The sequence below is a fragment of the Lithobates pipiens genome, unplaced genomic scaffold (assembly GCF_037356315.1).
Source record: "Lithobates pipiens isolate NorthernLeopardFrog02 unplaced genomic scaffold, aLitPip1_a1.2 Scaffold_340, whole genome shotgun sequence".
NCBI classification, from domain to species: domain Eukaryota; kingdom Metazoa; phylum Chordata; class Amphibia; order Anura; family Ranidae; genus Lithobates; species Lithobates pipiens.
This window is the reverse complement of record NW_027507803.1, coordinates 1-71380: the sequence shown is the minus strand read 5'-3', so window position 1 is coordinate 71380 and position 71380 is coordinate 1. Positions and strand designations below refer to the sequence as shown.

Sequence of the window (71380 nt, the reverse complement as noted above, 5' to 3'; positions counted from 1 at the left end):
GGACGTATTTGGAGATGTTGGAGGTTGAGGGGGGGGGGATTTGGATGGTGATTGGATGTATTTGGAGATGTTGGAGGTTGAGGGGGAGATTTGGATGGTGATTGATGTATTTGGAGATGTTGGAGGTTGAGGGGGGGAGATTTGGATGGTGATTGGACGTATTTGGAGATGTTGGAGGTTGAGGGGGGGGATTTGGATGGTGATTGGATGTATTTGGAGATGTTGGAGGTTGAGGGGGGAGATTTGGATGGTGATTGGATGTATTTGGAGATGTTGGAGGTTGAGGGGGGAGATTTGGACGGTGATTGGATGTATTTGGAGATGTTGGAGGTTGAGGGGGGAGATTTTGGACGGTGATTGGACGTATTTGGAGATGTTGGAGGTTGAGGGGGGAGATTTGGATGGTGATTGGATGTATTTGGAGATGTTGCGGAGGTTGAGGGGGGAGATTTGGACGGTGATTGGATGTATTTGGAGATGTTGGAGGTTGAGGGGGGAGATTTGGACGGTGATTGGACGTATTTGGAGATGTTGGAGGTTGAGGGGGAGATTTGGACGGTGATTGGATGTATTTGGAGATGTTGGAGGTTGAGGGGGGAGATTTGGACGGTGATTGGATGTATTTGGAGATGTTGTGGAGGTTGAGGGGGGGGGATTTGGACGGTGATTGGATGTATTTGGAGATGTTGTGGAGGTTGAGGGGGGAGATTTGGATGGTGATTGGATGTATTTGGAGATGTTGTGGAGGTTGAGGGGGGAGATTTGGACGGTGATTGGATGTATTTGGAGTGTTGTGGAGGTTGAGGGGGAGAGATTTGGATGGTGATTGGACGTATTTGGAGATGTTGCTGATGTTGAGGGGGTGATTTGGACAGTGATTGGATGTATTTGGAGATGTTGTGGAGGTTGAGGGGGGGATTTGGATGGTGATTGGATGTATTTGGAGATGTTGTGGAGGTTGAGGGGGGGGATTTGGATGGTGATTGGATGTATTTGGAGATGTTGCGGAGGTTGAGGGGGGAGATTTGGACGGTGATTGGATGTATTTGGAGATGTTGGAGGTTGAGGGGGAGATTTGGACGGTGATTGGATGTATTTGGAGATGTTGCTGAGGTTGAGGGGGGAGATTTGGACGGTGATTGACGTATTTGGAGATGTTGCTGAGGTTGAGGGGGGAGATTTGGACAGTGATTGGATGTATTTGGAGATGTTGTGGAGGTTGAGGGGGGGGATTTGGATGGTGATTGGATGTATTTGGAGATGTTGTGGAGGTTGAGGGGGGGGATTTGGATGGTGATTGGATGTATTTGGAGATGTTGCTGAGGTTGAGGGGGAGATTTGGACGGTGATTGGATGTATTTGGAGATGTTGGAGGTTGAGGGGGGAGATTTGGACGGTGATTGGATGTATTTGGAGATGTTGCGGAGGTTGAGGGGGGAGATTTGGACGGTGATTGGATGTATTTGGAGATGTTGGAGGTTGAGGGAGGAGATTTGGATGGTGATTGGACGTATTTGGAGATGTTGCGGAGGTTGAGGGGGGGATTTGGACGGTGATTGGATGTATTTGGAGATGTTGGAGGTTGAGGGGGAGATTTGGACGGTGATTGGATGTATTTGGAGATGTTGGAGGTTGAGGGGGGAGATTAGGACGGTGATTGGATGTATTTGGAGATGTTGGAGGTTGAGGGGGGAGATTTGGACGGTGATTGGATGTATTTGGAGATGTTGCGGAGGTTGAGGGGGGAGATTTGGACGGTGATTGGATGTATTTGGAGATGTTGCGGAGGTTGAGGGGGAGATTTGGATGGTGATTGGATGTATTTGGAGATGTTGCAGAGGTTGGGGAGGAGATTTGGACGGTGATTGGATGTATTTGGAGATGTTGGAGGTTGAGGGGGGAGATTTGGACGGTGATTGGATGTATTTGGAGATGTTGGAGGTTGAGGGGGGAGATTTGGACGGTGATTGGATGTATTTGGGAGATGTTGGAGGTTGAGGGGGGAGATTTGGACGGTGATTGGATGTATTTGGAGATGTTGCGGAGGTTGAGGGGGGAGATTTGGATGGTGATTGGATGTATTTGGAGATGTTGGAGGTTGAGGGGGGAGATTTGGACGGTGATTGGATGTATTTGGAGATGTTGTGGAGGTTGAGGGGGGAGATTTGGATGGTGATTGGATGTATTTGGAGATGTTGGAGGTTGAGGGGGGAGATTTGGACGGTGATTGGATGTATTTGGAGATGTTGTGGAGGTTGAGGGGGGAGATTTGGACGGTGATTGGATGTATTTGGAGATGTTGCGGAGGTTGAGGGGAGGAGATTTGGATGGTGATTGGATGTATTGGAGATGTTGCGGAGGTTGAGGGGGGAGATTTGGACGGTGATTGGATGTATTTGGAGATGTTGGGGGGAGGGGAGATTTGGACGGTGATTGGACGTATTTGGAGATGTTGGAGGTTGAGGGGGGAGATTTGGACGGTGATTGGATGTTATTTGGAGATGTTGCGGAGGTTGAGGGGGGAGATTTGGACGGTGATTGGATGTATTTGGAGATGTTGGAGGTTGAGGGGGGAGATTTGGATGGTGATTGGGATGTATTTGGAGATGTTGAGGGGGGAGATTTGGACGGTGATTGGATGTATTTGGAGATGTTGGAGGTTGAGGGGGGGAGATTTGGACGGTGATTGGATGTATTTGGAGATGTTGGAGGTTGAGGGGGGAGATTTGGACGGTGATGGATGTATTTTGGAGATGTTGAGGGGGGAGATTTGGACGGTGATTGGATGTATTTGGAGATGTTGGAGGTTGAGGGGGGAGATTAGGACGGTGATTGGATGTATTTGGAGATGTTGGAGGTTGAGGGGGGAGATTTGGACGGTGAATTGGATGTATTTGGAGATGTTGTGGAGGTTGAGGGGGGAGATTTGGACGGTGTTGGAGTATTTGGAGATGTTGCGGAGGTTGAGGGGGGAGATTTGGATGGTGATTGGATGTATTTGGAGATGTTGAGGGGGGAGATTTGGACGGTGATTGGATGTATTTGGAGATGTTGGAGGTTGAGGGGGAGATTTGGACGGTGATTGGATGTATTTGGAGATGTTGTGGATGTTGAGGGGGGAGATTTGGACGGTGATTGGATGTATTTGGAGATGTTGCGGAGGTTGAGGGGGGAGATTTGGACGGTGATTGGATGTATTTGGAGATGTTGCGGAGGTTGAGGGGGAGATTTGGACGGTGATTGGATGTATTTGGAGATGTTGTGGAGGTTGAGGGGGAGATTTGGATGGTGATTGGATGTATTTGGAGATGTTGCGGAGGTTGAGGGGGAGATTTGGACGGTGATTGGATGTATTTGGAGATGTTGGTGGAGGTTGAGGGGGAGATTTGGACGGTGATTGGATGTATTTGGAGATGTTGCGGAGGTTGAGGGGGGAGATTTGGATGGTGATTGGATGTATTTGGAGATGTTGTGGAGGTTGAGGGGGGAGATTTGGATGGTGATTGGATGTATTTGGAGATGTTGAGGGAGGGGATTTGGATGGTGATTGGATGTATTTGGAGATGTTGGGGGGAGGGGGAGATTGGACGGTGATTGGATGTATTTGGAGATGTTGGAGGTTGAGGGGGAGATTTGGACGGTGATTGGATGTATTTGGAGATGTTGCGGAGGTTGAGGGGGGAGATTTGGATGGTGATTGGATGTATTTGGAGATGTTGAGGGAGGGGATTTGGATGGTGATTGGATGTATTTGGAGATGTTGGGGGGAGGGGGGAGATTTGGACGGTGATTGGATGTATTTGGAGATTGTTGGAGGTTGAGGGGGGAGATTTGGACGGTGATTGGATGTATTTGGAGATGTTGTGGAGGTTGAGGGGGGAGATTTGGACGGTGATTGGATGTATTTGGAGGTGTTGCGGAGGTTGAGGGGGGAGATTTGGACGGTGATTGGATGTATTTGGAGATGTTGTGGAGGTTGAGGGGGGAGATTTGGATGGTGATTGGATGTATTTGGAGATGTTGAGGGAGGGGATTTGGATGGTGATTGGATGTATTTGGAGATGTTGGGGGGAGGGGGGAGATTTGGACGGTGATTGGATGTATTTGGAGATGTTGGAGGTTGAGGGGGGAGATTTGGACGGTGATTGGATGTATTTGGAGGTGTTGCGGAGGTTGAGGGGGGAGATTTGGACGGTGATTGGATGTATTTGGAGGTGTTGTGGAGGTTGAGGGGGGAGATTTGGATGGTGATTGGATGTATTTGGAGATGTTGTGGAGGTTGAGGGGGGGAGATTTGGATGGTGATTGGATGTATTTGGAGATGTTGGAGGTTGAGGGGGGAGATTTGGATGGTGATTGGATGTATTTGGAGATGTTGTGGAGGTTGAGGGGGGAGATTTGGACGGTGATTGGATGTATTTGGAGATGTTGGAGGTTGAGGGGGGAGATTTGGACGGTGATTGGATGTATTTGGAGATGTTGTGGAGGTTGAGGGGGGAGATTTGGACGGTGATTGGATGTATTTGGAGATGTTGGAGGTTGAGGGGGGAGATTTGGATGGTGATTGGATGTATTTGGAGATGTTGTGGAGGTTGAGGGGGGAGATTTGGACGGTGATTGGATGTATTTGGAGATGTTGCGGAGGTTGAGGGGGGAGATTTGGACGGTGATTGGATGTATTTGGAGATGTTGTGGAGGTTGAGGGGGGAGATTTGGATGGTGATTGGATGTATTTGGAGATGTTGGAGGTTGAGGGGGGAGATTTGGACGGTGATTGGATGTATTTGGAGATGTTGTGGAGGTTGAGGGGGGAGATTTGGACGGTGATTGGATGTATTTGGAGATGTTGGAGGTTGAGGGGGGAGATTTGGACGGTGATTGGATGTATTTGGAGATGTTGCGGAGGTTGAGGGGGGAGATTTGGACGGTGATTGGATGTATTTGGAGATGTTGCTGAGGTTGAGGGGGGAGATTTGGACGGTGATTGGATGTATTTGGAGATGTTGCGGAGGTTGAGGGGGGGGATTTGGATGGTGATTGGATGTATTTGGAGATGTTGGAGGTTGAGGGGGGAGATTTGGACGGTGATTGGATGTATTTGGAGATGTTGTGGAGGTTGAGGGGGGAGATTTGGACGGTGATTGGATGTATTTGGAGATGTTGGAGGTTGAGGGGGGAGATTTGGACGGTGATTGGATGTATTTGGAGATGTTGCTGAGGTTGAGGGGGGAGATTTGGACGGTGATTGGATGTATTTGGAGATGTTGCTGAGGTTGAGGGGGGAGATTTGGACGGTGATTGGATGTATTTGGAGATGTTGTTGAGGGGGGAGATTTGGATGGTGATTGGATGTATTTGGAGATGTTGCGGAGGTTGAGGGGGGAGATTTGGATGGTGATTGGATGTATTTGGAGATGTTGGAGGTTGAGGGGGGAGATTTGGACGGTGATTGGATGTATTTGGAGATGTTGGAGGTTGAGGGGGGAGATTTGGACGGTGATTGGATGTATTTGGAGATGTTGGAGGTTGAGGGGGGAGATTTGGACGGTGATTGGATGTATTTGGAGATGTTGGAGGTTGAGGGGGGAGATTTGGATGGTGATTGGATGTATTTGGAGATGTTGGAGGTTGAGGGGGGAGATTTGGACGGTGATTGGATGTATTTGGAGATGTTGGAGGTTGAGGGGGAGATTTGGACGGTGATTGGATGTATTTGGAGATGTTGTGGAGGTTGAGGGGGGAGATTTGGACGGTGATTGGACGTATTTGGAGATGTTGTGGAGGTTGAGGGGGGAGATTTGGACGGTGATTGGATGTATTTGGAGATGTTGCGGAGGTTGAGGGGGGAGATTTGGATGGTGATTGGATGTATTTGGAGATGTTGTGGAGGTTGAGGGGGAGATTTGGACGGTGATTGGATGTATTTGGAGATGTTGTGGAGGTTGAGGGGGGAGATTTGGATGGTGATTGGATGTATTTGGAGATGTTGTGGAGGTTGAGGGGGAGATTTGGACGGTGATTGGATGTATTTGGAGATGTTGGGGGGAGGGGGAGATTTGGACGGTGATTGGATGTATTTGGAGACGTTGGAGGTTGAGGGGGGAGATTTGGACGGTGATTGGATGTATTTGGAGATGTTGGAGGTTGAGGGGGGAGATTTGGACGGTGATTGGATGTATTTGGAGATGTTGTGGAGGTTGAGGGGGGAGATTTGGACGGTGATTGGATGTATTTGGAGATGTTGAGGGGGGAGATTTGGACGGTGAATGGATGTATTTGGAGATGTTGTGGAGGTTGAGGGGGGAGATTTGGACGGTGATTGGATGTATTTGGAGATGTTGTGGAGGTTGAGGGGGGAGATTTGGACGGTGATTGGATGTATTTGGAGATGTTGTGGAGGTTGAGGGGGGAGATTTGGACGGTGATTGGACGTATTTGGAGATGTTGTGGAGGTTGAGGGGGGGGATTTGGATGGTGATTGGATGTATTTGGAGATGTTGCGGAGGTTGAGGGGGGAGATTTGGATGGTGATTGGATGTATTTGGAGATGTTGGAGGTTGAGGGGGAGATTTGGACGGTGATTGGACGTATTTGGAGATGTTGGAGGTTGAGGGGGAGATTTGGACGGTGATTGGATGTATTTGGAGATGTTGGAGGTTGAGGGGGGAGATTTGGACGGTGATTGGATGTATTTGGAGATGTTGGAGGTTGAGGGGGGAGATTTGGATGGTGATTGGATGTATTTGGAGATGTTGCGGAGGTTGAGGGGGGAGATTTGGATGGTGATTGGATGTATTTGGAGATGTTGGAGGTTGAGGGGGGAGATTTGGACGGTGATTGGATGTATTTGGAGATGTTGGAGGTTGAGGGGGGAGATTTGGACGGTGATTGGATGTATTTGGAGATGTTGCAGAGGTTGAGGGGGGAGATTTGGATGGTGATTGGATGTATTTGGAGATGTTGCGGAGGTTGAGGGGGGAGATTTGGATGGTGATTGGATGTATTTGGAGATGTTGCGGAGGTTGAGGGGGGAGATTTGGACGGTGATTGGACGTATTTGGAGATGTTGCGGAGGTTGAGGGGGGAGATTTGGACGGTGATTGGACGTATTTGGAGATGTTGTGGAGGTTGAGGGGGGAGATTTGGACGGTGATTGGATGTATTTGGAGATGTTGGAGGTTGAGGGGGGAGATTTGGACGGTGATTGGACGTATTTGGAGATGTTGTGGAGGTTGAGGGGGGAGATTTGGATGGTGATTGGATGTATTTGGAGATGTTGGAGGTTGAGGGGGGGATTTGGACGGTGATTGGACGTATTTGGAGATGTTGCGGAGGTTGAGGGGGGGATTTGGACGGTGATTGGACGTATTTGGAGATGTTGGAGGTTGAGGGGGGAGATTTGGACGGTGATTGGATGTATTTGGAGATGTTGTGGAGGTTGAGGGGGGAGATTTGGACGGTGATTGGATGTATTTGGAGATGTTGTGGAGGTTGAGGGGGGAGATTTGGACGGTGATTGGACGTATTTGGAGATGTTGTGGAGGTTGAGGGGGGGGATTTGGATGGTGATTGGATGTATTTGGAGATGTTGGAGGTTGAGGGGGGAGATTTGGATGGTGATTGGATGTATTTGGAGATGTTGCGGAGGTTGAGGGGGGAGATTTGGATGGTGATTGGATGTATTTGGAGATGTTGTGGAGGTTGAGGGGGGAGATTTGGACGGTGATTGGATGTATTTGGAGATGTTGCGGAGGTTGAGGGGGGAGATTTGGATGGTGATTGGATGTATTTGGAGATGTTGTGGAGGTTGAGGGGGGAGATTTGGACGGTGATTGGATGTATTTGGAGATGTTGGAGGTTGAGGGGGGAGATTTGGACGGTGATTGGACGTATTTGGAGATGTTGGAGGTTGAGGGGGGAGATTTGGATGGTGATTGGATGTATTTGGAGATGTTGCGGAGGTTGAGGGGGGAGATTTGGACGGTGATTGGATGTATTTGGAGATGTTGGAGGTTGAGGGGGGAGATTTGGACGGTGATTGGACGTATTTGGAGATGTTGGAGGTTGAGGGGGGAGATTTGGACGGTGATTGGATGTATTTGGAGATGTTGTGGAGGTTGAGGGGGGGGATTTGGACGGTGATTGGATGTATTTGGAGATGTTGTGGAGGTTGAGGGGGGAGATTTGGATGGTGATTGGATGTATTTGGAGATGTTGTGGAGGTTGAGGGGGGAGATTTGGACGGTGATTGGATGTATTTGGAGATGTTGGAGGTTGAGGGGGGAGATTTGGACGGTGATTGGATGTATTTGGAGATGTTGGAGGTTGAGGGGGGAGATTTGGACGGTGATTGGACGTATTTGGAGATGTTGGAGGTTGAGGGGGGAGATTTGGATGGTGAATGGATGTATTTGGAGATGTTGTGGAGGTTGAGGGGGGAGATTTGGATGGTGATTGGATGTATTTGGAGATGTTGTGGAGGTTGAGGGGGGAGATTTGGACGGTGATTGGACGTATTTGGAGATGTTGGAGGTTGAGGGGGGAGATTTGGACGGTGATTGGATGTATTTGGAGATGTTGCGGAGGTTGAGGGGGGGAGATTTGGACGGTGATTGGACGTATTTGGAGATGTTGGAGGTTGAGGGGGGAGATTTGGACGGTGATTGGATGTATTTGGAGATGTTGGAGGTTGAGGGGGGAGATTTGGACGGTGATTGGACGTATTTGGAGATGTTGGAGGTTGAGGGGGGAGATTTGGACGGTGATTGGATGTATTTGGAGATGTTGGAGGTTGAGGGAGGAGATTTGGATGGTGATTGGATGTATTTGGAGATGTTGCGGAGGTTGAGGGGGGAGATTTGGACGGTGATTGGACGTATTTGGAGATGTTGGAGGTTGAGGGGGGAGATTTGGACGGTGATTGGATGTATTTGGAGATGTTGCGGAGGTTGAGGGGGGAGATTTGGACGGTGATTGGACGTATTTGGAGATGTTGCGGAGGTTGCGGGGGGAGATTTGGATGGTGATTGGATGTATTTGGAGATGTTGTGGAGGTTGAGGGGGGAGATTTGGACGGTGATTGGATGTATTTGGAGATGTTGTGGAGGTTGAGGGAGGAGATTTGGATGGTGATTGGACGTATTTGGAGATGTTGGAGGTTGAGGGGGGAGATTTGGACGGTGATTGGACGTATTTGGAGATGTTGGAGGTTGAGGGGGGAGATTTGGACGGTGATTGGATGTATTTGGAGATGTTGTGGAGGTTGAGGGGGGAGATTTGGACGGTGATTGGATGTATTTGGAGATGTTGTGGAGGTTGAGGGGGGAGATTTGGACGGTGATTGGATGTATTTGGAGATGTTGTGGAGGTTGAGGGAGGAGATTTGGACGGTGATTGGATGTATTTGGAGATGTTGGGGGGGGGGGGGGAGATTTGGACGGTGATTGGATGTATTTGGAGATGTTGGGGGGGGGGGGGAGATTTGGACGGTGATTGGATGTATTTGGAGATGTTGTGGAGGTTGAGGGGGGAGATTTGGATGGTGATTGGACGTATTTGGAGATGTTGTGGAGGTTGAGGGGGGAGATTTGGATGGTGATTGGATGTATTTGGAGATGTTGGAGGTTGAGGGGGGAGATTTGGACGGTGATTGGACGTATTTGGAGATGTTGGAGGTTGAGGGGGGAGATTTGGACGGTGATTGGATGTATTTGGAGATGTTGCGGAGGTTGAGGGGGGGAGATTTGGACGGTGATTGGACGTATTTGGAGATGTTGGAGGTTGAGGGGGGGATTTGGACGGTGATTGGACGTATTTGGAGATGTTGGAGGTTGAGGGGGGAGATTTGGACGGTGATTGGATGTATTTGGAGATGTTGCGGAGGTTGAGGGGGGAGATTTGGACGGTGATTGGATGTATTTGGAGATGTTGTGGAGGTTGAGGGGGGAGATTTGGACGGTGATTGGATGTATTTGGAGATGTTGTGGAGGTTGAGGGGGGGAGATTTGGACGGTGATTGGATGTATTTGGAGATGTTGTGGAGGTTGAGGGGGGAGATTTGGACGGTGATTGGACGTATTTGGAGATGTTAGAGGTTGAGGGGGGAGATTTGGACGGTGATTGGATGTATTTGGAGATGTTGCGGAGGTTGAGGGGGGGAGATTTGGACGGTGATTGGACGTATTTGGAGATGTTGGAGGTTGAGGGGGGGAGATTTGGACGGTGATTGGATGTATTTGGAGATGTTGGAGGTTGAGGGGGGGAGATTTGGACGGTGATTGGATGTATTTGGAGATGTTGGAGGTTGAGGGGGGAGATTTGGATGGTGATTGGATGTATTTGGAGATGTTGGAGGTTGAGGGGGGAGATTTGGATGGTGATTGGATGTATTTGGAGATGTTGGAGGTTGAGGGGGGAGATTTGGACGGTGATTGGATGTATTTGGAGATGTTGGGGGGAGGGGGAGATTTGGACGGTGATTGGATGTATTTGGAGATGTTGGAGGTTGAGGGGGGAGATTTGGACGGTGATTGGATGTATTTGGAGATGTTGCTGAGGTTGAGGGGGGAGATTTGGATGGTGATTGGATGTATTTGGAGATGTTGCTGAGGTTGAGGGGGGAGATTTGGATGGTGATTGGATGTATTTGGAGATGTTGTGGAGGTTGAGGGAGGAGATTTGGACGGTGATTGGATGTATTTGGAGATGTTGTGGAGGTTGAGGGGGGAGATTTGGACGGTGATTGGACGTATTTGGAGATGTTGCGGAGGTTGAGGGGGGAGATTTGGACGGTGATTGGATGTATTTGGAGATGTTGCGGAGGTTGAGGGGGGAGATTTGGACGGTGATTGGACGTATTTGGAGATGTTGCGGAGGTTGAGGGGGGAGATTTGGACGGTGATTGGATGTATTTGGAGATGTTGAGGGGGGAGATTTGGACGGTGATTGGATGTATTTGGAGATGTTGAGGGGGGAGATTTGGACGGTGATTGGATGTATTTGGAGATGTTGTGGAGGTTGAGGGGGGAGATTTGGATGGTGATTGGATGTATTTGGAGATGTTGTGGAGGTTGAGGGAGGAGATTTGGATGGTGATTGGATGTATTTGGAGATGTTGCGGAGGTTGAGGGGGGAGATTTGGACGGTGATTGGATGTATTTGGAGATGTTGGAGGTTGAGGGGGGGGATTTGGATGGTGATTGGATGTATTTGGAGATGTTGCGGAGGTTGAGGGGGGGATTTGGACGGTGATTGGATGTATTTGGAGATGTTGGAGGTTGAGGGGGGGGATTTGGATGGTGATTGGATGTATTTGGAGATGTTGGAGGTTGAGGGGGGAGATTTGGACGGTGATTGGATGTATTTGGAGATGTTGCGGAGGTTGAGGGGGGAGATTTGGACGGTGATTGGACGTATTTGGAGATGTTGCGGAGGTTGAGGGGGGAGATTTGGACGGTGATTGGATGTATTTGGAGATGTTGTGGAGGTTGAGGGGGGAGATTTGGACGGTGATTGGATGTATTTGGAGATGTTGTGGAGGTTGAGGGGGGAGATTTGGACGGTGATTGGATGTATTTGGAGATGTTGGGGGGGGGGGGGGAGATTTGGATGGTGATTGGACGTATTTGGAGATGTTGCGGAGGTTGAGGGGGGAGATTTGGATGGTGATTGGATGTATTTGGAGATGTTGTGGAGGTTGAGGGGGGAGATTTGGACGGTGATTGGACGTATTTGGAGATGTTGCGGAGGTTGAGGGGGGAGATTTGGACGGTGATTGGATGTATTTGGAGATGTTGAGGGGGGAGATTTGGACGGTGATTGGATGTATTTGGACATGTTGAGGGGGGAGATTTGGACGGTGATTGGATGTATTTGGAGATGTTGAGGGGGGAGATTTGGATGGTGATTGGATGTATTTGGAGATGTTGGAGGTTGAGGGGGGAGATTTGGACGGTGATTGGATGTATTTGGAGATGTTGGAGGTTGAGGGGGGAGATTTGGATGGTGATTGGACGTATTTGGAGATGTTGGAGGTTGAGGGGGAAGATTTGGACGGTGATTGGATGTATTTGGAGATGTTGGAGGTTGAGGGGGGAGATTTGGATGGTGATTGGATGTATTTGGAGATGTTGCGGAGGTTGAGGGGGGGGATTTGGACGGTGATTGGATGTATTTGGAGATGTTGCGGAGGTTGAGGGAGGAGATTTGGACGGTGATTGGATGTATTTGGAGATGTTGGAGGTTGAGGGGGGAGATTTGGACGGTGATTGGATGTATTTGGAGATGTTGGAGGTTGAGGGGGGAGATTTGGATGGTGATTGGATGTATTTGGAGATGTTGCGGAGGTTGAGGGGGGAGATTTGGATGGTGATTGGATGTATTTGGAGATGTTGTTGAGGGGGGAGATTTGGACGGTGATTGGACGTATTTGGAGATGTTGGAGGTTGAGGGGGGAGATTTGGATGGTGATTGGATGTATTTGGAGATGTTGCGGAGGTTGAGGGGGGAGATTTGGATGGTGATTGGATGTATTTGGAGATGTTGTGGAGGTTGAGGGGGGAGATTTGGACGGTGATTGGATGTATTTGGAGATGTTGTGGAGGTTGAGGGGGGAGATTTGGACGGTGATTGGATGTATTTGGAGATGTTGGAGGTTGAGGGGGGAGATTTGGACGGTGATTGGATGTATTTGGAGATGTTGAGGGGGGAGATTTGGACGGTGATTGGATGTATTTGGAGATGTTGTGGAGGTTGAGGGGGGAGATTTGGATGGTGATTGGATGTATTTGGAGATGTTGGAGGTTGAGGGGGGAGATTTGGACGGTGATTGGATGTATTTGGAGATGTTGGAGGTTGAGGGGGGAGATTTGGACGGTGATTGGATGTATTTGGAGATGTTGGAGGTTGAGGGAGGAGATTTGGATGGTGATTGGATGTATTTGGAGATGTTGTGGAGGTTGAGGGGGGAGATTTGGATGGTGATTGGATGTATTTGGAGATGTTGCTGAGGTTGAGGGGGGAGATTTGGACGGTGATTGGATGTATTTGGAGATGTTGGAGGTTGAGGGGGGAGATTAGGACGGTGATTGGATGTATTTGGAGATGTTGGAGGTTGAGGGGGGAGATTAGGACGGTGATTGGATGTATTTGGAGATGTTGCGGAGGTTGAGGGGGGAGATTTGGACGGTGATTGGATGTATTTGGAGATGTTGGAGGTTGAGGGGGGAGATTTGGACGGTGATTGGATGTATTTGGAGATGTTGGGGGGAGGGGGGAGATTTGGATGGTGATTGGATGTATTTGGAGATGTTGCGGAGGTTGAGGGGGGAGATTTGGACGGTGATTGGATGTATTTGGAGATGTTGCGGAGGTTGAGGGAGGAGATTTGGACGGTGATTGGATGTATTTGGAGATGTTGGAGGTTGAGGGGAGGAGATTTGGACGGTGATTGGATGTATTTGGAGATGTTGAGGGGGGAGATTTGGACGGTGATTGGATGTATTTGGAGATGTTGCGGAGGTTGAGGGAGGAGATTTGGACGGTGATTGGATGTATTTGGAGATGTTGGAGGTTGAGGGGGGAGATTTGGACGGTGATTGGATGTATTTGGAGATGTTGCGGAGGTTGAGGGAGGAGATTTGGACGGTGATTGGATGTATTTGGAGATGTTGTGGAGGTTGAGGGGGGAGATTTGGACGGTGATTGGATGTATTTGGAGATGTTGCGGAGGTTGAGGGAGGAGATTTGGATGGTGATTGGATGTATTTGGAGATGTTGGAGGTTGAGGGGGGAGATTTGGACGGTGATTGGATGTATTTGGAGATGTTGTGGAGGTTGAGGGGGGAGATTTGGATGGTGATTGGATGTATTTGGAGATGTTGCGGAGGTTGAGGGGGAGATTTGGACGGTGATTGGATGTATTTGGAGATGTTGGAGGTTGAGGGGGGGAGATTTGGACGGTGATTGGATGTATTTGGAGATGTTGGAGGTTGAGGGGGGAGATTTGGACGGTGATTGGATGTATTTGGAGATGTTGGAGGTTGAGGGGGGGGATTTGGACGGTGATTGGACGTATTTGGAGATGTTGGAGGTTGAGGGGGGAGATTTGGACGGTGATTGGACGTATTTGGAGATGTTGCGGAGGTTGAGGGGGAGATTTGGACGGTGATTGGATGTATTTGGAGATGTTGGAGGTTGAGGGGGGGGATTTGGACGGTGATTGGATGTATTTGGAGATGTTGGAGGTTGAGGGGGGGGATTTGGACGGTGATTGGATGTATTTGGAGATGTTGGAGGTTGAGGGGGGAGATTTGGACGGTGATTGGACGTATTTGGAGATGTTGCGGAGGTTGAGGGGGAGATTTGGACGGTGATTGGATGTATTTGGAGATGTTGCTGAGGTTGAGGGAGGAGATTTGGACGGTGATTGGATGTATTTGGAGATGTTGCTGAGGTTGAGGGGGGAGATTTGGACGGTGATTGGACGTATTTGGAGATGTTGGAGGTTGAGGGGGGAGATTTGGACGGTGATTGGATGTATTTGGAGATGTTGTGGAGGTTGAGGGGGGAGATTTGGATGGTGATTGGATGTATTTGGAGATGTTGGAGGTTGAGGGGGGAGATTTGGACGGTGATTGGATGTATTTGGAGATGTTGTGGAGGTTGAGGGGGGAGATTTGGACGGTGATTGGATGTATTTGGAGATGTTGTGGAGGTTGAGGGGGGAGATTTGGACGGTGATTGGATGTATTTGGAGATGTTGAGGAGGTTGAGGGGGGAGATTTGGACGGTGATTGGATGTATTTGGAGATGTTGCGGAGGTTGAGGGGGGGAGATTTGGACGGTGATTGGACGTATTTGGAGATGTTGGAGGTTGAGGGGGGGATTTGGACGGTGATTGGACGTATTTGGAGATGTTGGAGGTTGAGGGGGGAGATTTGGACGGTGATTGGATGTATTTGGAGATGTTGCGGAGGTTGAGGGGGGAGATTTGGATGGTGATTGGACGTATTTGGAGATGTTGGAGGTTGAGGGGGGAGATTTGGACGGTGATTGGACGTATTTGGAGATGTTGGAGGTTGAGGGGGAGATTTGGACGGTGATTGGATGTATTTGGAGATGTTGTGGAGGTTGAGGGGGGAGATTTGGACGGTGATTGGACGTATTTGGAGATGTTGGAGGTTGAGGGGGGAGATTTGGATGGTGATTGGATGTATTTGGAGATGTTGGAGGTTGAGGGGGGAGATTTGGACGGTGATTGGACGTATTTGGAGATGTTGGAGGTTGAGGGGGGAGATTTGGACGGTGATTGGATGTATTTGGAGATGTTGGAGGTTGAGGGGGGAGATTTGGACGGTGATTGGACGTATTTGGAGATGTTGGAGGTTGAGGGGGGAGATTTGGATGGTGATTGGATGTATTTGGAGATGTTGGAGGTTGAGGGGGGAGATTTGGATGGTGATTGGATGTATTTGGAGATGTTGGAGGTTGAGGGGGGAGATTTGGACGGTGATTGGATGTATTTGGAGATGTTGGAGGTTGAGGGGGGAGATTTGGATGGTGATTGGATGTATTTGGAGATGTTGTGGAGGTTGAGGGGGGAGATTTGGATGGTGATTGGATGTATTTGGAGATGTTGCGGAGGTTGAGGGGGGAGATTTGGACGGTGATTGGATGTATTTGGAGATGTTGTGGAGGTTGAGGGGGGAGATTTGGACGGTGATTGGATGTATTTGGAGATGTTGAGGGGGGAGATTTGGATGGTGATTGGACGTATTTGGAGATGTTGGAGGTTGAGGGGGAGATTTGGACGGTGATTGGATGTATTTGGAGATGTTGGAGGTTGAGGGGGGAGATTTGGACGGTGATTGGATGTATTTGGAGATGTTGAGGGGGGAGATTTGGATGGTGATTGGATGTATTTGGAGATGTTGGAGGTTGAGGGGGGAGATTTGGACGGTGATTGGATGTATTTGGAGATGTTGGAGGTTGAGGGGGGAGATTTGGACGGTGATTGGATGTATTTGGAGATGTTGAGGGGGGAGATTTGGATGGTGATTGGACGTATTTGGAGATGTTGGAGGTTGAGGGGGGAGATTTGGACGGTGATTGGATGTATTTGGAGATGTTGGAGGTTGAGGGGGGAGATTTGGATGGTGATTGGATGTATTTGGAGATGTTGTGGAGGTTGAGGGGGGAGATTTGGATGGTGATTGGATGTATTTGGAGATGTTGCGGAGGTTGAGGGGGGAGATTTGGACGGTGATTGGATGTATTTGGAGATGTTGGAGGTTGAGGGGGGAGATTTGGACGGTGATTGGATGTATTTGGAGATGTTGAGGGGGAGATTTGGATGGTGATTGGATGTATTTGGAGATGTTGGAGGTTGAGGGGGGAGATTTGGACGGTGATTGGATGTATTTGGAGATGTTGGAGGTTGAGGGGGGAGATTTGGATGGTGATTGGATGTATTTGGAGATGTTGTGGAGGTTGAGGGGGGAGATTTGGATGGTGATTGGATGTATTTGGAGATGTTGCGGAGGTTGAGGGGGGAGATTTGGACGGTGATTGGATGTATTTGGAGATGTTGCGGAGGTTGAGGGGGGAGATTTGGACGGTGATTGGATGTATTTGGAGATGTTGAGGGGGGAGATTTGGATGGTGATTGGACGTATTTGGAGATGTTGCGGAGGTTGAGGGGGGAGATTTGGACGGTGATTGGATGTATTTGGAGATGTTGGAGGTTGAGGGGGGAGATTTGGACGGTGATTGGATGTATTTGGAGATGTTGAGGGGGGAGATTTGGATGGTGATTGGACGTATTTGGAGATGTTGCGGAGGTTGAGGGGGGAGATTTGGACGGTGATTGGATGTATTTGGAGATGTTGGAGGTTGAGGGGGGAGATTTGGACGGTGATTGGACGTATTTGGAGATGTTGCGGAGGTTGAGGGGGGAGATTTGGACGGTGATTGGATGTATTTGGAGATGTTGGAGGTTGAGGGGGAGATTTGGACGGTGATTGGACGTATTTGGAGATGTTGGAGGTTGAGGGGGGAGATTTGGATGGTGATTGGATGTATTTGGAGATGTTGTGGAGGTTGAGGGGGGAGATTTGGACGGTGATTGGATGTATTTGGAGATGTTGGAGGTTGAGGGGGGAGATTAGGACGGTGATTGGATGTATTTGGAGATGTTGGAGGTTGAGGGGGGAGATTAGGACGGTGATTGGATGTATTTGGAGATGTTGCGGAGGTTGAGGGAGGAGATTTGGACGGTGATTGGATGTATTTGGAGATGTTGGAGGTTGAGGGGAGGAGATTTGGACGGTGATTGGATGTATTTGGAGATGTTGTGGAGGTTGAGGGGGAGATTTGGACGGTGATTGGATGTATTTGGAGATGTTGCGGAGGTTGAGGGGGGAGATTTGGATGGTGATTGGATGTATTTGGAGATGTTGTGGAGGTTGAGGGGGGAGATTTGGATGGTGATTGGATGTATTTGGAGATGTTGTGGAGGTTGAGGGGGGAGATTTGGACGGTGATTGGACGTATTTGGAGATGTTGGAGGTTGAGGGGGGAGATTTGGACGGTGATTGGATGTATTTGGAGATGTTGTGGAGGTTGAGGGGGGAGATTTGGATGGTGATTGGATGTATTTGGAGATGTTGCGGAGGTTGAGGGGGGAGATTTGGATGGTGATTGGATGTATTTGGAGAGGTTGAGGGGGGAGATTTGGACGGTGATTGGATGTATTTGGAGATGTTGTGGAGGTTGAGGGGGGAGATTTGGACGGTGATTGGACGTATTTGGAGATGTTGCGGAGGTTGAGGGGGGGATTTGGACGGTGATTGGATGTATTTGGAGATGTTGTGGAGGTTGAGGGAGGAGATTTGGATGGTGATTGGATGTATTTGGAGATGTTGCGGAGGTTGAGGGGGGGAGATTTGGACGGTGATTGGATGTATTTGGAGATGTTGGAGGTTGAGGGGGGAGATTTGGACGGTGATTGGATGTATTTGGAGATGTTGTTGAGGGGGGAGATTTGGACGGTGATTGGATGTATTTGGAGATGTTGGAGGTTGAGGGGGAGATTTGGACTGTGATTGGATGTATTTGGAGATGTTGTGGAGGTTGAGGGGGGAGATTTGGACGGTGATTGGATGTATTTGGAGATGTTGAGGAGGTTGAGGGGGGAGATTTGGACGGTGATTGGATGTATTTGGAGATGTTGTGGAGGTTGAGGGGGGAGATTTGGACGGTGATTGGATGTATTTGGAGATGTTGGGGGGGGAGGGGGGAGATTTGGACGGTGATTGGATGTATTTGGAGATGTTGTGGAGGTTGAGGGGGGAGATTTGGACGGTGATTGGATGTATTTGGAGATGTTGTGGAGGTTGAGGGGGGAGATTTGGACGGTGATTGGATGTATTTGGAGATGTTGGAGGTTGAGGGGGAGATTTGGATGGTGATTGGATGTATTTGGAGATGTTGTGGAGGTTGAGGGGGGAGATTTGGACGGTGATTGGATGTATTTGGAGATGTTGTGGAGGTTGAGGGGGGAGATTTGGACGGTGATTGGATGTATTTGGAGATGTTGTGGAGGTTGAGGGGGAGATTTGGACGGTGATTGGATGTATTTGGAGATGTTGTGGAGGTTGAGGGGGGAGATTTGGACGGTGATTGGATGTATTTGGAGATGTTGAGGGGGGAGTTTGGACGGTGATTGGATGTATTTGGAGATGTTGGAGGTTGAGGGGGGAGATTTGGTCGGTGATTGGATGTATTTGGAGATGTTGTGGAGGTTGAGGGGGGAGATTTGGACGGTGATTGGATGTATTTGGAGATGTTGTGGAGGTTGAGGGGGGAGATTTGGACGGTGATTGGATGTATTTGGAGATGTTGTGGAGGTTGAGGGGGGAGATTTGGACGGTGATTGGATGTATTTGGAGATGTTGCGGAGGTTGAGGGGGGGGATTTGGATGGTGATTGGATGTATTTGGAGATGTTGTGGAGGTTGAGGGGGGAGATTTGGATGGCGATTGGATGTATTTGGAGATGTTGCGGAGGTTGAGGGGGGAGATTTGGACGGTGATTGGATGTATTTGGAGATGTTGTGGAGGTTGGGGGGAGATTTGGACGGTGATTGGATGTATTTGGAGATGTTGCGGAGGTTGAGGGGGGAGATTTGGACGGTGATTGGATGTATTTGGAGATGTTGTGGAGGTTGGGGGGAGATTTGGACGGTGATTGGATGTATTTGGAGATGTTGCGGAGGTTGAGGGGGGAGATTTGGACGGTGATTGGATGTATTTGGAGATGTTGGAGGTTGAGGGGGAGATTTGGACGGTGATTGGATGTATTTGGAGATGTTGGAGGTTGAGGGGGGAGATTTGGACGGTGATTGGACGTATTTGGAGATGTTGGAGGTTGAGGGGGGAGATTTGGATGGTGATTGGATGTATTTGGAGATGTTGTGGAGGTTGAGGGGGAGATTTGGACGGTGATTGGATGTATTTGGAGATGTTGGAGGTTGAGGGGGGAGATTAGGACGGTGATTGGATGTATTTGGAGATGTTGTGGAGGTTGAGGGGGGGGATTTGGATGGTGATTGGATGTATTTGGAGATGTTGTGGAGGTTGGGGGGAGATTTGGACGGTGATTGGATGTATTTGGAGATGTTGGAGGTTGAGGGGGGAGATTTGGATGGTGATTGGATGTATTTGGAGATGTTGTGGAGGTTGGGGGGAGATTTGGACGGTGATTGGATGTATTTGGAGATGTTGGAGGTTGAGGGGGGAGATTTGGATGGTGATTGGATGTATTTGGAGATGTTGCGGAGGTTGAGGGGGGAGATTTGGATGGTGATTGGATGTATTTGGAGATGTTGTGGAGGTTGGGGGGAGATTTGGACGGTGATTGGATGTATTTGGAGATGTTGGAGGTTGAGGGGGGAGATTTGGATGGTGATTGGATGTATTTGGAGATGTTGTGGAGGTTGAGGGGGGAGATTTGGACGGTGATTGGATGTATTTGGAGATGTTGGAGGTTGAGGGGGGAGATTAGGACGGTGATTGGATGTATTTGGAGATGTTGGAGGTTGAGGGGGGAGATTAGGACGGTGATTGGATGTATTTGGAGATGTTGCGGAGGTTGAGGGGGGAGATTTGGACGGTGATTGGATGTATTTGGAGATGTTGGGGGGAGGGGGGAGATTTGGATGGTGATTGGATGTATTTGGAGATGTTGCGGAGGTTGAGGGGGGAGATTTGGACGGTGATTGGATGTATTTGGAGATGTTGCGGAGGTTGAGGGAGGAGATTTGGACGGTGATTGGATGTATTTGGAGATGTTGGAGGTTGAGGGGAGGAGATTTGGACGGTGATTGGATGTATTGGAGATGTTGAGGGGGGAGATTTGGACGGTGATTGGATGTATTTGGAGATGTTGCGGAGGTTGAGGGAGGAGATTTGGACGGTGATTGGATGTATTTGGAGATGTTGGAGGTTGAGGGGAGGAGATTTGGACGGTGATTGGATGTATTTGGAGATGTTGTGGAGGTTGAGGGGGGAGATTTGGACGGTGATTGGATGTATTTGGAGATGTTGCGGAGGTTGAGGGGGGAGATTTGGACGGTGATTGGATGTATTTGGAGATGTTGGAGGTTGAGGGGGAGATTTGGACGGTGATTGGATGTATTTGGAGATGTTGGAGGTTGAGGGGGGAGATTTGGACGGTGATTGGATGTATTTGGAGGTGTTGCGGAGGTTGAGGGGGGAGATTTGGACGGTGATTGGATGTATTTGGAGATGTTGGAGGTTGAGGGGGGAGATTTGGATGGTGATTGGATGTATTTGGAGATGTTGTGGAGGTTGAGGGGGGAGATTTGGACGGTGATTGGATGTATTTGGAGATGTTGGAGGTTGAGGGGGGAGATTTGGATGGTGATTGGATGTATTTGGAGATGTTGTGGAGGTTGAGGGGGGAGATTTGGACGGTGATTGGACGTATTTGGAGATGTTGGAGGTTGAGGGGGGAGATTTGGATGGTGATTGGATGTATTTGGAGATGTTGTGGAGGTTGAGGGAGGAGATTTGGACGGTGATTGGATGTATTTGGAGATGTTGGAGGTTGAGGGGAGGAGATTTGGACGGTGATTGGATGTATTTGGAGATGTTGAGGGGGGAGATTTGGACGGTGATTGGATGTATTTGGAGATGTTGCGGAGGTTGAGGGAGGAGATTTGGACGGTGATTGGATGTATTTGGAGATGTTGGAGGTTGAGGGGAGGAGATTTGGACGGTGATTGGATGTATTTGGAGATGTTGTGGAGGTTGAGGGGGGAGATTTGGACGGTGATTGGATGTATTTGGAGATGTTGTGGAGGTTGAGGGGGGGGATTTGGATGGTGATTGGATGTATTTGGAGATGTTGTGGAGGTTGAGGGGGGAGATTTGGACGGTGATTGGATGTATTTGGAGATGTTGTGGAGGTTGGGGGGAGATTTGGACGGTGATTGGATGTATTTGGAGATGTTGCGGAGGTTGAGGGGGAGATTTGGACGGTGATTGGATGTATTTGGAGATGTTGGAGGTTGAGGGGGGAGATTTGGACGGTGATTGGATGTATTTGGAGATGTTGTGGAGGTTGAGGGGGGAGATTTGGACGGTGATTGGACGTATTTGGAGATGTTGGAGGTTGAGGGGGGAGATTTGGATGGTGATTGGATGTATTTGGAGATGTTGCGGAGGTTGAGGGGGGAGATTTGGATGGTGATTGGATGTATTTGGAGATGTTGGAGGTTGAGGGGGGAGATTAGGACGGTGATTGGATGTATTTGGAGATGTTGTGGAGGTTGAGGGGGAGATTTGGACGGTGATTGGATGTATTTGGAGATGTTGGAGGTTGAGGGGGGAGATTTGGACGGTGATTGGATGTATTTGGAGATGTTGCGGAGGTTGAGGGGGGAGATTTGGACGGTGATTGGATGTATTTGGAGATGTTGGGGGGGAGGGGGGAGATTTGGATGGTGATTGGATGTATTTGGAGATGTTGCGGAGGTTGAGGGGGGAGATTTGGACGGTGATTGGATGTATTTGGAGATGTTGCGGAGGTTGAGGGAGGAGATTTGGACGGTGATTGGATGTATTTGGAGATGTTGAGGGGGGAGATTTGGACGGTGATTGGATGTATTTGGAGATGTTGCGGAGGTTGAGGGAGGAGATTTGGACGGTGATTGGATGTATTTGGAGATGTTGGAGGTTGAGGGAGGAGATTTGGACGGTGATTGGATGTATTTGGAGATGTTGAGGGGGGAGATTTGGACGGTGATTGGATGTATTTGGAGATGTTGGAGGTTGAGGGGGGAGATTTGGACGGTGATTGGATGTATTTGGAGATGTTGGAGGTTGAGGGGGAGATTTGGACGGTGATTGGATGTATTTGGAGATGTTGCGGAGGTTGAGGGGGGAGATTTGGATGGTGATTGGATGTATTTGGAGATGTTGCGGAGGTTGAGGGAGGAGATTTGGATGGTGATTGGATGTATTTGGAGATGTTGGAGGTTGAGGGGGGAGATTTGGACGGTGATTGGATGTATTTGGAGATGTTGTGGAGGTTGAGGGGGAGATTTGGACGGTGATTGGATGTATTTGGAGATGTTGCGGAGGTTGAGGGGGAGATTTGGACGGTGATTGGATGTATTTGGAGATGTTGGAGGTTGAGGGGGAGATTTGGACGGTGATTGGATGTATTTGGAGATGTTGAGGGGGGAGATTTGGACGGTGATTGGATGTATTTGGAGATGTTGTGGAGGTTGAGGGGGGAGATTTGGACGGTGATTGGATGTATTTGGAGATGTTGTGGAGGTTGAGGGGCGAGATTTGGACGGTGATTGGATGTATTTGGGAGATGTTGCGGAGGTTGAGGGAGGAGATTTGGATGGTGATTGGATGTATTTGGAGATGTTGGAGGTTGAGGGGGAGATTTGGACGGTGATTGGATGTATTTGGAGATGTTGTGGAGGTTGAGGGGGGAGATTTGGACGGTGATTGGATGTATTTGGAGATGTTGTGGAGGTTGAGGGGGGAGATTTGGACGGTGATTGGATGTATTTGGAGATGTTGGAGGTTGAGGGGGAGATTTGGACGGTGATTGGATGTATTTGGAGATGTTGCTGAGGTTGAGGGGGGAGATTTGGACGGTGATTGGATGTATTTGGAGATGTTGCTGGAGGTTGAGGGGGGAGATTTGGACGGTGATTGGATGTATTTGGAGATGTTGGAGGTTGAGGGGGGAGATTTGGATGGTGATTGGATGTATTTGGAGATGTTGTGGAGGTTGAGGGGGGAGATTTGGACGGTGATTGGATGTATTTGGAGATGTTGGAGGTTGAGGGGGGGGATTTGGACGGTGATTGGATGTATTTGGAGATGTTGGAGGTTGAGGGGGGAGATTTGGATGGTGATTGGATGTATTTGGAGATGTTGTGGAGGTTGAGGGGGGAGATTTGGACTGGTGATTGGATGTATTTGGAGATGTTGTGGAGGTTGAGGGGGAGATTTGGATGGTGATTGGATGTATTTGGAGATGTTGGAGGTTGAGGGGGGAGATTTGGACGGTGATTGGATGTATTTGGAGATGTTGTGGAGGTTGAGGGGGAGATTTGGACGGTGATTGGATGTATTTGGAGATGTTGTGGAGGTTGAGGGGGGAGATTTGGATGGTGATTGGATGTATTTGGAGATGTTGGAGGTTGAGGGGGGAGATTTGGACGGTGATTGGATGTATTTGGAGATGTTGTGGAGGTTGAGGGGGGAGATTTGGACGGTGATTGGATGTATTTGGAGATGTTGCGGAGGTTGAGGGGGGAGATTTGGATGGTGATTGGATGTATTTGGAGATGTTGTGGAGGTTGAGGGGGGAGATTTGGATGGTGATTGGATGTATTTGGAGATGTTGCGGAGGTTGAGGGGGAGATTTGGATGGTGATTGGATGTATTTGGAGTGGAGGTTGAGGGGGGAGATTTGGACGGTGATTGGATGTATTTGGAGATGTTGTGGAGGTTGAGGGGGGAGATTTGGATGGTGATTGGATGTATTTGGAGATGTTGTGGAGGTTGAGGGGGGAGATTTGGATGGTGATTGGACGTATTTGGAGATGTTGCGGAGGTTGAGGGGGGAGATTTGGACGGTGATTGGATGTATTTGGAGATGTTGGGGGGGGGGGGGAGATTTGGATGGTGATTGGATGTATTTGGAGATGTTGGGGGGGGGGGGGGGAGATTTGGATGGTGATTGGATGTATTTGGAGATGTTGTGGAGGTTGAGGGGGGAGATTTGGACGGTGATTGGATGTATTTGGAGATGTTGCGGAGGTTGAGGGGGGAGATTTGGACGGTGATTGGATGTATTTGGAGATGTTGGAGGTTGAGGGGGGAGATTTGGACGGTGATTGGATGTATTTGGAGATGTTGCGGAGGTTGAGGGGGGAGATTTGGACGGTGATTGGATGTATTTGGAGATGTTGGAGGTTGAGGGGGGAGATTTGGACGGTGATTGGATGTATTTGGAGATGTTGTGGAGGTTGAGGGGGGAGATTTGGACGGTGATTGGATGTATTTGGAGATGTTGCGGAGGTTGAGGGGGGAGATTTGGATGGTGATTGGATGTATTTGGAGATGTTGTGGAGGTTGAGGGGGGAGATTTGGACGGTGATTGGATGTATTTGGAGATGTTGGAGGTTGAGGGGGGGGGATTTGGACGGTGATTGGATGTATTTGGAGATGTTGCTGAGGTTGAGGGGGGAGATTTGGACGGTGATTGGATGTATTTGGAGATGTTGGAGGTTGAGGGGGGAGATTTGGACGGTGATTGGATGTATTTGGAGATGTTGGAGGTTGAGGGGGGAGATTTGGACGGTGATTGGATGTATTTGGAGATGTTGGAGGTTGAGGGGGGAGATTTGGACGGTGATTGGATGTATTTGGAGATGTTGCGGAGGTTGAGGGGGGAGATTTGGACGGTGATTGGATGTATTTGGAGATGTTGGAGGTTGAGGGGGGAGATTTGGATGGTGATTGGATGTATTTGGAGATGTTGCGGAGGTTGAGGGGGGAGATTTGGATGGTGATTGGATGTATTTGGAGATGTTGGAGGTTGAGGGGGGGGGATTTGGATGGTGATTGGATGTATTTGGAGATGTTGTGGAGGTTGAGGGGGGAGATTTGGACGGGGTGATTGGATGTATTTGAGATGTTGCGGAGGTTGAGGGGGGAGATTTGGACGGTGATTGGATGTATTTGGAGATGTTGGAGGTTGAGGGGGGGGGATTTGGATGGTGATTGGATGTATTTGGAGATGTTGCTGAGGTTGAGGGGGAGATTTGGATGGTGATTGGATGTATTTGGAGATGTTGGAGGTTGAGGGGGGGGGATTTGGATGGTGATTGGATGTATTTGGAGATGTTGTGGAGGTTGAGGGGGGAGATTTGGACGGTGATTGGATGTATTTGGAGATGTTGTGGAGGTTGAGGGGGGAGATTTGGATGGTGATTGGATGTATTTGGAGATGTTGCGGAGGTTGAGGGGGGAGATTTGGATGGTGATTGGATGTATTTGGAGATGTTGCGGAGGTTGAGGGGGGAGATTAGGACGGTGATTGGATGTATTTGGAGATGTTGGAGGTTGAGGGGGGAGATTTGGACGGTGATTGGATGTATTTGGAGATGTTGGAGGTTGAGGGGGGAGATTTGGACGGTGATTGGATGTATTTGGAGATGTTGCGGAGGTTGAGGGGGGAGATTTGGACGGTGATTGGATGTATTTGGAGATGTTGGAGGTTGAGGGGGGGGGATTTGGATGGTGATTGGATGTATTTGGAGATGTTGCTGAGGTTGAGGGGGGAGATTTGGATGGTGATTGGATGTATTTGGAGATGTTGGAGGTTGAGGGGGGGGGATTTGGATGGTGATTGGATGTATTTGGAGATGTTGTGGAGGTTGAGGGGGGAGATTTGGATGGTGATTGGATGTATTTGGAGATGTTGGAGGTTGAGGGGGGAGATTTGGACGGTGATTGGATGTATTTGGAGATTGTTGTGGAGGTTGAGGGGGAGATTTGGACGGTGATTGGATGTATTTGGAGATGTTGCGGAGGTTGAGGGGGGAGATTTGGACGGTGATTGGATGTATTTGGAGATGTTGGAGGTTGAGGGGGGAGATTTGGACGGTGATTTGGATGTATTTGGAGATGTTGTGGAGGTTGAGGGGGGAGATTTGGACGGTGATTGGATGTATTTGGAGATGTTGGAGGTTGAGGGGGGAGATTTGGACGGTGATTGGATGTATTTGGAGATGTTGCGGAGGTTGAGGGGGGAGATTTGGACGGTGATTGGATGTATTTTGGAGATGTTGGAGGTTGAGGGGAGGAGATTTGGACGGTGATTGGACGTATTTGGAGATGTTGTGGAGGTTGAGGGGGGAGATTTGGACGGTGATTGGATGTATTTGGAGATGTTGGAGGTTGAGGGGGGAGATTAGGACGGTGATTGGATGTATTTGGAGATGTTGGAGGTTGAGGGGGGAGATTAGGACGGTGATTGGATGTATTTGGAGATGTTGGAGGTTGAGGGGGGAGATTTGGACGGTGATTGGATGTATTTGGAGATGTTGGAGGTTGAGGGGGGAGATTTGGACGGTGATTGGATGTATTTGGAGATGTTGGAGGTTGAGGGGGGAGATTTGGACGGTGATTGGATGTATTTGGAGATGTTGGAGGTTGAGGGGGGAGATTTGGACGGTGATTGGATGTATTTGGAGATGTTGCGGAGGTTGAGGGGGGGGGATTTGGATGGTGATTGGATGTATTTGGAGATGTTGGAGGTTGAGGGGGGAGATTTGGATGGTGATTGGATGTATTTGGAGATGTTGTGGAGGTTGAGGGGGGAGATTTGGACGGTGATTGGATGTATTGGAGATGTTGTGGAGGTTGAGGGGGAGATTTGGATGGTGATTGGATGTATTTGGAGATGTTGTGGAGGTTGAGGGGGGAGATTTGGACGGTGATTGGATGTATTTGGAGATGTTGGAGGTTGAGGGGGGAGATTTGGATGGTGATTGGATGTATTTGGAGATGTTGCGGAGGTTGAGGGGGGAGATTTGGACGGTGATTGGATGTATTTGGAGATGTTGTGGAGGTTGAGGGGGGAGATTTGGACGGTGATTGGATGTATTTGGAGATGTTGTGGAGGTTGAGGGGGGAGATTTGGATGGTGATTGGATGTATTTGGAGATGTTGTGGAGGTTGAGGGGGAGATTTGGACGGTGATTGGATGTATTTGGAGATGTTGGAGGTTGAGGGGGGAGATTTGGATGGTGATTGGATGTATTTGGAGATGTTGCGGAGGTTGAGGGGGGAGATTTGGATGGTGATTGGATGTATTTGGAGATGTTGTGGAGGTTGAGGGGGGAGATTTGGACGGTGATTGGATGTATTTGGAGATGTTGGAGGTTGAGGGGGGAGATTTGGATGGTGATTGGATGTATTTGGAGATGTTGCGGAGGTTGAGGGGGGAGATTTGGATGGTGATTGGATGTATTTGGAGATGTTGTGGAGGTTGAGGGGGGAGATTTGGACGGTGATTGGATGTATTTGGAGATGTTGCGGAGGTTGAGGGGGGAGATTTGGACGGTGATTGGATGTATTTGGAGATGTTGGAGGTTGAGGGGGGAGATTTGGACGGTGATTGGATGTATTTGGAGATGTTGGAGGTTGAGGGGGGAGATTTGGATGGTGATTGGATGTATTTGGAGATGTTGCGGAGGTTGAGGGGGGAGATTTGGATGGTGATTGGATGTATTTGGAGATGTTGCGGAGGTTGAGGGGGGAGATTAGGACGGTGATTGGATGTATTTGGAGATGTTGCGGAGTTGAGGGGGGAGATTTGGATGGTGATTGGATGTATTTGGAGATGTTGTGGAGGTTGAGGGGGGAGATTTGGACGGTGATTGGATGTATTTGGAGATGTTGCGGAGGTTGAGGGGGGAGATTTGGATGGTGATTGGATGTATTTGGAGATGTTTGTGGAGGTTGAGGGGGGAGATTTGGACGGTGATTGGATGTATTTGGAGATGTTGGAGGTTGAGGGGGGAGATTTGGATGGTGATTGGATGTATTTGGAGATGTTGTGGAGGTTGAGGGGGGAGATTTGGACGGTGATTGGATGTATTTGGAGATGTTGCGGAGGTTGAGGGGGGAGATTTGGATGGTGATTGGATGTATTTGGAGATGTTGTGGAGGTTGAGGGGGGAGATTTGGACGGTGATTGGATGTATTTGGAGATGTTGCGGAGGTTGAGGGGGGAGATTTGGACGGTGATTGGATGTATTTGGAGATGTTGTGGAGGTTGAGGGGGGAGATTAGGACGGTGATTGGATGTATTTGGAGATGTTGGAGGTTGAGGGGGGAGATTTGGATGGTGATTGGATGTATTTGGAGATGTTGTGGAGGTTGAGGGGGGAGATTTGGACGGTGATTGGATGTATTTGGAGATGTTGGAGGTTGAGGGGGGAGATTTGGACGGTGATTGGATGTATTTGGAGATGTTGGAGGTTGAGGGGGGAGATTTGGACGGTGATTGGATTTATTTGGAGATGTTGCGGAGGTTGAGGGGGGAGATTTGGACGGTGATTGGATGTATTTGGAGATGTTGGAGGTTGAGGGGGGAGATTTGGATGGTGATTGGATGTATTTGGAGATGTTGCGGAGGTTGAGGGGGGAGATTTGGACGGTGATTGGATGTATTTGGAGATGTTGTGGAGGTTGAGGGGGGAGATTTGGACGGTGATTGGATGTATTTGGAGATGTTGTGGAGGTTGAGGGGGGAGATTTGGACGGTGATTGGATGTATTTGGAGATGTTGTGGAGGTTGAGGGGGGAGATTAGGACGGTGATTGGATGTATTTGGAGATGTTGGAGGTTGAGGGGGGAGATTTGGATGGTGATTGGATGTATTTGGAGATGTTGTGGAGGTTGAGGGGGGAGATTTGGACGGTGATTGGATGTATTTGGAGATGTTGCGGAGGTTGAGGGGGGAGATTTGGACGGTGATTGGATGTATTTGGAGATGTTGGAGGTTGAGGGGGGAGATTTGGATGGTGATTGGATGTATTTGGAGATGTTGGAGGTTGAGGGGGGAGATTTGGACGGTGATTGGATGTATTTGGAGATGTTGCGGAGGTTGAGGGGGGAGATTTGGACGGTGATTGGATGTATTTGGAGATGTTGGAGGTTGAGGGGGGAGATTTGGACGGTGATTGGATGTATTTGGAGATGTTGTGGAGGTTGAGGGGGGAGATTTGGACGGTGATTGGATGTATTTGGAGATGTTGGAGGTTGAGGGGGGAGATTTGGACGGTGATTGGATGTATTTGGAGATGTTGCGGAGGTTGAGGGGGGAGATTTGGACGGTGATTGGATGTATTTGGAGATGTTGTGGAGGTTGAGGGGGGAGATTTGGACGGTGATTGGATGTATTTGGAGATGTTGCGGAGGTTGAGGGGGGGAGATTTGGATGGTGAATGGATGTATTTGGAGATGTTGGAGGTTGAGGGGGGAGATTTGGATGGTGATTGGACGTATTTGGAGATGTTGGAGGTTGAGGGGGGAGATTTGGACGGTGATTGGATGTATTTGGAGATGTTGGGGGGAGGGGGGAGATTTGGATGGTGATTGGATGTATTTGGAGATGTTGGAGGTTGAGGGGGGAGATTTGGATGGTGATTGGATGTATTTGGAGATGTTGTGGAGGTTGAGGGGGGAGATTTGGATGGTGATTGGATGTATTTGGAGATGTTGAGGGGGGGGATTTGGACGGTGATTGGATGTATTTGGAGATGTTGGAGGTTGAGGGGGGAGATTTGGACGGTGATTGGATGTATTTGGAGATGTTGCGGAGGTTGAGGGGGGAGATTTGGACGGTGATTGGATGTATTTGGAGATGTTGGAGGTTGAGGGGGGAGATTTGGATGGTGATTGGATGTATTTGGAGATGTTGGAGGTTGAGGGGGGAGATTTGGACGGTGATTGGATGTATTTGGAGATGTTGTGGAGGTTGAGGGGGGAGATTTGGACGGTGATTGGATGTATTTGGAGATGTTGTGGAGGTTGAGGGGGGAGATTAGGACGGTGATTGGATGTATTTGGAGATGTTGGAGGTTGAGGGGGGAGATTTGGATGGTGATTGGATGTATTTGGAGATGTTGCGGAGGTTGAGGGGGGAGATTTGGACGGTGATTGGATGTATTTGGAGATGTTGTGGAGGTTGAGGGGGGAGATTTGGACGGTGATTGGATGTATTTGGAGATGTTGTGGAGGTTGAGGGGGGAGATTTGGACGGTGATTGGATGTATTTGGAGATGTTGTGGAGGTTGAGGGGGGAGATTAGGACGGTGATTGGATGTATTTGGAGATGTTGCGGAGGTTGAGGGGGGAGATTTGGACGGTGATTGGATGTATTTGGAGATGTTGGAGGTTGAGGGGGGAGATTTGGACGGTGATTGGACGTATTTGGAGATGTTGGAGGTTGAGGGGGGAGATTTGGACGGTGATTGGATGTATTTGGAGATGTTGGAGGTTGAGGGGGGAGATTTGGATGGTGATTGGATGTATTTGGAGATGTTGTGGAGGTTGAGGGGGGAGATTTGGACGGTGATTGGATGTATTTGGAGATGTTGCGGAGGTTGAGGGGGGAGATTTGGACGGTGATTGGATGTATTTGGAGATGTTGGAGGTTGAGGGGGGAGATTTGGATGGTGATTGGATGTATTTGGAGATGTTGGAGGTTGAGGGGGGAGATTTGGACGGTGATTGGATGTATTTGGAGATGTTGCGGAGGTTGAGGGGGGAGATTTGGACGGTGATTGGATGTATTTGGAGATGTTGGAGGTTGAGGGGGGAGATTTGGACGGTGATTGGATGTATTTGGAGATGTTGTGGAGGTTGAGGGGGGAGATTTGGACGGTGATTGGATGTATTTGGAGATGTTGGAGGTTGAGGGGGGAGATTTGGACGGTGATTGGATGTATTTGGAGATGTTGCGGAGGTTGAGGGGGGAGATTTGGACGGTGATTGGATGTATTTGGAGATGTTGCGGAGGTTGAGGGGGGAGATTTGGATGGTGATTGGATGTATTTGGAGATGTTGTGGAGGTTGAGGGGGGAGATTTGGACGGTGATTGGATGTATTTGGAGATGTTGTGGAGGTTGAGGGGGGAGATTTGGACGGTGATTGGATGTATTTGGAGATGTTGCGGAGGTTGAGGGGGGGGATTTGGACGGTGATTGGACGTATTTGGAGATGTTGCGGAGGTTGAGGGGGGAGATTTGGATGGTGATTGGACGTATTTGGAGATGTTGGAGGTTGAGGGGGGAGATTTGGATGGTGATTGGATGTATTTGGAGATGTTGGAGGTTGAGGGGGGAGATTTGGATGGTGATTGGATGTATTTGGAGATGTTGGAGGTTGAGGGGGGAGATTTGGATGGTGATTGGATGTATTTGGAGATGTTGGAGGTTGAGGGGGGAGATTTGGATGGTGATTGGATGTATTTGGAGATGTTGCGGAGGTTGAGGGGGGAGATTTGGACGGTGATTGGATGTATTTGGAGATGTTGGGGGAGATTTGGATGGTGATTGGATGTATTTGGAGATGTTGGAGGTTGAGGGGGGAGATTTGGACGGTGATTGGATGTATTTGGAGATGTTGTGGAGGTTGAGGGGGGAGATTTGGATGGTGATTGGATGTATTTGGAGATGTTGGAGGTTGAGGGGGGAGATTTGGACGGTGATTGGATGTATTTGGAGATGTTGGAGGTTGAGGGGGGAGATTTGGACGGTGATTGGATGTATTTGGAGATGTTGGAGGTTGAGGGGGGAGATTTGGACGGTGATTGGATGTATTTGGAGATGTTGAGGGGGGGGATTTGGATGGTGATTGGATGTATTTGGAGATGTTGGAGGTTGAGGGGGGGATTTGGACGGTGATTGGATGTATTTGGAGATGTTGGGGGGGGGGGGGGAGATTTGGACGGTGATTGGATGTATTTGGAGATGTTGGAGGTTGAGGGGGGAGATTTGGACGGTGATTGGATGTATTTGGAGATGTTGGAGGTTGAGGGGGGGGATTTGGACGGTGATTGGATGTATTTGGAGATGTTGCGGAGGTTGAGGGAGGAGATTTGGATGGTGATTGGATGTATTTGGAGATGTTGTGGAGGTTGAGGGGGGAGATTTGGACGGTGATTGGATGTATTTGGAGATGTTGAGGGGGGAGATTTGGATGGTGATTGGATGTATTTGGAGATGTTGCGGAGGTTGAGGGGGGAGATTTGGACGGTGATTGGATGTATTTGGAGATGTTGAGGGGGGAGATTTGGATGGCGATTGGATGTATTTGGAGATGTTGCGGAGGTTGAGGGGGGAGATTTGGACGGTGATTGGATGTATTTGGAGATGTTGTGGAGGTTGAGGGGGGAGATTTGGACGGTGATTGGATGTATTTGGAGATGTTGCGGAGGTTGAGGGGGGAGATTTGGACGGTGATTGGATGTATTTGGAGATGTTGGAGGTTGAGGGGGGAGATTTGGACGGTGATTGGATGTATTTGGAGATGTTGGAGGTTGAGGGGGGAGATTTGGATGGTGATTGGATGTATTTGGAGATGTTGCGGAGGTTGAGGGGGGAGATTTGGACGGTGATTGGATGTATTTGGAGATGTTGCGGAGGTTGAGGGGGGAGATTTGGATGGTGATTGGATGTATTTGGAGATGTTGTGGAGGTTGAGGGGGGAGATTTGGACGGTGATTGGATGTATTTGGAGATGTTGCGGAGGTTGAGGGGGGAGATTTGGATGGTGATTGGATGTATTTGGAGATGTTGTGGAGGTTGAGGGGGGAGATTTGGACGGTGATTGGATGTATTTGGAGATGTTGGAGGTTGAGGGGGGAGATTTGGATGGTGATTGGATGTATTTGGAGATGTTGTGGAGGTTGAGGGGGGAGATTTGGACGGTGATTGGATGTATTTGGAGATGTTGCGGAGGTTGAGGGGGGAGATTTGGATGGTGATTGGATGTATTTGGAGATGTTGTGGAGGTTGAGGGGGGAGATTTGGACGGTGATTGGATGTATTTGGAGATGTTGCGGAGGTTGAGGGGGGAGATTTGGACGGTGATTGGATGTATTTGGAGATGTTGTGGAGGTTGAGGGGGGAGATTAGGACGGTGATTGGATGTATTTGGAGATGTTGGAGGTTGAGGGGGGAGATTTGGATGGTGATTGGATGTATTTGGAGATGTTGTGGAGGTTGAGGGGGGAGATTTGGACGGTGATTGGATGTATTTGGAGATGTTGCGGAGGTTGAGGGGGGAGATTTGGACGGTGATTGGATGTATTTGGAGATGTTGTGGAGGTTGAGGGGGGAGATTTGGACGGTGATTGGATGTATTTGGAGATGTTGTGGAGGTTGAGGGGGGAGATTAGGACGGTGATTGGATGTATTTGGAGATGTTGGAGGTTGAGGGGGGAGATTTGGATGGTGATTGGATGTATTTGGAGATGTTGTGGAGGTTGAGGGGGGAGATTTGGACGGTGATTGGATGTATTTGGAGATGTTGCGGAGGTTGAGGGGGGAGATTTGGACGGTGATTGGATGTATTTGGAGATGTTGGAGGTTGAGGGGGGAGATTTGGATGGTGATTGGATGTATTTGGAGATGTTGGAGGTTGAGGGGGGAGATTTGGACGGTGATTGGATGTATTTGGAGATGTTGCGGAGGTTGAGGGGGGAGATTTGGACGGTGATTGGATGTATTTGGAGATGTTGGAGGTTGAGGGGGGAGATTTGGACGGTGATTGGATGTATTTGGAGATGTTGTGGAGGTTGAGGGGGGAGATTTGGACGGTGATTGGATGTATTTGGAGATGTTGTGGAGGTTGAGGGGGGGGATTTGGACGGTGATTGGATGTATTTGGAGATGTTGGAGGTTGAGGGGGGAGATTTGGACGGTGATTGGATGTATTTGGAGATGTTGCGGAGGTTGAGGGGGGAGATTTGGACGGTGATTGGATGTATTTGGAGATGTTGTGGAGGTTGAGGGGGGAGATTTGGACGGTGATTGGATGTATTTGGAGATGTTGCGGAGGTTGAGGGGGGAGATTTGGACGGTGATTGGATGTATTTGGAGATGTTGGAGGTTGAGGGGGGAGATTTGGACGGTGATTGGATGTATTTGGAGATGTTGGAGGTTGAGGGGGGAGATTTGGACGGTGATTGGATGTATTTGGAGATGTTGGAGGTTGAGGGGGGAGATTTGGATGGTGATTGGATGTATTTGGAGATGTTGGAGGTTGAGGGGGGAGATTTGGACGGTGATTGGATGTATTTGGAGATGTTGCGGAGGTTGAGGGGGGAGATTTGGACGGTGATTGGATGTATTTGGAGATGTTGGAGGTTGAGGGGGGAGATTTGGACGGTGATTGGATGTATTTGGAGATGTTGGAGGTTGAGGGGGGAGATTTGGACGGTGATTGGATGTATTTGGAGATGTTGTGGAGGTTGAGGGGGGAGATTTGGACGGTGATTGGATGTATTTGGAGATGTTGGAGGTTGAGGGGGGAGATTTGGACGGTGATTGGATGTATTTGGAGATGTTGCGGAGGTTGAGGGGGGAGATTTGGACGGTGATTGGATGTATTTGGAGATGTTGTGGAGGTTGAGGGGGGAGATTTGGACGGTGATTGGATGTATTTGGAGATGTTGCGGAGGTTGAGGGGGGGAGATTTGGATGGTGAATGGATGTATTTGGAGATGTTGGAGGTTGAGGGGGGAGATTTGGACGGTGATTGGATGTATTTGGAGATGTTGCGGAGGTTGAGGGGGGGAGATTTGGATGGTGAATGGATGTATTTGGAGATGTTGGAGGTTGAGGGGGGAGATTTGGATGGTGATTGGATGTATTTGGAGATGTTGGAGGTTGAGGGGGGAGATTTGGACGGTGATTGGATGTATTTGGAGATGTTGTGGAGGTTGAGGGGGGAGATTTGGACAGTGATTGGACGTATTTGGAGATGTTGGAGGTTGAGGGGGGAGATTTGGACGGTGATTGGATGTATTTGGAGATGTTGGGGGGAGGGGGGAGATTTGGATGGTGATTGGATGTATTTGGAGATGTTGGAGGTTGAGGGGGGAGATTTGGATGGTGATTGGATGTATTTGGAGATGTTGTGGAGGTTGAGGGGGGAGATTTGGATGGTGATTGGATGTATTTGGAGATGTTGAGGGGGGGGATTTGGACGGTGATTGGATGTATTTGGAGATGTTGGAGGTTGAGGGGGGAGATTTGGACGGTGATTGGATGTATTTGGAGATGTTGCGGAGGTTGAGGGGGGAGATTTGGACGGTGATTGGATGTATTTGGAGATGTTGGAGGTTGAGGGGGGAGATTTGGATGGTGATTGGATGTATTTGGAGATGTTGGAGGTTGAGGGGGGAGATTTGGACGGTGATTGGATGTATTTGGAGATGTTGTGGAGGTTGAGGGGGGAGATTTGGACGGTGATTGGATGTATTTGGAGATGTTGTGGAGGTTGAGGGGGGAGATTTGGACGGTGATTGGATGTATTTGGAGATGTTGTGGAGGTTGAGGGGGGAGATTAGGACGGTGATTGGATGTATTTGGAGATGTTGGAGGTTGAGGGGGGAGATTTGGATGGTGATTGGATGTATTTGGAGATGTTGTGGAGGTTGAGGGGGGAGATTTGGACGGTGATTGGATGTATTTGGAGATGTTGAGGGGGGAGATTTGGACGGTGATTGGATGTATTTGGAGATGTTGGAGGTTGAGGGGGGAGATTTGGACGGTGATTGGACGTATTTGGAGATGTTGGAGGTTGAGGGGGGAGATTTGGATGGTGATTGGATGTATTTGGAGATGTTGCGGAGGTTGAGGGGGGAGATTTGGACGGTGATTGGATGTATTTGGAGATGTTGGAGGTTGAGGGGGGAGATTTGGATGGTGATTGGATGTATTTGGAGATGTTGGAGGTTGAGGGGGGAGATTTGGACGGTGATTGGATGTATTTGGAGATGTTGCGGAGGTTGAGGGGGGAGATTTGGACGGTGATTGGATGTATTTGGAGATGTTGGAGGTTGAGGGGGGAGATTTGGACGGTGATTGGATGTATTTGGAGATGTTGTGGAGGTTGAGGGGGGAGATTTGGACGGTGATTGGATGTATTTGGAGATGTTGTGGAGGTTGAGGGGGGAGATTTGGACGGTGATTGGATGTATTTGGAGATGTTGGAGGTTGAGGGGGGAGATTTGGACGGTGATTGGATGTATTTGGAGATGTTGGAGGTTGAGGGGGGAGATTTGGACGGTGATTGGATGTATTTGGAGATGTTGTGGAGGTTGAGGGGGGAGATTTGGACGGTGATTGGATGTATTTGGAGATGTTGGAGGTTGAGGGGGGAGATTTGGACGGTGATTGGATGTATTTGGAGATGTTGGAGGTTGAGGGGGGAGATTAGGACGGTGATTGGATGTATTTGGAGATGTTGGAGGTTGAGGGGGGAGATTTGGACGGTGATTGGACGTATTTGGAGATGTTGGAGGTTGAGGGGGGAGATTTGGACGGTGATTGGACGTATTTGGAGATGTTGGAGGTTGAGGGGGGAGATTTGGATGGTGATTGGATGTATTTGGAGATGTTGGAGGTTGAGGGGGGAGATTTGGATGGTGATTGGATGTATTTGGAGATGTTGCGGAGGTTGAGGGAGGAGATTTGGATGGTGATTGGATGTATTTGGAGATGTTGTGGAGGTTGAGGGGGGAGATTTGGATGGTGATTGGATGTATTTGGAGATGTTGCGGAGGTTGAGGGGGGAGATTTGGACGGTGATTGGATGTATTTGGAGATGTTGGAGGTTGAGGGGGGGGATTTGGACGGTGATTGGATGTATTTGGAGATGTAGTGGAGGTTGAGGGGGGAGATTTGGACGGTGATTGGATGTATTTGGAGATGTTGTGGAGGTTGAGGGGGGAGATTTGGACGGTGATTGGATGTATTTGGAGATGTTGCGGAGGTTGAGGGGGGGAGATTTGGATGGTGAATGGATGTATTTGGAGATGTTGGAGGTTGAGGGGGGAGATTTGGATGGTGATTGGACGTATTTGGAGATGTTGGAGGTTGAGGGGGGAGATTTGGACGGTGATTGGATGTATTTGGAGATGTTGGGGGGAGGGGGGAGATTTGGATGGTGATTGGATGTATTTGGAGATGTTGGAGGTTGAGGGGGGAGATTTGGACGGTGATTGGATGTATTTGGAGATGTTGCGGAGGTTGAGGGGGGAGATTTGGACGGTGATTGGATGTATTTGGAGATGTTGGAGGTTGAGGGGGGAGATTTGGATGGTGATTGGATGTATTTGGAGATGTTGGAGGTTGAGGGGGGAGATTTGGACGGTGATTGGATGTATTTGGAGATGTTGTGGAGGTTGAGGGGGGAGATTTGGACGGTGATTGGATGTATTTGGAGATGTTGTGGAGGTTGAGGGGGGAGATTAGGACGGTGATTGGATGTATTTGGAGATGTTGGAGGTTGAGGGGGGAGATTTGGATGGTGATTGGATGTATTTGGAGATGTTGTGGAGGTTGAGGGGGGAGATTTGGACGGTGATTGGATGTATTTGGAGATGTTGTGGAGGTTGAGGGGGGAGATTTGGACGGTGATTGGATGTATTTGGAGATGTTGTGGAGGTTGAGGGGGGGAGATTTGGATGGTGATTGGACGTATTTGGAGATGTTGCGGAGGTTGAGGGGGGAGATTTGGACGGTGATTGGATGTATTTGGAGATGTTGCGGAGGTTGAGGGGGGAGATTTGGATGGTGATTGGATGTATTTGGAGATGTTGTGGAGGTTGAGGGGGGAGATTTGGACGGTGATTGGATGTATTTGGAGATGTTGCGGAGGTTGAGGGGGGAGATTTGGACGGTGATTGGATGTATTTGGAGATGTTGCGGAGGTTGAGGGGGGAGATTTGGATGGTGATTGGATGTATTTGGAGATGTTGTGGAGGTTGAGGGGGGAGATTTGGACGGTGATTGGATGTATTTGGAGATGTTGTGGAGGTTGAGGGGGGAGATTTGGACGGTGATTGGATGTATTTGGAGATGTTGCGGAGGTTGAGGGGGGGGATTTGGACGGTGATTGGACGTATTTGGAGATGTTGCGGAGGTTGAGGGGGGAGATTTGGATGGTGATTGGACGTATTTGGAGATGTTGGAGGTTGAGGGGGGAGATTTGGATGGTGATTGGATGTATTTGGAGATGTTGTGGAGGTTGAGGGGGGAGATTTGGACGGTGATTGGATGTATTTGGAGATGTTGCGGAGGTTGAGGGGGGAGATTTGGACGGTGATTGGATGTATTTGGAGATGTTGGGGGAGATTTGGATGGTGATTGGATGTATTTGGAGATGTTGGAGGTTGAGGGGGGAGATTTGGATGGTGATTGGATGTATTTGGAGATGTTGTGGAGGTTGAGGGGGGAGATTTGGACGGTGATTGGATGTATTTGGAGATGTTGTGGAGGTTGAGGGGGGAGATTTGGATGGTGATTGGATGTATTTGGAGATGTTGGAGGTTGAGGGGGGAGATTTGGACGGTGATTGGATGTATTTGGAGATGTTGGAGGTTGAGGGGGGAGATTTGGACGGTGATTGGATGTATTTGGAGATGTTGGAGGTTGAGGGGGGAGATTTGGACGGTGATTGGATGTATTTGGAGATGTTGAGGGGGGGGATTTGGATGGTGATTGGATGTATTTGGAGATGTTGGAGGTTGAGGGGGGGATTTGGACGGTGATTGGATGTATTTGGAGATGTTGGGGGGGGGGGGGGGGAGATTTGGACGGTGATTGGATGTATTTGGAGATGTTGGAGGTTGAGGGGGGAGATTTGGACGGTGATTGGATGTATTTGGAGATGTTGGAGGTTGAGGGGGGAGATTTGGACGGTGATTGGATGTATTTGGAGATGTTGGAGGTTGAGGGGGGAGATTTGGATGGTGATTGGACGTATTTGGAGATGTTGCGGAGGTTGAGGGGGAGATTTGGACGGTGATTGGATGTGTTTGGAGATGTTGCGGAGGTTGAGGGAGGAGATTTGGATGGTGATTGGACGTATTTGGAGATGTTGCGGAGGTTGAGGGGGAGATTTGGACGGTGATTGGATGTGTTGCTTAAAGGAGGGTTCAGCGTCCAGGACTACACCTAGGACCTTGGCATGTGGGGGATGGGCTGATCGTTGTGCCATTGATTATGACAGAGAAGTCGTGGGGAGGGGCACATGGGGGAGGAAAAATTCTAAGTTGGGTTTTGGATAGATTGAGTTTGAGGAAGTGATGTGACATCCAGACTGATATATCAGATAGTAAATTAGTGATAAGTGAGGAGACGGAGGGGGTGAGCTGAGGGGTGGGGCAATAGATTTGGATGTCGTCAGCATAGAGGTGGTATTGGAAGCCATGGGAGGTTATCAGTTGACCCAGGGAGGAGGTATAGATTGGAAATGGGGGAAGTTCAAGAACTGAACCTTGGGGGACCCAACAGAGAAAGGAAGAAGAGAGGAGGAGGTAGAGTTGTAAGAAACACTAATGGTGCAGTTGGGTAAGTAGGAGAACCAGCGAAGAGTACAGTTACGGAGACCAAAGGCGTGGAGTTTCTTGAGGAGGAGGGGGAGGGGGTGGTCAACTGTATCAAAGGCAGCAGAGAGGTCCAGGAGGAGGAGGACAGAAGAGTGTCGATTTGGTTTTGGCTGTTAGTAGATCGTTTGTTAGTTTTAGGAGAGGAGTTTCTGTGGAGTGTTGAGGATGAAATCCAGACTGAAGGGGATGAAGAAGACCATTATCAGCGAGGAGGACGCTCAGTCGGTTGTAGAGCAGACATTCGAGGAGTTTGGATAAGAAGGGGAGCGAGGAGATGGGGAGCGAGGAGATGGGGAGCGAGGAGATGGGGTGTAGGTTGTTAGGATTGGATGGGCCCATTGAGGGCTTTTGAAGTATGGGGTCTGACAAGTGCGTGTTTTAGAGCGTTGGGGGAGATCCCAGAAGAGAGGGAGAGGTTGAAGATGTGGGTTGGAGAGCGTAGCATAGAGCCAGAGGGGTGAACGCAGCATTTGTGAGGGAACGGGATCCAGAGGACAGGTGGTCAGGTGGACGTTCGTAAGTCATTTAGCAACCTTGTCTATAGTGGTGAGATTGAAAGGGAAGTAATGATTGTGCCGGAGGGCATGAAGTGTGAAGTGTGGAGGGGATGAGAACAGTAGAGATCTCCTCGGGAATTGTATCAATCTTCTGTTTGAGGTGATTGGCGATCTCCTGGGCAGTGAGTTGGCGGGTGGAGGAGGAAGTAGAGAGTTGAATGTAGAGAAGAGTTGATGGGGACGGGATGATAAGTTGCTGATGAGAGAGATAAGTGCTTGGCAGAGAGGAGGCTGGAATTGTATTTTTGGAGGGCAGATTTATATTGATTGAAATCTGAGACTTGGTCTTACACCACAGGCACTTGTGAGCACGATAGTATCATCTGTTTGCCAAGGTTGAAGGGGTCGGGCCGGACTCTGTATGTAGTGAGGGGTCCGGTGAGTCCAGTGAGGATAGAAGTGAAGCGTTGTAGACAGAAGTGGCCAGGTCGGTGCAGGATAGGGGTGAGATTTTGTCGTAGAGGTTGCCTGTATTGGAGTAGAGAAGGGTTGAGATGAGGAAGGTTTCTGCAGGTAATTTTTAGGGGGTTGGAGGGAGAGGAGGTGGAGGAGGTGGAGGAGGTGGAGGAGGTGGAGGAGGTGGAGGAGGTGGAGGAGGTGGAGGAGGTGGAGGAGGTGGAGGAGGTGGAGGAGGTGGAGGAGGTGGAGAGGAGGTGGAGGAGAGGGAGGGAAACCAATATGGTGGTGATCAGAGAGAGGGAATGGATAGTTGGAGAGGTTGCATGGAGTGCAGAGGTGAGAGAAAGCGAGGTCGGGGTATTTTCTTCAGAGGTAGTAGGATCATGTATCCATTGCCCTGACCTCCAAAGGAGGAGGTTAGGCTGAGACGTTTGGATGGGGCCGGGGGTGTTCGTATTAATAGGGATGTTGAAGTCCCCGGGAATGATTGTGGGGATTTCAGAGGAAAGAAAGTAGGGTAGCCAGGCAGAGAAGTCATCAAAGGTTGATATTGGTCCAGGGGGCTGGAAGATCACGGCTATCTTTAGAGAAATTGGAGTGAAAAGACGGATGCAGTGTGCTGCCACAGAGGAGAGGGAGGTGGGGGAAGGACCTGAAAGGTGCTATGTGGGGCTAGAAGGATTCTAATACCTCCTCCCTTCCATGCACTGGATCTGGGGGAGTGAGTCCAGAGAGGACCCCCATGGGGGGGGGGGCAGCAGAAGACGCGGTGCCGGATTCGTGGAGCCAGGTTTCGGTGATGGCGAGTAGGTTAAATGAGTTGGTGATAAAGAGGTCATGGAGAGAGGGGAGTTTGTTGCAGACAGAGAGGGAGTTCCAAAGGGCACAAGAGAAAGGGAGTCTGATCATGGGGATAAATATAAATGGGAACTGCTGCCAGAGGGTGCAGGGTGATGGGGGCATGGGGTACAGATACATTATGGAGGCTTAGGGTTTGGGGATATATCTCCAGAGGTGAGGGAGGTAATATGGGAGTGGGATTTACATGAAGGGACATGGCCCAGGGTCTTGGAGATTTTTAGTGTGTGTGGATTTCAAATTATCCGGAGTTGGTCGGTGCAGTAATGAGGAGAGGACAGAAGTGAGGATGAGAGATATTATATATCTATCTCCGATAGTGGAGGAGGAAGCAGTGATTGATCAGTAATCTGCATATAAGGTGATGGGTGGTGTGGTTGGAGGGCGGTGGGTCACATGACCTCTATTCTATGGGTGGTAGGTCACATGACCTCTATTCTCCTGGTGGGTCACATGACCTCTATTCTACGGGAGGGTGGTGGGTCACATGACCTCTATTCTCCTGGTGGGTCACATGACCTCTATTCTACGGGAGGGTGGTGGGTCACATGACCTCTATTCTCCTGGTGGGTCACATGACCTCTATTCTACGGGAGGGTGGTGGGTCACATGACCTCCATTCTCCTGGTGGGTCACATGACCTCTATTCTCCGGGTAGGTGGAGGGTGGTGGGTCACATGACCTCTTTTCTCCTGGTGGGTGGGGGGGTCACATGACCTCTATTCTATGGGTGGGTGGAGGTCAGGTATGGTAGGTAGGTCAGTCAGTCAGGTGAACAGATTTGGTCTTTTTGTTTTCCAGTTGCGGAGAGGGTCTTGTCGAAGGGGGAGCACCTCTTAAACCACGTGCCTGTCCAGGTGAGGCGCCCTCCCCCATGGGACCCCAGGAAGGTGGCTCTGTGCGGTTTGGATCCAGACACAACGGAGGCTCTCCTGGAATTGTATGTGGAGGCCGTGAGTGGCCGGCAAGAGTTCAGCATCCTCCGCTCTGCAGATAAGACCTCTGTCCTCGTCTCCTTCCAGCAAGAGCTGAGCCAAGAAGGTAGGTGAAGCCAGAAGGTGTCCATTCCATCTTCTCCATCTGTCATCTCCATGGACATTGTATGGTCTGGGGGTGGGATTTTTTTCCTGACCCTCCAGTAGGCAATTAGATATTCCCTGGATCCCCCCGGGGTCATTCCCTGTAAATATTTGTATCCGGTTGTTAGTAGGAATACATCCGGCTCTTAACTGGTTCCCGACCAGCGCACGCCAATGTACGTCGGCAGAATGGCACGGGCAGGCAAATGGGCGTACCTGTACGTCCCTTTAAATTTGCCGCCCTGCCGTCGTGAGCGCGCCGCCGCCTGCATGGTCGGGACCCTCGTCAGTCCGGTCTTGAGTCCCGTGGACTCGATCGCCGTGGCGATACCGGCGATCGTCTCACGGGGAAGCTGAACGAGGAAATGCTGTTGTAAACAGCATCTCCCGGTTCTGCCTAGCAACTAGTGACGCTGATCTCTGCTCCATGTGATTGGAGCAGAGATCAGTGTTCACTAAATGAAAGCCCAACCCCCTCACAGTTAGTAACACACCCCTAGGAACACTTAACCCCTACACTGCCACCCACTGGTTAACCCCTTCACTGCCAGTGTCATTTACACAGGAATCACTGCATTTGTATAGCACTGATTGCTGTATAAATTGCAATGGTCACAAAAATGTCCGATGTGTCCGCCATAATGTCGCAGTCACAATAAAAATCGCTGATAGCCGCCATTACTAGTAAAACAAATTTTTCCTAAAAATGCCATAAAACTATCTCCAATTTTGTAAACACAATAACTTTCATTTCGCTTATAGCGATTTTTTTTTTTTTTTTTTTTTTACCAAAAATATGTAGAATACGTATCGGCCTAAACTGAGGGGAAAAAAATGTTGTTTTTTTTTTTTTATATATTTTTGGGGGATATTTATTATAACAAAAAATAATGCCTTTAATTTCAAAATTGTCGCTCTATTTTTGTTTGTAGCGCAAAAAATAAAAACCGCCTCGGTGATCAAATACCACTAAAAGAAAGCTCTATTTGTGGGAAAAAAAGGACGTCAATTTTGTTTGGGAGCCACGTCGTACGACTGCGCAATTGTCAGTTAAAGCGACGCAGTGCCGAATCGCAAAAAGTGGTCTGGTCTTTGACCAGCAAAATGGTCCGGGGCTGAAAGTGGTTAAAGAGGGATTCCACCTACAAAAAAATTATTAAAAGCCAGAAGCTACAAATACTGCAGCTGCTGACTTTTAATAAATGGACACTTACCTGTCCCGGGGTCCAGCGATGCCGGCAGACAAGACCGATCGATCTCTCGGCTGCTGCCGCCGCCATTCTTGGTGAGGGAATCGGGAAGTTAAGCTTTGCGGCACCACTTCCCAGTTCCCTACCGCGAGTCGTGCAGCGCACTAGGAATGGTCCGCGCTGTCACCCGTGTGTGTCCCAGCAGACAGCGCGGCGGGACAGGAAGAGGCATAGACTCCTGTCTTTAACCACTTGCTTACCGGGCACTTAAACCCCCCTCAGTCCCAGACCAATTTTCAGCTTTCAGCGCTGATGCACTTTGAATGACAATTGCGCGGTCATACAACACTGTACCCAAATGACATTTTTATCATTTTTTTTCCCACAAATAGAGATTTCTTTTGGTGATATTTAATTACAGCTCGGAGTTTTATTTTTTGCTAAACAAACAAAAAAAGATGCAAATAAATAAATAAATCATGTTTTAATAGTTTGTTATAAAATTTTGCAAACAGGTCATTTTTCTCCTTCATTGAAGTGCGCTGATGAGGCGGCACTGATAGGCTGCATTGGTGGGCACTGATGGGCTGCATTGGTGGGCACTGATGGGCTGCATTGGTGGGCACTGATGGGCACAGATAAGGCGGCACAGATAAGGTGGCACTGATGGGTACCACTGATAGATGGGACTGATGGGCACTGATAGGTGGCACTGATGGGCGGCACTGCTGGGCACTGGTAGATGACACTGATGGGCACGGATATGTGGCACTGGGGTGCAGCACCTTTGAGGCAGATTGTGGGCACTGCTGGGTGGCACTGACGGGGGGGCACTTTTAATAAGTGTGGCACTGCAGGGGGCAGGTGGGCACTGGCAGGGGGCAGGTGGGCGCTAGCAGGGCTGGCCGTGATCGGGACTGATGTGTCGATCATGGCCGCCGGTGATCGGCTTTTTTCTTTTCTCCTCGGGCTGTCAGCGCGAGGAGGAATACTAGCCGATTACCGGCTCCGTTCTATCACATGATCAGCTGTCATTGGCTGACAGCTGATCACGTGATAAGGGGTCGGGATCGACCCCTTGCACGGATTGGTGATCAGGCGAGTCTCATGGACTCGCCGATCACAGAGCGCGCCGCGCGCGCCCCTCGTGCACGGGACTACGTCTATTGACGTCGTCCCAGAAATGGAGATCCGCGCTGTAGCTGTCATTTGGCTATAGCGCGGATCTCAAGTGGTTAAAGGGGCCAACTGTGACACTGGAGGGGGGAGTTCCGATGAGTGGAAGTTCCACTTTAGGGTGTAACCCCCGCTTAAATAAAACAGTCCACTGAGCCGGTCAGAACTAGTACTGGAGTCTATTCAATTGGAGCTTAAATCTTTCTTCCTCCAGACCTCGGGTCTAATCATTAACCACGACTCTCTGAATTCTGTATTTTATCCAGTTTTCTATCCATTTACAAACTGATATTTCCAAACCTGTAGACTTTACCTTACAGATGAGCCGTGTGTGGATCCGTGTCCAAGTATACCACGTCCACCGCCACCCCTCTGTCCAAGTATACCACGTCCACCGCCACCCCTCTGTCCAAGTATACCACGTCCACCGCCACCCCTCTGTCCAAGTATACCACGTCCACAGCCACCCCTCTGTCCAAGTATACCACGTCCACCGCCACCCCTCTGTCCAAGTATATCACAGCCACCCCTCTGTCCAAGTATACCACAGCCACCCCTCTGTCCAAGTATACCACAGCCACCCCTCTGTCCAAGTATACCACATCCACCCCTCTGTCCAAGTATACCACAGCCACCCCTCTGTCCAAGTATACCACAGCCACCCCTCTGTCCAAGTATACCACAGCCACCCCTCTGTCCAAGTATACCACAGCCACCCCTCTGTCCAAGTATACCACAGCCACCCCTCTGTCCAAGTATACCACAGCCACCCCTCTGTCCAAGTATACCACAGCCACCCCTCTGTCCAAGTATACCACATCCACCCCTCTGTCCAAGTATACCACATCCACCCCTCTGTCCAAGTATACCACATCCACCCCTCTGTCCAAGTATACCACATCCACCCCTCTGTCCAAGTATACCACATCCACCCCTCTGTCCAAGTATACCACATCCACCCCTCTGTCCAAGTATACCACAGCCACCCCTCTGTCCAAGTATACCACAGCCACCCCTCTGTCCAAGTATACCACAGCCACCCCTCTGTCCAAGTATACCACAGCCACCCCTCTGTCCAAGTATACCACAGCCACCCCTCTGTCCAAGTATACCACAGCCACCCCTCTGTCCAAGTATACCACAGCCACCCCTCTGTCCAAGTATACCACAGCCACCCCTCTGTCCAAGTATACCACGTCCACCCCTCTGTCCAAGTATACCATGTCCACCGCCACCCCTGTCCAAGTATACCACGTCCACCGCCCCCCCTCTGTCCAAGTATACCACGTCCACAGCCACCCCTGGGGGTGAGGTATGGCTCTCTGCCTGGCTGATGACATGGGTTCACCCACATACTAAGCCCACCAGGAGGTGAGCAAGCCGGGGTCTAGTAGAGGTTATAATAAGTAGGGATCAGCAGAAGTGTAGTCAGTAGACAAGCCAAAGGTCAGTAATGAATACAGTCCATGGACATTGTATGGTCTCTATTCTGTCATCTCAATGGACATTTTCTCTTTTTTTTTTTTTTTTTTTGTCTCAGATTTTAATCACATATTCACTCGTGTGGAGGAAAAGAAATTGCACGATCGATCGGTGTCTGTGCTCCGTGTCCGGGCCAGTGGGGACATCCTGGTGGGAAATATTGGGAGTCAGATAACGGTGGATCTCCTGGAGATGTACTTCGAGAGCAAGCGCAGTGGAGGTGGCGCGGTGAGGTCCGTGACCGTCCTGAGGGAGGAATCTGCCGTGGTCTCTTTCCATGACTGGAATGGTGAGTGCGGGGTCACTGGGCTCTTCTGTCTGAGTCCGTGGGGAAGCTCCATCTTCCTAAATATCCTGACACTGAACCCCAAGGGTGGTCTCTGACCATAGAACAGATGGGATGGGGTCTGGTCTAAGTAGCTGTTTCATATTTGTATTGAATTAAATGGATAAAAGAGTCCATCGAGTTGATCGATGGGGAAATCTCCACATACACATCTCTGTACCCAGAGGATGGCAAAACCCCCAACAAAGCGTGACCCAATCTACTTCAGGGGGGCGGAGCTAACTTCCGTCCTGATTTCACAAGAGCCAATCGGATATTCCCTGGATCCCCTCAGTATCTGGTTATATGATATACATGTAGGAATATATCCAGATCTTTTATAAATCTGTCTGCTGAGCCGGGTCAGAACCACTTCCTACGGGAGTCCAGTCCACATTCTCCCCCCTTGTCCTCCGCAATGACCTTATCCACTTAATTCCCCGCCAATTCCTTAAAGACCAGAGACTTTTTACAATTCGGCACTGCGCTGCTTTAACCAGTAATTGTGCGGTCGTGCAACGTTGTACCCATTGTCCTTTTCTCCCACAAATAGAGATTTCTTTTGAAGGTATTTGATCTTCTCTGCGAATTTTCATTTTTTGCGATATAAACGGAAAAAGACAGAAAATTTTGAAAATCTACTTTTTGTTATAAGAAAAATCCAATGAACTCAATTTTAGTCACATGTTTAGTGCCGGTTCACACAGGCGGGACTTGTCCAGACGACTTCGCCACCGGACAACTCGCGCTCCGTTCTGTACGATGGAACCGTTCTGATAAGAACGACTCAAGTCGCTCCGACTTAGAAAAAGGTTCCTGTACTTTATTTGGGGCGACTTCAGGCGACTTGCATTGACTTCTATACAGAAGTCGTTTTGTACGTCGCTGCAGAAGTCGTGTGCAGGTCGCGTCTGTCTGTCGCGCTGCAAGTCGTGTCGCCCCTGTGTGACCCGGTGTCTTGTCATATAACGTCCTCCATCCGATAGTATGGGGCGGACACTATTTGATGGCCGGACACTATACGGCAGAACACCGGCACTCGGGCCAAAATGTGTTCAGCTTCATGTCTTTGGTAAAAAGTCAATAAGCGAATATTTATTGGTTTATGTAAAAGTTCTCACGTCTGCAAACCTCCTCACTCCGTGGACTTTTTCCTTTATTCATTTTTTCTATTATTGCTTTTGAGTTTTATAATAAGTTGTTCACTGCATTGTATATGTGTGTGTATGGTGTACACTGTGATCTCATTGTGTGTGTATGGTGTACACTGTGATATCATTGTATGTGTATGGTGTACACTGTGATATCATTGTATGTGTATGGTGTACACTGTGATCTCATTGTGTGTGTATGGTGTACACTGTGATATCATTGTGTGTGTATGGTATACACTGTGATATCATTGTGTGTGTATGGTGTACACTGTGATATCATTGTGTGTGTATGGTGTACACTGTGATATCATTGTATGTGTATGGTGTACACTGTGATATCATTGTATGTGTATGGTGTACACTGTGATATCATTGTATGTGTATGGTGTACACTGTGATATCATTGTGTGTGTATGGTGTACACTGTGATATCATTGTGTGTGTATGGTGTACACTCTGATATCATTGTATGTGTATGGTGTACACTGTGATCTCATTGTGTGTGTATGGTGTACACTGTGATATCATTGTGTGTGTATGGTATACACTGTGATATCATTGTGTGTGTATGGTGTACACTGTGATATCATTGTGTGTGTATGGTGTACACTGTGATATCATTGTGTGTGTATGGTGTACACTGTGATATCATTGTATGTGTATGGTGTACACTGTGATATCATTGTGTGTGTATGGTGTACACTCTGATCTCATTGTATGTGTATGGTATACACTGTGATATCATTGTGTGTGTATGGTATACACTGTGATCTCATTGTGTGTGTATGGTATACACTGTGATATCATTGTGTGTGTATGGTGTACACTGTGATATCATTGTGTGTGTATGGTGTACACTGTGATATCATTGTGTGTGTATGGTGTACACTGTGATATCATTGTATGTGTATGGTGTACACTGTGATATCATTGTATGTGTATGGTGTACACTGTGATATCATTGTGTGTGTATGGTGTACACTGTGATCTCATTGTATGTGTATGGTGTACACTGTGATCTCATTGTATGTGTATGGTGTACACTCTGATATCATTGTATGTGTATGGTATACACTGTGATCTCATTGTGTGTGTATGGTGTACACTGTGATATCATTGTGTGTGTATGGTATACACTGTGTTATCATTGTGTGTGTATGGTGTACACTGTGATCTCATTGTGTGTGTATGGTATACACTGTGATCTTATTGTGTGTGTGTGTGTGTGTGTGTGTGTGTGTGTATGGTATACACTGTGATATCATTGTGTGTGTATGGTGTACACTGTGATATCATTGTGTGTGTATGGTGTACACTGTGATCTCATTGTGTGTGTATGGTGTACACTGTGATATCATTGTATGTGTATGGTATACACTGTGATATCATTGTATGTGTATGGTATACACTGTGATCTTATTGTGTGTATGTGTATGGTGTACACTGTGATATCATTGTGTGTGTATGGTATACACTGTGATATCATTGTGTGTGTATGGTGTACACTGTGATATCATTGTGTGTGTGTATGGTGTACAGTCTGATCTCATTGTATGTGTATGGTATACACTGTGATATCATTGTGTGTGTATGGTATACACTGTGATATCATTGTGTGTGTATGGTATACACTGTGATCTCATTGTGTGTGTATGGTGTACACTGTGATATCATTGTGTGTGTATGGTGTACACTGTGATATCATTGTATGTGTATGGTGTACACTGTGATATCATTGTGTGTGTATGGTGTACACTGTGATATCATTGTGTGTGTATGGTGTACACTGTGATATCATTGTGTGTGTATGGTGTACACTGTGATATCATTGTGTGTGTATGGTGTACACTGTGATATCATTGTGTGTGTATGGTGTACACTGTGATCTCATTGTGTGTGTATGGTGTACACTGTGATATCATTGTGTGTATGGTGTACACTGTGATATCATTGTATGTGTATGGTGTACACTCTGATCTCATTGTATGTGTATGGTATACATTTATATGTGGAATTGCACCCCAAAATATATTCTGCTGCTTCTCCTGAGTACGGGGATACCCCATGTGGGGGACTTTTTGGGACTCTAGCCGCGTACAGGGCCCCGAAATCCAATCACTGCCTTCAGGATTTCTAAGGGTGCAAATTTTTGATTTCACTCCTCACTACCAATCACAGCTTCGAAGGCCATAAAATGCCAAAATGGCACAAAACCCCCCAAGTGACCCCATTTTGGAAAGTAGACACCCCCAGCTATTTGCGGAGAGGTGTGGGGAGGATTTTGCAGATCGCTTTTGTTTATGAAAAATGAAGAAAGGAAATATATATATATATTTTTCAAATTTCAAAACTTTGTGACAAGAAGGGAGATCTGCAAAATCCTCCCCACACCCCTCCGCAAATATCTTGGGGGGGGGGGGGTTTCTACTTTCCAAAATGGGGTCACTTGGGGGGGATTTGAACTGTCCTGACATTTTATGCACAACATTTAGACACTTATGTCGCACATCAGCCCTTTCTGACACTTTGTTTACATGAAAAAATAATTTATTTTTTTTGCAAGAAAATTACTTTGAACCCCCCAAACATTATAGATTTTTTTTTTTTTTAAAGCAAAAACCCTACAGATTAAAATAGTGGGTGTCTGTTTTTTTTTGGTTTTTTGAATGCCCTAAAACGCACTATATTGCCCAAATGTTTGATGAAATAAAAAAGTTGATCTTAGGCCGAGTACATGGATTCCAAACGCATCATGCTTTAAAATTGCACACAAACTGCAGCGGCGACAAACTACATACATTTTTAAAAGCCTTTACAGGTTACCACTTTAGATTTACGGAGGAGGTCTACTGCTAAAATTACTGCCCTCAATCTGACCTTCGCGGTGACACCTCACATGCATGGGGCAATTGCTGTTTACATATGACACCAGACCAACGCGCTCGCCTTTACACGAGAGCGGGGGGGACAATTGCACGGTCGTGCGACGCAGTACACGTCACCCCCCCTTATGTATTTATACATGGTGATCATATCCCCCCCTTATGTATTTATACATGGAGATCATATCCCCCCCTTATGTATTTATACATGGCGATCATATCCCCCTTATGTATTTATACATGGCGATCATATCCCCCCCTTATGTATTTATACATGGAGATCATATCCCCCTTATGTATTTATACATGGAGATCATATCCCCCTTATGTATTTATACAAGGCGATCATATCCCCCCTTATGTATTTATACATGGAGATCATATCCCCCCTTATGTATTTATACATGGAGATCATATCCCCCCCTTATGTATTTATACATGGAGATCATATCCCCCTTATGTATTTATACATGGCGATCATATCCCACCTTATGTATTTATACATGGCGATCATATCCCCCCTTATGTATTTATACATGGAGATCATATCCCCTCTTATGTATTTATACATGGAGATCATATCCCCTCTTATGTATTTATACATGGAGATCATATCCCCCCTTATGTATTTATACATGGCGATCATATCCCCCCTTATGTATTTATACATGGCGATCATATCCCCCCTTATGTATTTATACATGGCGATCATATCCCCCCTTATGTATTTATACATGGAGATCATATCCCCCCTTATGTATTTATACATGGAGATCATATCCCCTCTTATGTATTTATACATGGAGATCATATCCCCCTTATGTATTTATACATGGCGATCATATCCCCCCTTATGTATTTATACATGGCGATCATATCCCCCCTTATGTATTTATACATGGAGATCATATCCCCTCTTATGTATTTATACATGGAGATCATATCCCCCTTATGTATTTATACATGGCGATCATATCCCCCCTTATGTATTTATACATGGCGATCATATCCCCCCTTATGTATTTATACATGGCGATCATATCCCCCCTTATGTATTTATACATGGCGATCATATCCCCCCTTATGTATTTATACATGGAGATCATATCCCCCTTATGTATTTATACATGGCGATCATATCCCCCCTTATGTATTTATACATGGCGATCATATCCCCCCTTATGTATTTATACATGGAGATCATATCCCCTCTTATGTATTTATACATGGAGATCATATCCCCCTTATGTATTTATACATGGCGATCATATCCCCCCTTATGTATTTATACATGGCGATCATATCCCCCCTTATGTATTTATACATGGAGATCATATCCCCTCTTATGTATTTATACATGGAGATCATATCCCCCTTATGTATTTATACATGGAGATCATATCCCCCTTATGTATTTATACATGGAGATCATACCCCCCCTTATGTATTTATACATGGAGACCATATCCCCCTTATGTATTTATACATGGCGATCATATCCCCCCTTATGTATTTATACATGGAGATCATATCCCCCTTATGTATTTATACATGGAGACCATATCCCCCTTATGTATTTATACATGGCGATCATATCCCCCTTATGTATTTATACATGGAGATCATATCCCCCTTATGTATTTATACATGGCGATCATATCCCCCTTATGTATTTATACATGGAGATCATATCCCCCCTTATGTATTTATACATGGCGATCATATCCCCCCTTATGTATTTATACATGGAGATCATATCCCCTCTTATGTATTTATACATGGAGATCATATCCCCCTTATGTATTTATACATGGAGATCATATCCCCCTTATGTATTTATACATGGAGATCATACCCCCCCTTATGTATTTATACATGGAGACCATATCCCCCTTATGTATTTATACATGGCGATCATATCCCCCCTTATGTATTTATACATGGAGATCATATCCCCCTTATGTATTTATACATGGAGACCATATCCCCCTTATGTATTTATACATGGCGATCATATCCCCCTTATGTATTTATACATGGAGATCATATCCCCCTTATGTATTTATACATGGCGATCATATCCCCCTTATGTATTTATACATGGCGATCATATCCCCCTTATGTATTTATACATGGCGATCATATCCCCCCTCCCCCTTAGTCTCCTCTTCTCAAGAGTGAATAAATTCAGAGTTTGGTTACCCTTCTCTGCACTTTCTCCAGTTCCCTGATATCCTTTTTTAAAAACTGGATGGAGCCCATCCGGTAAGGATGTTCTTCCACTCCATGGCTCGGTGTCATCTGCAAAGACTGAAATCCCAGACCCCATATCATTTATAAATAGTTTACAAAATAAGGGTTCCAACACTGAACCTTTGGGGTACACCACTAAAGACCGTGATCATTGGGGTACACCACTAAAGACCGTGATCATTGGGGTACACCACTAAAGACCGTGATCATTGGGGTACACCACTAAAGACCGTGATCATTGGGGTACACCACTGGTAACCTTAGACCATTTGGACTCTGAATTCTGGCTTCTATCCCTTTACAGACAGAATGTTCCTCAATCCCAACACCAATTAAGACCGGCCTTGGCTTGTTTACTGATTTACACTTCTGCTAAATTTGCTACTGGTTAGTGCCAACTGATCAATACTTGGTGCTTAGACCCCCAAACCTCAGGTGAGCCAGTGTCACCCACCAGGGGGACCTGCTTGTGCATTATTTCTCCTGCTGGTGTCTATGGGAACCTCTCCACTATTATAGGTACTGGCCTCCGAGCCTGGCCCTTGACCAGCTGATCTCATCATAGCGCCCCCTTACATCAGGTTTCTGCATCAGAAGACTCTTATGTAAGGTGCTCCCCATCACCATAGCACCTTACATCAGGTTACCCCGGTCAGCATGGTCCCTTACATCAGGTGCCTCCCCCACCCCCCTATCGGCGCAATTCCTTACATCAGGTTACCCCCACCCCCTCCTCCCAGGCGGCCTTAAAACCAATTGGACCAACAAATTGGAAGGACATTTGGCTGGTGGTAGCCAGAAGTTGGTGTCGTGCTCCGCGGTTTCTTCTAATTTGTTGGTCCTAAAAGGTTTTGATCCCTTTTTAAATATAGGCGCCACATTGGCCTTCAATACCGGGCACGGTCACCCCCCTCCTGCCCAGGACAATTTTCAGATTTCAGCGCTGTCACACTTCAAATGACAATCACGCGGTCATACAACACTGTACACGCGGGATGTTTTTATTTTTATTTCACACAAATGGAGCTTTCTTTTGGTGGTATTTAATAATAAGGGTCCTTTCACACGGGGCGGATCAGTTCTGATCCGCCCCGTGGATGTCCGTTTGCTCAGCGGGGATCACTCCGCCGATCTCCGCTGAGCAGGGAGATGACAGGTCTGTCTCCGCACACTGTGCAGGGACGGACCTGTCACAGCGCCGCTCTCCCCTATGGGAGATCGGATGACGACGGACCGCAGTGCCCGTCGTCATCCGATCCGATCCGCAGACGGATGGAAAAATAGCTTTTTCCTCCGTCACACTTTTTCGGATCGGAGCGGGTCGGATGTCAGCGGACATGTCACCGCTGACATCCGACGCTCCATAGAGCTCTATGGAGCACCCGTTCAGGTCCGCCTAAAAAACTGACAGGCGGGCCTGAACGGGACGTTAGTGTGAAAGGGGCCTTACTGTGTTTTTTACTTTTAAATAATAATGATCTAATCTTAAACAGAGCAAAAATTTAAAAACAAAAAGCACTTTTTTTTTAATACACAGAATTTGTTTTAAAAAGTTACTTATCACACACAGCATATGCATACCTCCAATTATACCCCAAAATACATTCTGCTCCTCCTCCTGAGTATGGAGATATCGCATGTGAAACTTTTAGACCCCTTTCACACTGGGGCGTTTTTCAAGCGCTTTAGCGTTAAAAAAAGCGCCTGCAAAGCGCTTGAAAGAAGCCTCATCTGCAGTCCCAATGTGAAATGTCAGCGCCCGAAAAACGCTCGTAAAGCCCCGCTTAAACTAGCAGCGCTTTACCAGCGTTTTTTCGAGCGTTATTGGGGCCCTTTTAACCCCTGCTAGTGGCCAAATAAAGGGTTAAAAGTGCCCACAAAATGCTGCTGCCAGTAGCGTTTTTCGGGCGTTTTACAAGCGCTTCCCATTGATTTCAATGGGAAGGGTCGTTTTAGGAGAGTTGTATTCACCGCTCCAAAAGCGCTGCAAAGAAGCTGCTTGCAGGACTTTTTTTGACGCTCTGCCAGCGCAGCGCCTCAGTGTGAAAGCACTCGGGCTTTTACATTGGGATTGCAGTTGCAGCTTCTTTCAGGCGCTTTTTTTAACGCTAAAGCGCATGAAAAACGCCTGAAAAACGCCCCAGTGTGAAAGGGGTCTTACACAGCCTGGCCACATAGAGGCCCAACATGCAGGGAGCACCTTCAGATGTTCTAGGAGTATAAATTACACCTCTAATTTCCTGACTACCCATCACACTTTTGAAGGCCCTGGAGCACCAGGACAATGGAATTGCCCACAAAATGACCCCTTTTTGGAAAGCAAACACCCCAACATATATTCTATGAGGCATGGACTGGTGACAGGTACTCGGGTACTCTGATGGACTGTGACAGGTACTCGGGTACTCTGATGGGCTGGTGACAGGTACTCGGGTACTCTGATGGGCTGGTGACAGGTACTCGGGTACTCTGATGGGCTGGTGACAGGTACTCGGGTACTCTGATGGGCTGGTGACAGGTACTCGGGTACTCTGATGGGCTGGTGACAGGTACTCGGGTACTCTGATGGGCTGGTGACAGGTACTCGGGTACTCTGATGGGCTGGTGACAGGTACTCGGGTACTCTGATGGGCTGTGACAGGTACTCGGGTACTCTGATGGGCTGGAGATAGGTACTTAGGGGCATTCTACTACTGCCCATAATACAGTTGTGTGAAAAAGTATTTGCCCCCTTCCTGATTTTTTTATTTTTATTTTTTTTGCATATTTCTCACACTTCAATGATTCAGATCATCAAACAAATGTTAATATTACACAAAGATAACCGAGAAAATCCAATGTGCAATTTTTAAATTCTTATTTGATTTATTAAGGGAAAAAAAGATGTTCAAACCTGCCTGGCCTTATGTGAAAAAGTAAGTGTCCCCTCCCATGCTGAATCATGAATGAACTCTGATCAACAACAATTTTTTGGAAAGCCGAGTTAAATTTCACTTGCCACACCCAGACCTGATTACTGCCAGACCTATTGAATCAAGAAATCACATAAATAGAAGCCGTCTGACAAAGTGATGCACACTAGCAGATCACAAAATGCCGCACATCATGTCACAATGTAACAAAATTCAAGAACAGGTTAGAAAGCAAGTCATGTACATGGATTGGTCTCAGGATTTCTAAGGCTAAGTCCAGTGATCCCCGGGGGGGGGAGAGAACCGTTATCCACAAATGGAGATAACATGAAAGAGTGGTGACCCTTCCCAGGAGTGGCCGACCTACAAAAGAGCACAAGGAGGACTCATCCAGGAGGTGATAGAAGAACCCGGAACGTCTAAAGACCCGCTGACTTCCCCTCCCTCAGAAGAGCCGCGTTCATGATTCACCAATAAGAAAGAGACCGGCAAACATGGCGCCCATGGGAGACTTCCAAGGCCAAAGCCACCGCCGACCAACAACACAAAGGCTCATCTCATATTTACTAAAAAACGTCTTCATTATCCCCGGGACTTTTAGGGGAATATTCTATGGACTGATGAGACAAAAGTTGAAGTTTTTGGAAGGTGGGCGTCCCGATTCACCATTTCATAACCTCATCCCAACAGTCAGACATGGTGGTGGTCGGGGGATGGTCTGGACGACTTACCATCATTGATGGAACCAGGAATTCTGAGCTCTACCAGAAAATCCTAAAGGAGAAAGTCCGGCCGTCAGTTCCTGACCTCCAGCTCAAGTGCACTCGTGTTATGCAGCAGGACAATGATCCGAAACGCACCTGCATGCTGGAAATCCCTCCAATGTGGTCGAATGAAAACAATTCTGCAAAGAGTCTGCCAAAATCCTCCACAGCGATGTGAGAGACTCGCTGCCAGTTATCGGTGCCAAGGGGGGCACAACTAGTTGTTGGGTTTAGGGTGCACTAACTTTTTCACATAAAGCCAGGCAGGTGTGGACGGCTTTTCTGCCTTAATAAAGGAAATCATCATTTACAAACTTAATTTTGTATTTCCTGCAATTATCTTTGTGTAATAATATTTGTTTGAGGAGACATTCAAGTGTGAGAGATGTGCAAAACAAATCGGAAAGGGCACAACTGTATATGATTAGAAAATGCCGCAAAGAACATTCGTTTTTCCTACAGATCTGATGTGATAATTCTTTATAGACTCTCTAGTTCTCCGGAACGCATGGATAGGGGGGGATCGGCAGTCTTCTGTGTAATTGAGAAGGGGTTCATGTATACACATCTGCCAGCAGCCAATCCTACAAAGGAGAGATAATGAAGCTCCACCCACTCGGTATACAGATACAATGGGTGGTCCTACAAACATAGAACTTGTCCATCATTGACGTTCTGAGCCAGGAAGCTGCAGGATGGATGAAGATGGAAAATCTCATCTAGAGAACGGACCCAGCTGTGATGGGAACATAGAGGAGGGGGATGGGAGGAGGGGACTGGTCACCGGGGGGATACCAGAGGAGATGATTAAGGCTGTGGACGTAGACTATTGGTGAGTGGAGGCATGTAGGAGGAGATGATTGGTGAAAGGCAGGATACAGAAAGATCTTTGGCCATAGAAGTGGTTCTGGAGTTGATGATTGGCCAAAGCAGAGATACCGGAGGAGGAGACTGGTTCTAGGAGGAATACAGAAGGAGATTATTGGTGAGTGGAGGAATACAGTGGGGGATATGATCAGTCATAGGAGGGATACAGGAGAAGATGATTGGGCATAGTATGGGTACCAGAGGAGATGAATGGTCAAAGGAGGCATACAGGAAAAGATTACCAACCATAGGAGGGGTGTGGGAGGAGATGATTGGTCATGGGAGGGCTACAGGAAAAGATTACCAACCATAGGAGGGGTTTGGGAGGAGATGATTGGTCATGGGAGGGCTACAGGAAAAGATTACCAACCATAGGAGGGGTTTGGGAGGAGATGATTGGTCATGGGAGGGCTACAGGAAAAGATTACCAACCATAGGAGGGGTTTGGGAGGAGATGATTGGTCATGGGAGGGCTACAGGAAAAGATTACCAACCATAGGAGGGGTTTGGGAGGAGATGATTGGTCATGGGAGGGCTACAGGAAAAGATTACCAACCATAGGAGGGGTTTGGGAGGAGATGATTGGTCATGGGAGGGCTACAGGAAAAGATTACCAACCATAGGAGGGGTTTGGGAGGAGATGATTGGTCATGGGAGGGCTACAGGAAAAGATTACCAACCATAGGAGGGGTTTGGGAGGAGATGATTGGTCATGGGAGGGCTACAGGAAAAGATTACCAACCATAGGAGGGGTTTGGGAGGAGATGATTGGTCATGGGAGGGCTACAGGAAAAGATTACCAACCATAGGAGGGGTTTGGGAGGAGATGATTGGTCATGGGAGGGCTACAGGAAAAGATTACCAACCATAGGAGGGGTTTGGGAGGAGATGATTGGTCATGGGAGGGCTACAGGAAAAGATTACCAACCATAGGAGGGATATGGGAGGAGATGATTGGTCATGGGAGGGCTACAGGAAAAGATTACCAACCATAGGAGGGATATGGGAGGAGATGATTGGTCATGGGAGGGCTACAGGAAAAGATTACCAACCATAGGAGGGATATGGGAGGAGATGATTGGTCAGGGGGGGGGGGGGGTATAGGAAAAGATTACCAATCATAGGAGGGGTATGGGAGGAGGTGATTGGTCATGGGAGGGGTATAGGAAAAGATTACCAACCATAGGAGGGGTGTGGGAGGAGGTGATTGGTCATGGGAAGGGTACAGGAAAAGATTACCAACCATAGGAGGGGTGTGGGAGGAGGTGATTGGTCATGGGAGGGCTACAGGAAAAGATTACCAACCATAGGAGGGGTGTGGGAGGAGGTGATTGGTCATGGGAGGGCTACAGGAAAAGATTACCAATCATAGGAGGGGTATGGGAGGAGGTGATTGGTCATGGGAAGGGTACAGGAAAAGATTACCAACCATAGGAGGGGTATGGGAGGAGGTGATTGGTCATGGGAAGGGTACAGGAAAAGATTACCAACCATAGGAGGGGTGTGGGAGGAGGTGATTGGTCATGGGAGGGCTACAGGAAAAGATTACCAATCATAGGAGGGGTATGGGAGGAGGTGATTGGTCATGGGAAGGGTACAGGAAAAGATTACCAACCATAGGAGGGGTATGGGAGGAGGTGATTGGTCATGGGAGCGGTACAGGGACCGATATTTGGTCACAGAGGGAGTGCAGGAGAATATGATTGGTAATGGGAGGGGTACCGGAGTAGATGTTTGGCTGTGGCAAGGGTAGATAAGTGGACCATAAGTGGCCATGGGTGGGGGATAGGAGAAGGTGATTGGGAGGGGCACAGATGAGTTTAATAGAAGGGATGCAGGAGAGGATTAATGGCCATGAGTGATACAGGAGTCATGGCCATGGGGGGAGTTTGGAGGGAAATGAGGGGTACATCAAATGCAGCGGCAGCTGGTGCTCAACTTTCTTGGGGGGGGGGTGTTCCGCCCCCCTCCCCCTTCGTGGCTCGCTCCATCGATTGGCCACCAGGGGTACACCGCCAGCCCCGCACTTGCCTCATCCAGGTTGCGGCTTCAGCAGCTTCCCCCTGCGTCTCCTGAGTTTTCAGCAGTCGCTTCTCCTCCCGTTCAATTCGGTCTTTGGCCGTGAGTCATATGGGGTCTCAGGACCCGCTTCCTGATTGGCCGGGAGGAGAAACGGGAAGACAGTTGTGAATATTTGCTAATGTCACACAACTTGGTGGGCACTGTGCCCGGAGCAAACCTTTTAAAGCTAATTCGAGCCTCAGGCTTCTACAAAAAACAAATAACAAAAAACCCCCATTGGAATCCATGCGTCCGATGCCCTGCATGTAGATTAGGGAGTGGGGCCATGGATTAAGGGGGCTGCACCCTGCACTGATCACATGACCGCCCACGGAAGGGATACAGCAGAAGGTATCTGGCCTTACTATTAGGACAGGCTGCTGAGAATGCAGGAGATCAGCCATAGGAGCAGCGCGGAGGAAGCGGATTGGCTGTGGGTGTGGCGGGAGGCAATTGGCTATAGTTGGGGGCAGGGCCGCTGATAGGCCATTACAACTGGCCCTGTTGTACCGGGCCCGGCCAGCAGGGGGCCCAGGCAAGCTGAGCAGATAAATAATTAATATAAAAAAAATCCTCCAGCCATGGCCGATCAGAGTCCGTCTGAATCAACTACCAACCAAATAGCCCCCACCACCCCCCGGTTATTTTTACGTTTTGTTTTTTTTTTGGTGCAGATAGCTATCCACAGACTAGGTGGAGGCAGGGGAGGGACTATTTCCTCTATTTCGGGTGCGAAAGAATGTCTCTTCATGGGTGGCACTGTCTGCAGGTAGCACATGCATTATGGCCCATAAGACATGTGCTGCCTGCAGACAGTGCCACCCATGCCGCCAATGCCTTATTGTGCTGCAGACAGTGCCACCCATGACGCTAATGTCATAACGCATGTGATGCCTGCAGAGACAGTGCCACCCATGCTGCCAAGGGCATTATGCCATTGGCGGCATGGGTGGCACTGTCTGCAGCACAATATGGCATGGGTGGCGCTGTCAGCAAGTAGTACATGCGTTATGCCATTAGTGTCACGCCTGGCACTGTTTGCAGCACGTTACAGCATTGGCGGCACTGTCTGCCGGTAGCACATGCATTATGGCCCATAACGTATGTGCTGCCTGCAGAGACAGTGCCACCTGTGCCGTCAATGCCGTAATGTGCTGCAGACAGTGTCACCCATGCCTATCACTTGTAGACAAACCTGCACTTTGTTTCAAGGTGGGGTCTGGGGAGGGGCCACGGGCAGGGTGGAGCTGAAGGGGGCCCCGTCAGGTAAGCTGTACGGGGCCCCATGATTTCTATCAGCGGCCCTGGTTGGGGGTCAGCAATAGGCAAATGATATGAAGTCTTGTGTTCTTTCAGATCCGGTGGTGGCGCAGATGACACCTCACACCGTCATGTTATGTAGACAAGGAGTGAAGGATCACCTCTAACCTCTTTATTGCTCTGTTTTAGTGGTGGATCAGGTCCTCGGCAGACAACACACCCTACAGAACTGTCAGCTCTCCGTCTCCAGATATTATCCTGAGCTGTTGGGAAGTCCAGGGCCTGACCTCACCCAAGACAAAGAAATGGAGGAAGAGCCTACGAAGACTCTGGAAACTGTGAACATGCAGAGTGGCGGCCAAGTCATTGGAGCCCCAGATGAGGACATAGGGGAGCCGAGTATTCCAGGAAAAGATGAGCCCTTGGATGACATGGAATGTGATGTAGTGAAGGAGACTCGGGACGTTCCACATCATGAGGTCCCAGAGATTCCACAAGTAGGGCCCGATTCCCAGGCAAGTTATGATGACACCCCAAGGACACTCCTCTCCCCAGACACAGACCAAGGCCACAACGCTCTTCCTGGTCCTCCAAGTACCTCCATGTCTTTGATGGATGAAGTGAGATTTGAGTCTGATGTATATGAGGCTGAAGTTGTCATGGAAGCAGCTGAGCTTTCCTTCATGCAGAGATATAACCATGAACTTCTGGCTGGAATGGACGCCGTGACCATCTTCCCATTGGAAGAGGATTACAGGTTTGGCTTCAAGGTGAGCGTTACTCTTGCCAGATTACCCTGATGTCCAGGTCCAACCTAACCCTAACCCTAGGTCTAACCTAACCCTAGGTCTAACCTAACCCTAGGTCTAACCTAACCCTAGGTCTAACCTAACCCTAACCTAACCCTAGGTCTAACCTAACCCTAACCCTAGGTCTAACCTAACCCTAACATAACCCTAGGTCTAACCTAACCCTAGGTCTAACCTAACCCTAACCCTAGGTCTAACCTAACCCTAACCCTAGGTCTAACCTAACCCTAGGTCTAACCTAACCCTAGGTCTAACCTAACCCTAGGTCTAACCTAACCTAACCCTAGGTCTAACCTAACCTAACCCTAGGTCTAACCTAACCTAACCCTAGGTCTAACCTAACCTAACCCTAGGTCTAACCTAACCTAACCCTAGGTCTAACCTAACCTAACCCTAGGTCTAACCTAACCTAACCCTAGGTCTAACCTAACCCTAACCCTAACCCTAGGTCTAACCTAACCCTAGGTCTAACCTAACCCTAGGTCTAACCTAACCCTAGGTCTAACCTAACCCTAGGTCTAACCTAACCCTAGGTCTAACCTAACCTAACCCTAGGTCTAACCTAACCTAACCTAACCCTAGGCCTAACCTAACCCTAGGCCTAACCTAACCCTAGGCCTAGGTCTAACCTAACCCTAACCCTAGGTCTAACCTAACCCTAACCCTAGGTCTAACCTAACCCTAACCCTAGGTCTAACCTAACCCTAGGTCTAACCTAACCCTAACATAACCCTAGGTCTAACCTAACCCTAGGTCTAACCTAACCCTAACCTAACCCTAGGTCTGACCTAACCCTAGGTCTAACCTAACCCTAGGTCTGACCTAACCCTAGGTCTGACCTAACCCTAACATAACCCTGGGTCTGACCTAACCCTGGGTCTGACCTAACCCTGGGTTCCGACCTAACCCTAACATAACCCTAGGTCTAACATAACCCTGGGTCCGACCTAACCCTAACCCTGGGTCCGACCTAATCCTAACCCCAAGGTCTTCAGGTCTCAGCAACACAGCAAGTTTTCTGCATTCAAACCCATGGAAAAGGGCTAAATGCCCATCTTCCACTGAGCTCTTCTCATCCATAAGTCTTTGCTCCCCAGGGCTAAGGACAAGTTTGAGGAGCTCCATGCCACTCCCCCATCTAACCCTCATAGATCCTGATGACATTCCTGGGGGTATTCAGTCCTCCTTTAGAAGGTTGTGGTGATGAAGGGGTCCGAGCTTGGACCCCCAGAGGTAGCTGGTATGTGGATGGAACTCTACAAGACACATTCCATGAAAGAGCTACACAACCAGCAACGTGCCCCCCCAAGAATATTTAATCTCTGCATATAGAATGTACTAATAAAGCGACCTGCCACCATAACTTGCAAATAGAGCGACCTACCGCCATAACCTGCAAATAGAGAGACCTACCACCATAACCTGCAAATAGAGCGACCTACCACCATAACCTGCAAAGAGAGCGACCTACCACCATAACCTGCAAAGAGAGCGACCTACCACCATAACCTGCAAAGAGAGCGACCTACCACCATAACCTGCAAAGAGAGCGACCTACCACCATAACCTGCAAAGAGAGCGACCTACCACCATAACCTGCAAATAGAGAGACCTACCACCATAACCTGCAAATAGAGAGACCTACCACCATAACCTGCAAATAGAGCGACCTACCACCATAACCTGTAAACAGAGCGACCTACCACCATAACCTGCAAACAGAGCGACCTACCACCATAACTTGCAAATAGAGCGACCTACGGCCATAGTGTACAAAGGGAACTACCTACGGCCATAACCTACAAATAGTGCGACCTACCACTTCCCTCAACCCTCCCCTTCAGTCTTGCACAATTGTTGCAGCTCCTCTCCTTCCTCTCGCACTGCACACTGTGAGCTTCTTACAATGTGTATTAGAAGCCGCAGCAAGTCAGATAGAGCCCCGCCCCATTTGCTGGCTGGAGGACGTCCAGCAGCATCTAGCATTTTCCTCTCCAGTCTGACTGTCCCTGGCCCACCCCTTCATTCATTGGATTTCACTTGTTTCAGTCATGGAGGCTTGGCATCACATGTGGGCGTTGCCTATGCAAATAAAGCCTGTCTGGGACCGCCCACTTCTCCAGACTGACACCCACCCTTCAAGACATTTTGACTTTGTTATAACTCCTCCCATTGCTTGCATCAGGACTAAGGAGGAGTACTGAGGTGGGGTGCTGTGATGTATAGCACCCTGCTGGCCCCTCCCACCAGTCATAGAGAAGCACAGAGACCCAGTGATGAGGTCACTATCATGTTGATGGGGGGGGGGGGGGGGAGGAACCAGGGAAGGTAAATTATAACCAAATTAAACTACAGCTTTAAATTCTCCTGAGCTTCTTTCCACCACTACAACCAGAATAACGAAGAGGTTGGATGGACAACCAAGGAAGAGGGAGGGACTGATGGGAGGTCAGGGTCGTTCCCCATCAGGTGCTCCATACATCTCATATGATTCATTAAGAAACTCCCACACTGCTGTGGTGCAACCTCCTCCCCCCCCCCCCCCCCAGCAAAACGCCACCCTCCGTATTTCCGTATTCCATAGATGAGTCTTCTGTCTGTAGAGGCATGAAGGTCCCAAGCCTAGAGAGTGGGAGACTTCTACGAAGAAGGAGCATATCTGTGCCACCAACCTGCACATCATGGAGGCTCAGAATCACGGGTGGGCGTTACCTATGCAAATACAGCCTGCCTGGGACCGCCCACTCCTCAAGACTGACACCCCCCACATTCTGCACTCCCATCCCCCACAGTCATGAAATGGCCTCCACTGGTCTCGCTGCTTCTCCTGACAACCAATCTTCTCTGTAGGGCCCCACCACCTTCCATCATTCCCTGACCAGCACAGATTCCTCGGAGACGAGAGGCGCAGAACACCGGGATCTGTCACTGGTAGTTCCTCTGACCAGCTAGAGCCGCCTTTCCCAACCTTTTCAACACAGAGGAACCCTTGGAATAGTTCTCCGGTCTCGGGGAACCCTCTGCTAAAAATTGAAACCTACAACTCATGATACATTCATGTGACGGTCGGTGGGAAGAATGAATGTAGGTCACACCAAGGGTCCACATACCCGGAGCCCGGGGCACATGGGTACCAGACTCAAGTTGATGATCTCTAGATGTCCTTCTCCAGAAGTATCTGGAATCCCCCAGAGAATACTGGCCCTCAACCCATGCCCACCTAGGACATTGGAAACTCCACTGAGCAATCCCATAACCGAGAGGAGTTCCTCCAAAGACTGCCCATGAGGAAGGTGGTGAGCTTCACCTCTTCAACAAAACCCTTTCTCCTTATTGGAGAAACAAATTCCTCCTTTCACAGAACAAAATCTATTTCTACATTACTATGGGAGGAGCGGAGCTTTGTCCTCCACAAGGGGCCACATTAAAGAAGAGGCGTTACTGATGGACCATAATTGGAGACGATGGGAAGGAGATCTCAATAGATCCTGAATTGCAAGACCCTGAAAATTAGGCAATTCCCCACCAAGAAGACCTACTAGAATTTTACCACAACAAATTAAAGATAAAAAATAATCATTTTATTTTATAAAACCTTAAAAATTAAGATTTGTATCAGACATCACGGTATTGTTTTCAAACCCAGTACAATGGCAGATGATGATTTTATATATATATATATAATTGTATGGGGTCCCATCTGATCACAGAGGGGATCTCGCATAACATTCCATCATTTTACGCAGGACAAAAGCCCGCTTCTTCACAGAGAAATGGCCTAAATCTCTGCTGTTGATATCATTACATATACAGTATCTGACTAAAGTAAGTACACCCCTCAGTCACGTGTGTAAATCTTTTCTTCTCTCTTTTCATGTGACAACACTGAAGAAATGACACTTGTCTACAATGTAAAGTAGTGAGTGTACAGCTTGTATAACAGTGTAAATTTCCTGTCCCCTCAAAATAACTCAACACACAGCCATTAATGTCTAAACCGCTGGCAACAAAAGTCAGTACACCCCCAAAGTGAAAATCTCCAGATTGGGCCCAATTAGCCATTTTCCCTCCCCGTGTCATGTGACTCGTTAATGTTACAAGGTCTCAGGTGTGAATGGGAAGCAGGTGTGTTAAATTTGGTGTTACCGCTCTCACTCTCTCATACTGGTCACTGGAAGTACAACATGGCACCTCGTGGCAAAGAACTCTCTGAGGATCTGAAGATAAGAATTGTTGCTCTACATAAAGATGACCTAGGCTATAAGAAGATTGCCAAGACCCTGAAACTGATCTGCAGCACGGTGGCCAAGACCATACAGCGGTATAACAGGACAGGTGGGGGGGGGGGGGGTCAGCCTGGCAGTGCTCAGACCATACTCCACACACTGCATCAAATTGGTCTGCATGGCTGTCATCCCAGAAGGAAGCCTCTTCTAAAGATGATGCACAAGAAAGACCACAAACAGTTTGCTGAAGACAAGCAGACTAAGGAGATGGATTACTGGAACCATGTCCTGTGGTCTGATGAGACCAAGATAAAGGTATTTGGTGTCAGATGGTGACAAGCGTGTGTGGGGGCAACCAGGTGAGGAGGACAAAGACAAGTGTGTCTTGTCTACAGTCAGGCATGGTGGTGGGGGTGTCATGGTCTGGGGCTGCATGAGTGCTGCCGGCACTGGGGGGCTACAGATCATTGAGGGGACCATGAATGCCAACATGTACTGTGACATACTGAAGCAGAGCATGACCCCCTCCCTTCAGAGACTGGACCGCAGGGCAGTATTCCAACATGATAACCACCCCAAACACACCTCCAACACCACCACTGCCTTGCTAAAGAAGCTGAGGGTGAAGGTGATGGACTGGCCAAGCATGTCTCCAGACCTAAACCCTATTGATCATCTGTGGGACATCCTCAGAGGGAAGGTGGAGGAGGGGAAGGTCTCCAACCTCCACCAGCTCTGTGATGTCATCATGGGGGAGGGGAAGAGGACTCCAGTGGTGACCTGTGAAGCTCTGGTGACCTCCATGCCCAAGAGGGTGAAGGCAGTGCTGGAAAATAATGGCGGCCACACAAAATATTGACACTTTGGGCCCAATTTGGAAATTTTCACTTAGGGGTGTACTGACTTTTGTTGCCAGCGGTTTAGACATTAATGGCTGTGTGTTGAGTTATTTTGAGGGGACAGGAAATTTACACTGTTATACAAGCTGTACACTCACTACTTTACATTGTAGACAAGTGTCATTTCTTCAGTGTTGTCACATGAAAAGAGAGAAGAAATGTCACTGAGGGGTGTACTTACTTTTGTCACATACTGTAACTTGTTCCCAGGGATTGAGATGAGACCTTCAGACGTCATCGATGAGCTTATAGAAATCGTATAGAAGGGATACAGCAAAGCTTTAGTAAACCCTTTAATGATCCCAATGCTTCATTACTGTCTTTAGTGGCCATGTTTCTGGTTGGGTTCCATTGTGGGTGAGTTTGGGTAAAGTTCTTGGTGTAATAATACAATGTGATCTTTCTACATCTTTCAGGTGGTGGGTGACACCTTCTCATGTAGGACGGCAGTGGAACTGCTGCAGCATGTCGTGTCTTCGCTCTCCTCTCACACCATTATACTGGAGTACCCCTGGGTGACGCATTTTCTGGTGGGAGTGAAGGGAAACGCATCCTGCGTGACACAGAGAAGCAGTACAATTGTATCATCAGCACCCCGCAGATTTCCGGGAGGGTTGTAGATTCTGAGGTGAGTCCTCTCTGCTAACATTAAAGGGGTTCTCCGGCTTGTCTTTTTCTGTAGATGATGGTGGACAGGGGCTGCCTCTTAGGAGAAGCACTTACCTCCTGGCAGTCTCTGGAGTCTGTGACCTGATCTGCAAGTTCATTCTATGTCACTGTGGAAGTATTGGATGGATGGTGATGACCCCCGGCTCCCAGTATTACGGTTCAGAATTCACCTCAATCGAGCTGTGTGTGGCTCTGTCTTCACCCCCCTAGCTGGAACACTTTCACCCCAAACTTTGACTGCACCCAATCCATGTATCTCCCAGTCCCAATGTAACCTCCCACAAGTCTGTATCCCCCCCCCCCCCCCCCCCCCCCAGGTCTGGATGTATCCCCCAATCCAATGCATCTCCCACTCCTGATTTCCCCCAATCTGGTGTATTTCCCCCAGTCCCCATGTATATCCCCCAATCTGGTGTATTTCCCCCAGTCCTCATGTATATCCCCCAATCTGGTGTATTTCCCCCAGTCCCCATGTATATCCCCCAATCTGGTGTATTTCCCCAGTCCCCATGTATATCCCCCAATCTGGTGTATTTCCCCCAGTCCCCATGTATATCCCCCAATCTGGTGTATTTCCCCAGTCCCCATGTATATCCCCCAATCTGGTGTATTTCCCCAGTCCCCATGTATATCCCCCAATCTGATGTATTTCCCCCAGTCCCCATGTATATCCCCCAATCTGGTGTATTTCCCCCAGTCCCCATGTATATCCCCCAATCTGTGTATTTCCCCCAATCCCCATGTATATCCCCCAATCTGGTGTATTTCCCCCAGTCCCCATGTATATCCCCAATCTGGTGTATTTCCCCCAGTCCCCATGTATATCCCCCAATCTGATGCATTTCCCCCAGTCCTCATGTATATCCCCCAATCTGGTGTATTTCCCCCAGTCCTCATGTATATCCCCCAATCTGGTGTATTTCCCCCAGTCCCCATGTATATCCCCCAATCTGATGTATTTCCCCCAGTCCCCATGTATATCCCCCAATCTGGTGTATTTCCCCCAGTCCTCATGTATATCCCCAGGTCTGGATTTATCCTCCCTGGTCTAGATGTATCCCCGCAGTCAGGATGTATCCCCCAATCCAATGCATCTCCCAGTCCCCATGTATCCCCCCCCCCCCCCCTTAAGTCCGGAGGTATCCTTCATTGATGGGGCTGCCTGAGAGAAATCTCAGTATAGCCAGTATTAGTTTAGGGCTGAGAAGAAAATTATGCAAATCGGCTAAAATCATGAAAGTGAAACAGAGAATTCTGAGTCCTCCCATAATAAGATCAAGGGGAGCTCAAGCTGTGCTTTCTGGATTGGAAATTCCCAACAGTTCTGTGGATGGGGAAGTCCAGTTTGCCCACAATAGATGGAGGACTCTGATCAGTCTGCACATTCTGATCAGATCTGTGGACCAAGATTCAGATAAAATCCTCTACCGTCGGTGGATTTGGATTCCTCCTATGAGGTCGGGATTGGGATTGTCCTCCTTTGGTCAGGGGATTGGATTGTCCTATGAGATGGGGGGGATTGGGATTGTCCTATGAGATGGGGGGGATTGGGATTGTCCTATGAGATGGGGGGGATTGGGATTGTCCTATGAGATGGGGGGGATTGGGATTGTCCTATGAGATGGGGGGGATTGGGATTGACCTATGAGATGGGGGATTGGGATCGTCCTATGAGACCAGGGGATTGGGATTGTCAGATGAGACCAGGGGGGTGGGGATTGGGATTGTCCCTATGAGACCAGGGGGATTGGGATCGTCCTATGAGACCAGGGGGATTGGGATCGTCCTATGAGACCAAGGGGATTGGGATCGTCCTATGAGACCAGGGGGATTGGGATTGTCCTCCTGTAGTTGGGAATTGGGATGGTCCTATGAGATGGGGGGATTGGGATCGTCCTCTGTAGTCGGGGGATTGGAATCGTCCGATGAGACCAGGGGGATTGGGATCGTCCTATGAGACCAGGGGGATTGGGATCGTCCTATGAGACCAGGGGGATTGGATCGTCCTATGAGACCAGGGGATTGGGATCGTCCTATGAGACCAGGGGGATTGGGATCGTCCTATGAGACCAGGGGGATTGGGATTGTCCGCCTGTAGTTGGGGAATTGGGATGGTCCTATGAGATGGGGGGATTGGGATCGTCCTCTGTAGTCGGGGGATTGGATATCGTCCGATGAGACCAGGGGGATTGGGATCGTCCTATGAGACCAGGGGGATTGGGATCGTCCTATGAGACCAAGGGGATTGGGATCGTCCTATGAGACCAGGGGGATTGGGATTGTCCTCCTGTAGTTGGGGAATTGGGATGGTCTTATGAGATGGGGGGATTGGGATCGTCCTCTGTAGTCGGGGGATTGAATCGTCCGATGAGACCAGGGGGATTGGGATCGTCCTATGAGACCAGGGGGATTGTCTTCTGCAGTCAGGGAATTGGGATTATCCTATGAGACCAGGGGGATTGGGATTGTCCTCCTGTAGTTGGGGAATTGGGATTGTCCTATGAGGTTGGGGGGATTGGGATCATCCTATGAGGTTGGGGGTTCGTCCTCTGTAGTCGGGGGATTCGTTTTGCTGTTGGAGAGATTCTGTTTTTTGACCACTGTGTCCTCTTCTTGTGTCTCGCAGCAAATCGATCCCTGAGTTTTGTCCATGGCACAGCCGCTGCCACAACGTCTTCTGTCCAATCGATGGTCATGGATAATGTGTCACATATTCCGCTGTTTCAAGCCGACATGGGTAATAATCCTCATTTGTCTCCCGGTGTTATACAAGGAATGGGAGGGAAGCAGTGGAGGTATTTTCTAGGAAGGGAAATGTACTAAAATCTGCCCCCATAGCACAGCCTATGGCCCCTTATTCATATTATTACCCCTGCTGCTGCCATACTGTAGGTGGAGTCTACTGAACTAAAGGCCGTCCTATTCTAGGGATGTCCTGCCCCTTTTTCTAGAGTGGAGAGTTGAACTGTTGGGTGTTCCTAGCTATTGGAGGAAAGGAGCAGTTATGTATCCAGGCCTGGACTGGCAGTCTGGGCCTCTCTGGTTGTGGCAGAAATGATTGGTGAAAAGATTTTGGGCAGCTGGTTTAATATGAATCTTTCCTGCAGGCCCAGGTCAATGGTGGCTTAGCGATTGAACTCCTTTAGTTCTGACCCCTATACACTTCCCATGGACCAAGCAAGCCTTACATTTCTGCCTGGAAATATACCCTAAGGGCTTTTCTTCTGATTTTTCTCCCGCAGAAGGAATAAAGAGGTTTGCCACCCTTTTGAAGAGCGATGAGAATCCCATTGACACCCCATCCAGTGAAAGCTCAACAACTATTGGTCAAAACATCCATAAACGTGGGTCGGAGGAAGACTTGTATACAGACAGTTCCTTGAGGGAGAATGACTCAAGCACCTCCGAGATGAGGGATGAAGAAATGGACCAAGTCTATCAATGCCCCGCAGGGAGTACACAGAGCAGGAACTGATGAAGAAGCTCAGCTACTCCTGGCCATCCAGAGATCGATGGATAGTCAAGGGCCTGGTGCACAGGAGGAGGAAGAGGATGAAGAGCTTCAGAGAGTATTGGCAATGTCACTCATGCAGCACCAAAGTGCCGATGCTGACCAATCCTTCCAAACAGCCCTGGAAGTATCTCTCCAAGACCAGACGGCACATGACTACGCCAGACCAAGGAGAATGATCCTAAATGCGGCTTACTACAATGAACCTGTGGCTACATTCGACTTGGCCCAGATCAAAGTTCTTGCTGGGGATGAGACCAGTATCGTGGTGGCATGTACAGCCCTACCGCAAAG

The 71380-nt window shown here is 48.6% G+C and overlaps 1 protein-coding gene across 1 annotated transcript; it reads left to right on the top strand.

Annotated features, from left to right (window-relative positions):
- Positions 1-42176: 42176 nt before the first annotated feature.
- On the top strand, positions 42177-71374 carry LOC143955160 (protein mono-ADP-ribosyltransferase PARP10-like; the record flags this gene model as incomplete). Its single annotated transcript, XM_077465253.1, is given in 11 exon segments — positions 42177-42221; positions 42326-42608; positions 46553-46783; positions 61162-61742; positions 67323-67437; positions 67440-67534; positions 68602-68629; positions 70202-70312; positions 70818-71012; positions 71015-71044; positions 71047-71374. Coding segments are annotated over 11 exon segments (2042 nt in total), but the record flags the coding sequence as incomplete, so codon positions are not given.
- Between the last annotated feature and the right edge of the window lie 6 nt (positions 71375-71380).